At 42.7% G+C, this 72,089-nt stretch overlaps 1 protein-coding gene across 1 annotated transcript; it reads left to right on the forward strand.

Moving 5' to 3' along the window:
• The first annotated feature begins 13,361 nt into the window (after positions 1 to 13,361).
• LOC124047936 (neuropeptide FF receptor 2-like) lies at positions 13,362 to 49,941 on the forward strand. The gene is made up of 6 exons (XM_046368285.1): positions 13,362 to 13,495; positions 17,951 to 18,307; positions 42,895 to 42,994; positions 43,152 to 43,272; positions 43,430 to 44,200; positions 46,729 to 49,941. Exons 2-6 carry the CDS (start codon positions 17,959 to 17,961, stop codon positions 46,744 to 46,746), a joined length of 1,359 nt encoding a protein of 452 aa, XP_046224241.1. The 5' UTR covers positions 13,362 to 13,495; positions 17,951 to 17,958; the 3' UTR covers positions 46,747 to 49,941.
• The last annotated feature ends 22,148 nt before the right edge of the window (positions 49,942 to 72,089 follow it).

A 72,089-nucleotide genomic window follows, 5' to 3' on the forward strand; every position in this document is an offset into this window, starting at 1 on the left:
CAATACAAAAACTAAAGAAACCACCCTCGTCACACCCGGACCTAACCGAAATAATAAAGAAAACAAAGATAACTAAGGTCAGGGCGTGACACCAACAGGACAACGACCTTAAGCACACAGTCAAGACAACACAGGAATGGCTTCGGAATAAGTCTCTGAATATCCTTCAGTGCCCCAGCCAGAGCCCGGACTTGAACCCGATCGATGTGTGTAGATTGATGAGGATTCTTTTTTTTAATGCACTGTTTATACTGCATAGGGAATAGGGTGCCATTCAGGACACAACCCTGAAATAGGATGAACATTTTGGGATAGAACCCTTTTAGACCGGAATCACACATGCAAATAGGCTTATAGTCATCCATTATTAATGACTCTAATATAGAGGAAAACACTGAACTTTGACCCAGTTGATGAATACATTACATAAAGGCCAGAACAATAATGAGCGTTTTTCCCCCTCTGGAATTCTGTGACTAGGAATAGAATGGAAAGAGACATTCTGTTCTCTTTCCTGGAACAGCTGATGGGTTAAACAAGGCCAGTACAAAGGGCATAGTAAAAGGCAAGGAGAAAATGGCTTCATCCCAAATGGAACCCTATTCCCTATATAGTGCACATAGAGCTCTGGTCAAAAGTAGTGCACTACAGTATATAGGGAATAGGGTGCCATTTGGGATGTAGCCTATGGTTTGATATAAAAGTCTTGAAAATGGTGAATAATAATTAGAGACTAATGAATATCAGAGTTGTTACAGCATACATACATTATATACCGTATATACACACACACACTGCATAATCACACTGTTAATTCCTCCCACGTCTGCAACCAGACTTTATAGTAAAGAATGCTGTAGTAATTGTTTTCCCTGGTATAGACCCGTGGCGGTCGGTGACGTTTAAGATGAGGGAGGATTATCATTTGTTTTATGAGCACGGCCTTATTTCTATTACAACATATTGGATGACTGTCATTCATATTCCATTCACCCAGCTCAATGTAACATCGATAGGTTTAGGCTACTACATGATACTAGAATTTTCCCTATACAAAGCCTATGAAAGCAAGTTTATAACGTAGGTGCACAGGTCGAGAGAAAAATGTAAGTAATCAAGGGGTGTGTTTGTAATTTCACTCTGGCACTCTGATTTCAGAGTACTCGTCTGTGTGCCAGAGCGCAGAATAACTGATCAATTTATGAATGTGCTGTTGAATATGGGGAGGTGTGAGTAAACATTGACAAAGAAAATGAAGTAAATTGTTGACAGCATCACAGTTACATTGGGGGTGGCAGGGTAGCCTAGTGGTTAGAGAGTTGGACTAGTAACCGGAAGGTTGGAAGTTCAAATCCCCGAGCTGACACAGTACAAATCTGTCGTTCTGCCCCTGAACAGGCAGTTAACCCACTGTTCCTAGGCCGTCATTGAAAATAAGAATTTGTTCTTAACTAACTTGCCTAGTTAAATAAATAAAAAATAAAAATTAACATTCACTAAGGCTCTCGATAATATGCTAGGGTGAGTAAAATGGTCAGGGTGAGTAAAATGGTCAGAGTGAGTTGTTCTATCATTTGTGTCTGGAAGTAGGTACCCAACTTTAGCCAAGTAGCTTGAGTGCCATTGTGAGGTTAGAACTCTCGCATCAACCCCACTGAATGCTCTGAAAGCAACACGCTCTGAATATACAAACAGAAAATCTGACAACTCTCTGAATTTACACACGACCAGAGTGCAACATGAGCATACTCTGGCAATCCGGAGGTAATTTACGAACACACCCAAGGTGACATACAGTGACACATTCAATACAGCCTATAATGCAATAATGCAATAATTAGTTGCATGTTTCTATTGGACAAATTCAGGTATGTTTACCCCGTTTTGTACCCTTTGCTTCTGTTTAAGAAATGTATTTCAACAGAATCGGCAGAATGAATACACCCCCGATCACTTTCATAGCAACCACATACAAACAGCTTGTTGTATATAAAATTCCTCCTAGCAAATATCTACATGTTCTTCTCCTCTCACTTTTTTCCTTAGCTTGTGAACTTCAGTGCACAACACATCAGCTGTCTGTGATCAGGTGAAAAACCTTTCCAAGCCAAACCTTCATATCATGACCGCAAACTGCTACCCACAGCCTAAATAGTCAGATCATAGACAATAACCACAGTTGCTTACGCCTTAGTAAACCTGCTACAATCAAGCACTACAGTCTACAGTCAGAAGCAAGAAGTTTAGCAGATACACTGGTAGGTCCCGGTGGCAATACATTTATAAAACCAAAAGCTTACCTTGACTTGGAAGAGTTCCAGTGTTGGATAGCCAGCTAGCTAACATAGCATCTCTCTCTGTTTGAGCCTGGTGTTTGAACAGGCTAAACTAGCTAGCTGCATTTGTTACTAGCTGGGTAAGTGAAAGTGAAACAAATATATACAGTGGCTTGTGAAAGTATTCACCCCCCTTGGCATTTTTCCTATTATGTTGCCTTACAACCTGGAAGTAAAGTTGATTTTTGGGGTGTGTATCATTTGATTTACACAACATGCCTACCACTTTGAAGATGAAACAAACAAGAAATAAGACAACAACAAAAAACTTGAGCGTGCATAACTATTCACCCCCCCAAAGTCAGTACTTTGTAGAGCCACCTTCGCCAACAATTACACCTGCAAGTCTCTTGGGGTATGTCTCTATAAGCTTGGCACATCTAGCCACTGAGATTTTTGCCCATTCTTCAAGGCAAAAGTGCTCGAGCTTCTTCAAGTTGGAGTAGTTCCGCTGGTGTACAGCAATCTTTAAGTCATACCACAGATTCTCAATTGGATTGAGGTCTGGGCTTTGACTAGGCCATTCCAAGACATTTGAATGTTTCCCCTTAAACCACTCGAGTGTTGCTTTAGCAGTATGTTTAGGGTCATTGTCCTGTTGGAAGATGAAATTCCGTCCCAGTCTCAAATCTCTGGAAGACTGAAATAGGATTCCCTCAGGAATTTCCCTGTATTTAGCACCATTCATCATTCCTTCAATTCTGAACTGTTTCTCAGTCCCTGCCGTTGAAAAACATCCCCACAGCATGATGCTGCCACCACAATGCTTCACTGTGGAAATGGTGTTCTTGGGGTGACGAGAGGTTTTGTGTTTACGCCAGACATAGTTTTTTCCTTGATGGCCAAAAAGCAACATTTTCGTGTCATCTGGCCAGAGTACATTCTTCCATATGTTTGGGTAGTCTCCCACTTGCCTGTTGGCGAACACCAAACGTGTTTGCTTAATTTTTCTTTAAGCAATGGCTTTTTCCTGGCCAGTGTTCCGTAAAGCACAGCTCTGTGGAGTATACGGCTTAAAGTGGTCCTATGGACAGATACTCCAATCTCCTCTGTGGAGCTTTGCAGCTCCTTCAGGGTTACAGTGGGGCAAAAAAGTATTTAGTCAGCCACCAATTGTGCAAGTTCTCCCATTTAAAAAGATGAGAGAGGTCTGTAATTTTCATCATAGGCACACTTCAACTATGACAGACAAAATTAGAAAAACAAATCCAGAAAATGGTTGCACCAGTGCTTATTTAGGAGCTTCATAACAAAGGGGTTGAATATATATGCATGCACCACTTTTCCGTTTTTAATTGTTTTGTAAATGTTTTGAAACAAGTTTTTTTTCATTACACTTCATCAATTTAGACTATTTTGTGTATGTCAATTATATGAAATATCAAATAAAAATCCATTTAAATTACAGGTTGTAATGCAACAAAATATGAAAAATGCCAAGGGGGGTAAATAATTTTGCAAGGCACTGTATGTCTCTCTCTCTCTCTCTCTCCCACTCACACTCTCTCTCTCTCTCGCTTCTCTTTCATTTTGGAAGAAATTAATATTTCAAAACTATTCAACTATTGTATTTCTCTCTATTTGAGTCAACTACTCACCACATTTTATGCACTGCTGTGCTAGCTAGCTGTAGCTTATGCTTTCAGTACTATATTAATTATCTGATCCTTTGATTGGGTGGACATCATGTCAGTTAACACTTGTTATGGCTGGGGGCAGTATTTAGTAGCTTGGATGAATAAGGTGCCCAGAGTATACGGCCTGCTACTCAGGCCCAGTTGCTAATATATGCATATTATTAGTAGATTTGGATAGAAAACACTCTGAAGTTTCTAAAACTGTTTGAATGATGTCTAACATGATGTATAACATAACTCATATGGCAGGCAAAAACCTGGTTTGTAGTTTTTCAACTAAATCCCTATCGAATGCACAGTGTCTATGGGGTGAAATTGCACTTCCTAAGGCTTCCACTAGATGTCAAGAGCTTTAGAACCTTCTTTGATGCTTCTACTGTGAAGTGGGAGCGAATGAGAGGGGAATGAGTCAGAGGTCTGCCAGAGAGCCACGAGCTGGCCATGCTCATTCATGTGAGAGTTAGCGTGAGTTCCATTGCATTTCTGAAGACAAAGGAATTCTCTGGTTGGAACATTATTGAAGATTTACAGTGCCTTGCGAAAGTATTCGGCCCCCTTGAACTTTGTGACTTTTTGCCACATTTCAGGCTTCAAACATAAAGATATAAAACTGTATTTTTTTGTGAAGAATCAACAACAAGTGGGACACAATCATGAAGTGGAACGACATTTATTGGATATTTCAAACTTTTTTAACAAATCAAAAACTGAAAAATTGGGCGTGCAAAATTATTCAGCCCCTTTACTTTCAGTGCAGCAAACTCTCTCCAGAAGTTCAGTGAGGATCTCTGAATGATACAATGTTGACCTAAATGACTAATGATGATAAATACAATCCACCTGTGTGTAATCAAGTCTCCGTATAAATGCACCTGCACTGTGATAGTCTCAGAGGTCCGTTCAAAGCGCAGAGAGCATCATGAAGAACAAGGAACACACTAGGCAGGTCCGAGATACTGTTGTGAAGAAGTTTAAAGCCGGATTTGGATACAAAAAGATTTCCCAAGCTTTAAACATCCCAAGGAGCACTGTGCAAGCGATAATATTGAAATGGAAGGAGTATCAGACCACTGCAAATCTACCAAGACCTGGCCATCCCTCTAAACATTCAGCTCATACAAGGAGAAGACTGATCAGAGATGCAGCCAAGAGGCCCATGATCACTCTGGATGAACTGCAGAGATCTACAGCTGAGGTGGGAGACTCTGTCCATAGGACAACAATCAGTCGTATATTGCACAAATCAGGCCTTTATGGAAGAGTGGCAAGAAGAAAGCCATTTCTTAAAGATATCCATAAAAAAGTGTTGTTTAAAGTTTCCCACAAGCCACCTGGGAGACGCACCAAAAAATGTGGAAGAAGGTGCTCTGGTCAGATGAAACAAAAATTGAACTTTTTGGCAACAATGCAAAACGTTATGTTTGGCGTAAAAGCAACACAGCTCATCACCCTGAACACACCATCCCCACTGTCAAACATGGTGGTGGCAGCATCATGGTTTGGGCCTGCTTTTTTCAGCAGGGACAGGGAAGATGGTTAAAATTGATGGGAAGATGGATGGAGCCAAATACAGGACCATTCTGGAAGAAAACCTGATGGAGTCTGCAAAAGACCTGAGACTGGGACGGAGATTTGTCTTCCAACAAGACAATGATCCAAAACATAAAGCAAAATTTACAATGGAATGGTTCAAAAATAAATATATCCAGGTGTTAGAATGGCCAAGTCAAAGTCCAGACCTGAATCCAATCGAGAATCTGTGGAAAGAACTGAAAACTGCTGTTCACAAATGCTCTCCATCCAACCTCACTGAGCTCGAGCTGTTTTGCAAGGAGGAATGGGGAAGAATTTCAGTCTCTCGATGTGCAAAACTGATAGAGACATACCCCAAGCGACTTACAGCTGTAATCGCAGCAAAAGGTGGCGCTACAAAGTATTAACTTAAGGGGGCTGAATAATTTTGCACGCCCAATTTTTCAGTTTTTGATTTGTTAAAAAAGTTTGAAATATCCAATTAATGTCGTTCCACTTCATGATTGTGTCCCACTTGTTGTTGATTCTTCACAAAATAATACAGTTTTATATCTTTATGTTTGAAGCCTGAAATGTGGCAAAAGGTCGCAAAGTTCAAGGGGGCCGAATACTTTCGCAAGGCACTGTATGTTAAAACATCCTAAAAATTGATTCTATACATCGTTTGACATGTTTCTACGCACTGCGAACACAAATGAGGTATTTGACACAAATGATGGACATTATCGAACAAAACAAACATTTATTGTGAAACTGGGATTCCTGGGAGTGCATTTTGATGAAGATCATCATAGGTAAGTGAATATTTATAATGCTATTTATAACTTCTGTTGACTACACAACATGGCGGATATCTGTTTGGGTTGTTTTGGTCTCTGAGCTCTGTACTCAGATTATAGCATGGTGTGCTTTTTCGGTAAAGCTTTTTTGAAATCTGACACAGCGGTTGCATTAAGGAGAAGTTTATCTTAAGTTCCATGTATAACACTTGTATTTTCATCAACATTTATGATGAGTATTTCTGTAAATTGATGTGGCTCTCTGCAAAATCACCAGATGTTTTGGAACTACCGATATAAATATGAACTTTACCAAACAAAACATACATGTATTGTGTAACATAAAGTCCTTTGAGTGTCATCTGATGAAGATCAGCAAAGGTTAGTGATTAATTTATAACTATTTCTGCTTTTTGTGACTCCTCTCTTTGGCTGTAAAAATGGCTGTGTTTTTCTGTGACTTGGCTCTGACCTAGCATAATCATTTGGTGTGCTTTCATCATAAAGCCTTTTTGAAATTGGACACTGTGGTGGGATTAACAAGAAGTGTATCTTTAAAATGGTGTAGAATACTTGTATGTTTGAGGAATTTTAAATATGGGGTTTCTGTTGTTTTGAATTTGGCGCCCTGCACTTTCACTGGCTATTTAACTAGGCAAGTCAGTTAAGAACAAATTCTTATTTACAATGACAGCCTACCAGGGAACAGTAGGTTAACTTCCTTGTTCAGGGGCAGAACAACAGATTTTTACCTTGTCAGCTCAGGGATGCAACCTTTCGGTTACTGGCCCAACACTCTAACCACTAGGCTACCTGCCGACCCCAAGTGTAGGCCTCGATCCACACTAAAGCAAAGCTTTATGATGGTAGGTCACAATGTTGGAGATGATGACTTAGTAGTAACTCAAGGTTACTTAGAAGTAACATAACATAATTCTCTGCATCAATGCATGTCCGCAATATTGTAAAAAATCGTAACAATTACATTAGATCCCGTTAGCGGGATCTCAGCCCAAAGAGGTTATTAATGCGACGAGAGCTCTGATAGGTTGGAGGACGTTCTCCGGAAGTTGTCATAATTACTGTGTAAGTCTATGGAAGGGGTTGAGAACCATGAGCCTCCTATATTTTGTATTGAAGTCAATGTACCCAGAAGAGGACAGAAGCTAGCTGTCCTCCGGCTAAAGCATGATGCTACAGAGTGCTACCGAGGCTACTGTAGATCTTCATTGCAAAACAGTGTGTTTTAATAAATTATTTGGTACGTGAATATATTTAGTATAGTTTCATCTAAAAAGGATAACTTTTTAAATGTTTCACTTTTTATTTTGATGAAATTCACTGAGGAGGATGGTCCTCCCCTTCCTCCTCTGCGGAGCCTCTGTATGTGCAGGGTGACAGCATCAAGAATATTGACTTCTTTAGTCAATGACACAGGTAATTGAAACCCTGTCTGTATCATAGCCTAAGGTACATCACGCCTTGCACACCTGGAATGGGGAAGAAAGTAAAGAGTAAAGACAGTTGATAAACACATTACTGGAAGAGCAAACTCCATGTTAGCCTGGTCCCAGATCTGTTTGTGCTCTTGCCAACTCCTTTACTCATTGTCAAGACAAACATGTTTTGGAATCATAAAACATAGCCTGTATCAGTTCATTAAAGTTTTTCTTAATCACGTACAAGCAATTTTGCGATTTGTGGTGACATGTATCTATAGCAGAACAGCAATGATCAAATGCTCAAATACATTTAGAGAAGTTCTGATCATTTTCTTGCCTTAGTACCCGACTTGCATAGCATAGACCACCTTTTGCACAACTTTAAATACAAATGCAATCAACGAAAACTAAATTCACTATTAAGTGGTCAGTTTACAGAATATAACACATTGTTTTCATTAGAAGAGAAATGTGTGCAATTGTGTTCACTGTTTCCGGCAATCAGTAAATCAAATCAAGTCAAATTTTATTTGTCACATACACATGGTTAGCAGATGTTAGTGCGAGTGTAGAGAAATGCTTGTGCTTCTAGTTCCAACAATGCAGTAATAACCAACAAGTAATCTAGCTAACAATTCCAAAACTACTACCATATAGACACAAGTGTAAGGGGATAAAGAATATGTACATAAAGATATATGAATGAGTGATGGTACAGAGCGGCATAGGCAAGATACAGTAGATGGTATTGAGTGCAGTATATACATATGAGATGAGTATGTAAACAAAGTGGCATAGTTAAAGTGGCTAGTGATACATGTATTACATAAGGATGCAGTAGATGATATAGAGTACAGTATATACGTATACATATGAGATGAATAATGTAGGGTATGTAAACATTATATTAGGTAGCATTGTTTAAAGTGGCTAGTGATATATTACTGCACAAAATTATAAATCACCTCATCAGTCTCATACCATGTGCAGTATATGGAAAGATCAAGTCAATGTGGACCGTCTAATGTAATTGTTACGTTTTTTTACAATATTGCAGACATGCATTGATGCAGAGAATTATGTTATGTTACTTCTAAGTAACTTTGGGTTACGACTAAGTCATCATCTCCAACATTGTGACCTACCATCATAAAGCTTCGCTTTAGTATGGATCGAGGACTATACTTGGTGTCGGCAGGTACCCTAGTGGTTAGAGTGTTGGGCCAGTAAACCCTGAGCTGACAAGGTAAAAATCTGTTGTTCTGTCCCTGAACAAGGCAGTTAACCCACTGTTCCCTGGTAGGCTGTCATTGTAAATAAGAGTTTGTTCTTAACTGATTTGCCTAGTTAAATAAAGGTTCAATGTAAAAAAAATATATAGATACTGTATCTTCATGTCAGTCACCTCTCCTTATTTCTATTGTGTTTCTGTGCACCAATGGAACGTCTCCAAACAACCAGCAAAGCAGCCTTTGTATTGAATACATGGAATTGGATTGTGATGATACCCATGATGAATCCTTATTTATTTTAAAATCAGTAATAATATTTGACATGTATGAAATGATTTGTTGAAATGGGTCTATAATTCTGCTCTTTTTGATAGTACTCCCAATTATTATCATCATGATTTAGTGACTGCTCTACTGGGATTTTTAAAAGACAATTCTAACTTTCTGTTTCGTCTGCTTGGACGCAAAAGATGGTTTCATTATGCAGTATGGATTATACATGAATCTTTTGCAGGCCGTTGTGTTCTTTTGTGGAATCTATTTACAATTTTGACAGTACAATATTGTTTTGAGAAGGCAACTACATTTTGAAAACACATTGTGAAAGTGATTCTCGATCCGTCTGTCTCTAGAGAAACCATCCAAGCTCATTAAAATGTGATCTAAACAGGACTGTGTTCAAACTCTATTTGAAATCATTTCAAATAGTTCTGCTGCTCTTGAATGAGCTTGCCAGTTACGCTGCAACCAATAGAAAAGTCCCAAAAGTGTAATCCTTGCATGCCGGGCACTCTAGGCAGGCTAAAGCAAAAACTCAAAGTATTTGATAGATGTTGAATAGTATGTGAACACCGGTGTGTATGCTGTGTGCTCTAACCAGGAAGTGTAGCTACAGATTGTAACACGAGATGTGATTTAACCAAAACAGTTTGGACCATTATACTGGTAGTTACAGATGTGGCTATACAAAAAGTTTGCAGAGATTGTTCAACAAACCTAGTATAGTGCCATCTTGTCTATTTCAAGTCTTCTCTTATTGATCGAGACAGGTGTCTGACATCATGACATGCGGCAATTTGGAATGGACCGACATGTCTCGAGAGATTTGAAAAAGACAAGAGGCGGTGTATGCATTGTTGGATTACTTCTTGGACTAACACATTTATTTTAATAAGGGAGCATTTTCTAAATTCAAACTGAGCCCCTTCAACTGGACACAGACTTGAAACTCCCATTTCCACGAATTGAAGACGAATACCAGGTTGGTTGAAAAATCTCTGGCAACATTTTGTATAGCCACATCTGTAACTACCAGTATAATGATCCAAAATGTATTAGTTAAATCACATTGTCTGGTGTTACAATCTGTAGCTAATGGAAGTGTAAGCCATTAGGCTAGAAGAAAGCAGGCAGTCTATGGAAAATTACAGAGGAAGATGGCACCATGTGGTTCTCAGAAACATTTAGGATTCTGTCACGATGTGGAAAAGTGACAAGTTCTTTAGAATCTGGGTTGAACAGACAGTGTGAAGTAGAGGCAGGCAAAGGAACGGTTTGTATCATTTTAGGGCATGGTTATTTCCATAACATTTTAGGGCATGGTTCTTTCCATAACATTTTAGGGAATGGTTATTTCCATAATATTTTAGTGCATGGTTCTTTCCATAACATCGCACTTTTAAGTTGTACCCATAAATTATACTGAACAAAAATAAACGCAACATACAACACTTAAAGATTTTACTGAGTTACAGTTCATAAGGAAATCAGTCAATTGAAATACATTCATTAGGCTCTAATCTATGGATTTCACTTTGCTAAGCAGGCGCGCAGAATCAGAATGAGCTTTTCCCCACAAAAGGGCTTAATTACAGAAGGAAATACTAATTCCATCAGCTGTCTGGGGGACTGGTTTCAGACGATCCCGCAGGTGAAGAAGCTGAATGTGGAGATCCTGGGCTGACATGGTTACACATGGTCTGCGGTTGTTAGGCCAGTTGGATGTCCAGCCAAATTATCTCAAATTACGTTGGAGGCGGCTTATGGTAGTGAAATTGCCATGTCATTCTGGCAACAGCTCTGGCAAACATTCCTGCAGTCAGAATGCCAATTGTACACTCCCTAAAAATTGAGACATCTGTGGCATTGTGTTGTGACAAAACTGCACATTTAAGAGTGGCCTTTTATTGTCCACAGCACAAGGTGCACCTGTGTAATGATCATGCTCTTTAATCAACTTCTTGATACACCACTTGTCAGGTGGATGAATTATCTTGGCAAAGTAGAAATGCCCAATAACAGGAATGTAAACAATTGTGGGCACAAAATGAGAAATAATTTGTGTGTATGGAACCTTATTTCTGCTCATGAAACCAACACTTTACAAGTTGCATTTATATTTTTCTTCAGTATACTTAAAAAACTATGCAAGATAAACACAAAACATACCATAAGGGATAAAAGAAACAAGCACAGGAAGCAGTGCAGCCCAGGAGGCAGGTATTAATTTTCTATAAGCTTCTATTGTCCTCTAAACCCAAATCTCACACATGGCCCAGGAAGCTGCCACGTCTCTGGACTGCATCAATTCCCATGCGCAGCCACCTAGAACACTTCTTCAGTGAGGTTTAACAGCAGTTGTCATCCAATATGTTGCATTACCGCCCCCAACTGAACTATAGATCTATTACACTTTGACACAAAATTGGAAAGGGGAACCAGGAAAACTAAAAATACATACATTTGAATTACCCTACCAATTAATCCTATACTCATTAAAACCTATCACCTTATTCCATTATTTTAACCCCATCTGATCCTACCCCAGGCCAACAGCCTGAGAGGACGGGACACTACCACTCAACACACCTTGTAACTTCTGAAGTCAAATCTCATAACCCCAAGTACTTCTCTGCAGCTTCCACCACATCTCTTTTCTGTGATTTACTGATTTACTGCAGTACAGTTGATAACCATTGCTGTGAACACTAAGAAGCCAACCTTACCAAAGCATATCACTCATTGGCCTAGACCTCTGCAACATGTGCACCCCTACAGTTGACAACTTTATCCACCAAAACGACACAATCCTCTATCCCAAGCCCTCCTGCACACTTTCCACATCTTGGAATCTCCCTCCTACACTGCTGCGACGTGACCATAAAGTTGCACTTGAAACAGCGTGGTGGACTCGCCAAAAAAGCTCTAACAGGATCAATTATATCCGAACAAGACCTTGTCAGGTAAAGACTGACTCAAAAGGACTGATGTGATGCCTCCGTTTCACCACACTCACCAAACAGCAGACGTCACAAACACCGGAGATCTTCAACGGCTCCACCTCCACACCTCCACACCTCCACACCTCCACAGAAATCACTCCTTTCAAAAGTGCCCTGTTCTGAAGAGCAAAGCAAGAAACAGATATTGACCCAAGTTGCATGACACAGAGTGTCCACTCCCTCTGCTCAGAAGAAACAATCACAAGTCCACTACAGGTTACCTTCACTGATTCAACTCCTTTCACACCCACCCTGAAAAGATCCACCAAAAGGCAAGGATCCACTTTCTGAAAATATATCCCTCCTACTGGACCAAACGCAACTTTATCATAACCATCAACGGCTCAGGCTCCAAGCTCCTCACAACACTTTCTACCACCACCAGTTCACCTCCAGAACTCAAACTGGCATCTGGCTCACACTGAATTTGACACCAATCTTCCTCAACATACCTTCTCCCTTGTTATTGCTAGCTTCAACAGATTCAAACCATCATCCGCCTCCCTCTGTCTTTTCAACCCCCTCTTTTTCCCTCCAGTCCTCCTTCCTTAACCAATTACCCAACTCCTGAACATATTCAACTTTTCCAAACATAAATCTCTTTTAAGCATCCTCAAGAGACATGCTAAGAACTACTCCCTCCACTTCAACCTCCACCAGCTCCTGGCTTGGCTAGAGCTCCATTTTTGAAGCTCTGGATAAATCCTTATCACATTTTTTTATGAATTAAAATCCATACAGAGCAATAAGCATGAACTCGAAGACAGATACTGTGAGATGCCAAAAAGTCGATATTTACCGGATTTGCTTTTGTATAGAGCTAGATATGACAATTTCATTTTAATTGGAGGCATTTAATTGAATTACAGCACCACCACCACCCACGCAGTTGGTGTGATCTCGTCACCTTTGCTCTCCTCTATAATTCCCTTTAAGCAACCTCTTGTTGCGCGAGAAACAGTGGGGCGTTGGGTGGCACGCACTTTACTTACCCGCCCTGCGCGCCTCCTCCCACCCCATTCAATGTATCTTGCGCTTGTTAGTGGATTTAGCTATTTGTGCCAAAGCGCGTGGAGCAACAGCACTCTGTCAGTGTCTGTCCTCTCGGTCGTTGCGATGTAGGCTACGGAGCATCTTCACATCAATGCTTTCTCATTAACAAGTGGCGCACATACATCTCTTTGGAATTTTGAGTCTTCCATATTCACATTTTGGAAGGAAATGTAAATTGGACATATTTTTCAAGTTACTCAAGGTAAGATCTTTCTTGTTTTTCTTTTTTGAAGGTTTTGCTGATTGAATAATAATACAACATCTTATAATCTTATAACAACAAAAGCATATTTTAGGAGTGAATGTGAGCAGAAATTGTAATAGCTTAATAATTAAATGAAGTATGTTAGAAAATAATGATCAATCATCAATGCATTCGCCTACCTATTGAAAAAGACTTTGCCTTTATTTCATTTGAAATGCATACAGATTGCATCGCCTCTTCTACCCGTGGTCAATCATCAACCTAATTATTGACCGGGCTTGATTGCAACTGCAAATTAAAATATTCGTGTCATTTGCTCAACTCTTGCAGAGTTGACTGACGGAGCTCAGTGAGCAGAGGGCTGGCCTACAGTGTATAGGACTGATCTTTCTGAACAATGGCAGATGGTATAGCAGTATACCCTCTCCCATCCACATAATGTAATGCTAGTTAATAGTTAGTTAGTTTTTAATTTAAAAAATATATATTTTACGAGGCAAGTCAGTTAACAACAAATTCTTATTTTCAATGAATGCCTAGGAACAGTGGGTTAACTGCCTGTTCAGGGGCAGAACGACAGATTTGTACCTTGTCAGCTCGGGGATTCGAACTTGCAACCTTTCGGTTACTAGTCCAACGATCTAACCACTAGGCTACCCTGCCACCCCAGTTTATAGTTAGCTAGTTCAGGAACTGAAATTGGGTTTATGTGACTGTAATTAAATATGGACATTTCATTACATATCGAATTAACATCTACATGAGTAGAATTTGAATTATTTCCATAACTGTCGTTATCCATTGACCTGTGGTGCTGAAGGTTGGAACCTCAGAACGCCGCTATCCCGCTGTCCATGGTTCTGAAATGAAATCTGTCTGGATTTGTTCACATCTGACATTCTGTATACGTGCAGAGGGAGGGTGACTTACTTCTGCTCAGTCATCCTGCTTGTTTACCTTAATATCTCGGTCTTGGTTTTGTCTAGTTGTTGACTGGAGGTTGAAGAGGTTTACAGACAACCTAAGCTCCAATACAACGCCAACCCGTGCAGCAACATAATTACGCCATGGCTGGACATTGTGGTGCCATATTTTAGCTGTCACAAAATTACGCCATGGCTTGACGTTTTAATTATGCCACGTGGTGCCATATCTTAGCTGTCAGTCAAGCTGTCAGTATACTCTAATTATGCCAAAACATTTCCAAACGGCCCGTCCAGCGAAGGAAAGGCTCCCTGTGTGAAACATTCTATGAGAATTATATATATTTTTTATTTTACCTTTATTTAACTAGGCAAGTCAGTTATTAAGAACACAGTTAGGAACACACTCTGGCCAAACCCGGACGACGCTGGGCCAATTTTGCGCTGCCCTATGGGACTCCCAATCACAGCCGAATGTGATACATTATACAATAGCCTGGAATCAAACCAGGGACTGTAGTGATGCCTCTTGCACTGCGGTGCAGCGCCTTAGACCGCTGCGCCACTCAGTAGCCCAGCTCGCTGAGAAAGACTGACACAATCTGAATGACCTAAAAGAAAAATAAATCACAAATTGGTATTTCAGTCAGGCCAACCCAAGCTGTACTGTGCAAGTAGATTCATAGTAGGCCGACTATTGAAACAGAAAATGTAGGCTTTAAACTGAGTCAGAAATTCCGATTTCCGATTTCCCCCCATTTTTTTCAGGATTTCGCTCTCAATGTCACACTTAAAAAATATAAAAAATACAATACAAAAACATAAATACAACACAATTTTATGTTATAATACCATGACAATGCTTGAATCTAAGAATTCTCTATAATTTTATTTAATTGCCTTTTAATTCAATTGTGCAGGCACCTAGCACTGTTGTTTGATTAGCAGTGTTTCTATTGAACATGAGAAGGAGTTTGCAAAAGAAATGGCCACTGGATTGATGCAAATTATATTCTGACAGGTAAGCATAGGTTACTTTGTAGCTAGATAACATTTAAAAAGGCACGTTTTTGGGAAAGCCTTGCCATCTACCAGAAAACAGTCAGGTCTATCATTAACGTGGCTATATTTGTCCTGTTCCTTAATTGTTTAACACCTGGACGATTTACTTGATATTATGAGACATGTTTTGACTTGCGTCAAAATAGCGCATAGCCAAAGTCTCCTGTTCTAATGGGTTTCTTTAAACTTTATTTCATTGCCTAGCAGCCAAAGGCATTATGCTAAACATATTAGCAACCCATGATAGTTGATGCATCTTTAAATACCCCCTCTTCCTAAATTTCTAACGGATATTTCCATCTCTGTCCATGAAACCGCTCGCATGCACATTTGCAAATGCATTTTGAAACGTTCACGCATAGGCCTACTGCCGTGTGTACATTTCTGCGCCTAAAATGTGAGAAATAATAGTTTATCAACATTTTAAGCTAAACATTCTGATCTATTCCATCATCCTTGTTAATTGATATGACATATACTTCCTCTACTCCACTTTGTGTGAGGATTAAGAAATGAGCACATGCAATGCCCACTGAAAAATAGTGGGTATATGACGCATACCTGTGTATATCCCCATTCCACCACTGGGTTAAATTTGGGGATAGGGTTAAACTTAAGTTTAGGCAATAATTCCGAGTGGTTGAGTTAAGGGTGAAGGTTTGGGAAAGGCTTAAAACAAAAAACAAGTGCCTAGCACTGGGATTGAACATCTGGACCAAGATCTGCCCAGGAGACATCCCTGGAGAATAGGCTGATTGAAATTCTAAATGATTACTAGAGTACATTTGATCAGCAGATCTCTCACCTGTAGTTTTAGTTATGAGGTGTTGCAGGTGCACTGACCCTGGAAATGAGCTGCTCATTTCCCAGGTTGGTTTTTATTCTCCATCCAATTCAAATTCCTCGCTTACAGTACTTCGGACTTCAAAACAACTTGTCAATTCTGTCAATGTTTCACATGTGAAAGTTAATTAACAAAAGCCCAAGGGAGCTTAGGCCACTTATCAATCATTGGCAGGTTAGAAACTTCAGAGAGAAAGGAGCTTAAAGTCAATAGTTATTCTCTCCAGTTGAGAAGAAACTTTGACCGTTTTTGAGGCAGAGCTGATGTGATTGATGAATAACGTTTTGATGCCATGGTGCTCAGCAGGGTACCAGCACACCAGCAGAATATAATCACTAGCAAAAATACCATGACATTTTTCACTTCGCTCATTCATTTGTCATCTGTGTTTGAGTGTGTGTGTGAGTGAGGGAGTGAGTGTGTGTGTGTGTGAGAGACGGCATATAGTTGACTGAATCATCACACAATCATCAAGGCAGAAAAATCGATATCCAATCGATATCCACTTCCTGTGAGTGTGGTGTTTCCTGTTATTACCTAGGCATTGTAACGGCTCTAATCTGTCTAAGTATGGGCTCTCATGATTGGATGACTTTGTCAAGGGGATGTTTCTAACAAGGTCTCAGCACACAGTCATGGTAATTTAAATCTTATTGATGTGAATGGAAAGGTTACACCTCCACCCATCCACTGTTACACACACACACACACACACACACACACACACACACACACACACACACACACACACACACACACACACACACACACACACACACACACACACACACACACACACACACACACACACACACACACACACACACACACACACACACACACACACACACACACACACACACACACACACACAATGTACATACATTAGAAGATTATTCACATAAGGTGCACTGTATGTCAATGGAAAGTGCCTTCAAGGTTCCACCCCACCATAGAAAGATGGCTTTTAAAGTAGAAAAATAAAATTAAAAATAACCAGAAGGTAGCACACCATCTCAGCCAGAACTTCTATTTTGTGAATGACTAAATCAAATCAAATTTTATTTGTCACATACACATGGTTAGTAGATGTTAATGCGAGAGTAGCGAAATGCTTGTGCTTCTAGTTCCGACAATGCAGTAATAACCAACGACTAATCTAACCTAACAATTCCACAACTACTACCTTATACACACAAGTGTAAAGGGATAAAGAATATGTAAATACAGATATATGAATGGGTGATGGTACAGAAGGGCATAGGCAAGATGCAGTAGATGGTATCGAGTACAGTATATACATATGAGATGAGTAATGTAGGGAATGTAAACATAAAGGTGGCATAGTTTAAAGTGGCTAGTGAATCATGTATTACATAAAGATGGCAAGATGCAGTAGACGATATAGACTACAATATATTCTAGAGGTGTCCAATGTGACAAATAATTTCACTGTGAAAAGCACAAAGAAACCCACAACTTATCCTCTCTCTCTCTCTCTCTCTCTCTCTCTCTCTCTCTCTCTCTCTCTCTCTCTCTCTCTCTCTCTCTCTCTCTCTCTCTCTCTCTCTCTCTCTCTCTCTCTCTCTCTCTCTCTCTCTCTCTCTCTCTCTCTCTCCTCAGATTCCACCATGACGCACACTCTGGATCCCATCAGCTCCAACAGCACAGAAGACTGGAACACCACTTTCTTCAACTCTTCCAGGGACCTCCAGCACCCCCCATACCCATATTACCAACACAACATCACCTACGTGGACCTCTACCTCCACAAGCCCTCGGTAGTGGTAGTCTTCATTGTGTCTTACCTGCTCATTTTCCTGGTGTGCATGGTGGGGAATGGTGTTGTGTGTTTCATTGTGTTGCGGAGCAAGAACATGAGGACGGTAACCAACCTCTTTATACTCAACCTGGCCATCAGTGACCTACTGGTGGGCATCTTCTGCATGCCAACTACCCTGGTGGACAACATCATAACAGGTTAGTAGCCAAAGGCCTCTTAACCCTAATCCTAGCCTCAACCACAACCCTAACCCTAACCCTAGCTTCATGTCCACACTCCTGCTCAACCCTAGTTTAACTGCAATTATAGTATATAATTATTATAATTATTAATAACACAACATGTAAAGTGTTGGTCCCATGTTTCATGAGCTGTAAAAATGATCCCAGAAATGTTGTTTATGCTCAAAAAACTTGTTTCTCTCAAATTATGTGCACACATTTGTTTACCTCCCTGTTAGTGAGCAGTTCTTCATTGCCAAGATAATCCATCCACCAGATAGTTGTGGCAAATCAAGCAGCTGATTATACAGCATGATTATTACACAGGTGCACTTTGAGCTGGGGACAATGAAAGTCCACTTTAAAATGGGCAGTTTTGTCACACAACACAATGCTACTGATGGCATCATGTGGGCGAGCGGATTGCTGGCGTTGTGAACAGAGTGCCCCATGGTGGAGGTGGGGTTATGGTATGGGAAGGCATAAGCTACGGACAACAAATACAATTGCATTTTATGGATGGCAATTTGAAAGCACAGAAAAATCGTCACTAGATCCTCAGGCCCATTGTGAGGCCTATTTCTTTTAAGGAATCTTTGACCAACAGATGCATATCTGTATTTCCAGTCATGTGAAATCCATAGATTAGGGCCTAAATAATTTATTTAAATTGACTGATTTCCTCATATGATGTCACGCCCTGACCTTAGAAAGCCGTTTTATTTCTCTATTTGGTTAGGTCAAGGTGTGATTTGGGGTTGTTGTCTTTTTCTTTGTTTTTGCCCGAGTATGGTTCCCAATCAGAGGCAGCTGTCTATCGTTGTCTCTGATTGGGAATCATACTTAGGCAGCCCTTTTTCCCACTTTCCCACTTTTTTTCCCCACTTTAAATAATTTCCCCCCAAACAATACCCCATAATGAAAAGGCGAAAACAGTTTTTTTAAATGTTTATAAAAAAATTAAACAGAAATATCTTATTTACATAATTATTCAGACCCTTTGCTTTGAGACTCGAAATTGAGCTCAGATGCATCCTCCCTCCATTGATCATCCTTGAGATGTTTCTAAAACTTGATAGGAGTCCACCTGTGGTAAATTAAATTGATTGGACATCATTTGGAAAGGCACAAACCTGTCTACATGAGGTCCCACAGTTGACAGTGCATGTCAAGCCGAGCCAGGAGGTCGAAGGAATATTCAGTAGAGCTCCAAGGCCACGGGATGGATCTGCAGAAGGGAACCAAAACATTTCTGCAGCATTGAAGGTCCCCAAGAACACCGTGGCCTCCATTCTTGAATGGAAGAAGTTTGGAACCACCGAGACTCTACCGCTCGACTAAACTGAGCAATCGGGGGGAAAGGGCCTTGGTCAGGGAGGTGACCAAGAACCCGATGGTCACTCTGACAGAGCTCCAGAGATTCTCTGTGGAGATGGGAGAACCTTTCCTGAAGGACAACCATCTCTTCAGCACTCCACCAATCAGGCCTCAGGTAGAGTGGTACGACAGAATCCACTCCTCAGGAAAAGGCGCATGACAGCACGCTTGGAGTTTGCCAAAAGGCACCTAAAGATTTTCAGACCATGAAAAAACAAGATTCTATGGTCTAATGAAACCAAGATTGAACTCTTTAGTCTGAATGCCAGGTGTCACTTCTGGAGGAAACCTGGCAGCATCCCTACGGTAAAGCATGGTGGTGGCAGCATCATGCTGTGGGGATGTTTTTCATTGGCAGGGACTGGGAGACTAGTCAGAATCGAGGGAAAGATGAACGGAGCAATGTACAGAGAGATCCTTGATGAAATCCTGCTCCAGAATGCTCAGGACCTCAGACTGGGGCAAAGGTTCACCTTCCAACAAGGCAACGACCCTAAGAAAACAGCTAACACAACGCAGGAATGGCTTCAGGACAGTCTTGAATGTTGAACCCTATTGAACAACTCTGTAGCACAACTTGAAAATAGCTGTGCAGCGACGCTCCCCATCCAACCTGACAGAGGTTGAGAGGATCTACTGAGAAGAATGGGAGAAACACTTGTTTCTCTCAAAGTAAAAAAGACTACAATCATCAGGAATTCAGCTAGAGTGAGTTTAATGTAGGAAATCTGTTCCCAAGTATTCCCACAAAGAAAAAAAGAGATAACGCCTCACTGTAATCAAGGTCTGAAATGATTGTTATTTTCAAATACAATCTGTTTTTGGGATTAGTTGTGTTCAATTAGTTGTGTTCAAAGATGGCCCATGGCTGAAACTAGTTGACTACCCTGCTATAGAAAAAGCTTAGTTTAATTCTTAATTTCTTAACTAACTTATCAACATGTTTTTTGAAAGATAGCTTTTAGTCAATCCAGATTCACAGATCTTTATAAGTGGGGATAGGATCAATGAGGGCACCATACAAAGTACGTATGCATAAATTATCAGATACAATTTTACAAATTCATAAAAAATGAAAGCTGAAATGTCTTGAGTCATTAAGTATTCAACCCTTTTGTTTTGGCAAGCCTAAATAATTTCAGTAGTACAAATTTGCTTAACAGGTCACATAATAAGTTGCTTGGACTAAGCTAACATATGACATATAATGGATCATTTAGCTATTTAATTTAGAATTTTAGAACATTGAGTTACACAAAAAAATAATCATAATTTCAAATCCTTGTCCTATGTCTGAGAGATAAGAAAGCTCAGGAAATACAGTTGAAGTCGGAGGTTTACATACACGTAGGTTAGAATCATTAAAACTTGTTTTTCAACAACACCACAAATTTCTTGTTAACAAACTATAGTTTTGGCGAGTCATGTTTACAGACAGATTATTTAACTTATAATTCACTGTATCACATTTCCAGTGGGTCTAAAGTGTACATACACTAAGTTGACTGTGCCTTTAAACAGCTTGAAAAATTCCAGAAAATGATGTCATGGCTTTAGAAGCTTCTGTTTGGCTAATTGACATCATTTGATTCAATTGGAGGTGTACCTGTGCATGTGTTTCACGGCCTACCTTCAAACTCAGTGCCTCTTTGCTTGACATAATGGGAAAATCAAAAGAAATCAGCTAAGACCTCAGAAAAAAATTGTAGACCTCAAATTTCAAATGCCTGAAGGTACCACGTTCATCTGTACAAACAATAGTATGCAAGTATAAACACCATGGGACCACGCAGCCGTCATACCGCTCAGGATGGAGACACGTTCTGTCTCCTAGAGATGAACGTACTTTGGTGCGAGAAGTGCAAATCAATCGCAGAAGAACAGCAAAGGACCTTGTGAAGATGCTGGAGGAAACAGGTACAAAAGTAGCTATATCCACAGTAAAACGAATCCTATATCAACATAACCTGAAAGGCCGCTCAGCAAGGAAAAAGCCACTGCTTCAATACCACCATAAAAAAGCCAGACTACGCTTTTCAACTGCACATGGGGACAAAGATTGTACTTTTTGGAAATATGTCCTCTGGTCTGATGAAACAAAATAGGACCTTTTGGGCATAATGACCATCATTATGTTAGGAGGAAAATGGGGGAGGCTTGCAAGCCGAAGAACACCATCCCAACTGTGAAGCATGGGGGTGGCAGCGTCATGTTGTGGGGGTGCTTTGCTGCAAGAGGGACTGGTGCACTTCACAAAATAGATGGCATTATGAGAAAACACAATTCTGTGGATATATTGAAGCAACATCTCAAGACATCAATCAGGATGTTAAAGCTTGGTGGCAAATGGGTCTTCCAAATGAACAATGACCCCAAACATACTCCCAAAGTTATGGCAAAATGGTTTAAGGACAACATAGTTAAGGTTTTGGAGTGGCCATCACAAAGCCCTGACCTCAATCCTATAGACAATTTGTGGGCAGAACTGAAAAAGAATGTGTGAGCAAGGAGGCCTGCAAACATGACTCAGTTACACCAGCTCTGTCAAGAGGAATGGGCCAAAATTACCCCAACTTATTGTTGGAAGCTAGTTGACGGCTACCCGGAATGTTTGACCCAAGTTAAACAATTTAAAGGCAATGCTACCAAATACTAATTTGGTGTATGTATACTTCTGACCCACTGGGAATGTGATGAAAGAAATGAAAGCTGAAATAAATAATAATTTCTTCTATTATTCTGACATTTCACATTCTTAAAATAAAGTGGTGATCCTAAATGACCTAAAACAGGGAATTTTTACTTGGATTAAATGTCAGGAATGATGAGAAACTGAGTTTAAATGTATTTGTCTTAGGTGTATGTAAACTTCCGACTTCAACTGTATATTTTTTGGACACATATTTAACTATTTTTTGGGGCACAAAACTACCTCGATACTTCTATTTGTTTGTGTGGGTTATCCTCAGATGAGTCCTGTAGAGAAAAACGGAGAACACAATCGTGTTCGTGAGAAAACCAATACAACACATCAAAGAGTACCACTCTTTTTATTTTCAAGCATGTGTAACGGCGTTCTTCGTTTGTCGAAAGAGAGTCGGACCAAAATGCAGCGTGGTGGTTACTCATGTCTTTAATGAAACAAATGACGAGACATGAAATAACATAATAAATACAAAAACAACAAACATAACGTGAAACCTAATTACAGCCTATCTGGTGAACACTACACAGAGACAGGAACAATCACCCACGAAATACACAGTGAAACCCCGGCTACCTAAATATGGTTCCCAATCAGAGACAACGAGAATCACCTGACTCTGATTGAGAACCGCCTCAGGCAGCCAACCTAAGCTACACCCCTACTCAGCCGCAATCCCAATGCCTACAAACCCCAATACGAAACACAACATATAAACCCATGTCACACCCTGGCCTGACCAAATATATAACGAAACACAAAACACTATGACCAAGGCGTGACAGAACCCCCTCCCTAAGGTGCGGACTCCCAGACGCACCTCACAACCATAGGGAGGGTCCGGGTGGGCGTCTGTCCATGGTGGCGGTTCCGGCTCGGGACGTGGACCCCATTCCATTAATGTCATAGTTCCTCCCCTTCGCGTCCTGGGATAATCCACCCTCGCCGCTGACCATGGCCTAATAGTCCTCACCCAGAACCCCACTGAACTGAGGGGCAGTTCGGGACTGAGGGGCAGCTCGGGACTGAGGGGCAGCTCGGGACTGAGGCAGCTCGGGACTGAGGGGAAGCTCGGGACTGAGGGGCAGCTCGGGACTGAGGGGCAGCTCGGGACTGAGGGGCAGCTCGGGACTGAGGGGCAGCTCGGGACTGAGAGAAAGCCGAGGACTGAGAGAAAGCCCAGTACTGAGAGGAAGCCCAGTACTGAGAGGAAGCCCAGTACTGAGATGAAGCTCAGGCAGGTAGAAGGCTCTGGTAGATCCTGGCTGGCTGGCGGATCTGGAAGAGACTGGATGACTGGCAGATCTGGAAGAGACTGGTTGACTGGCAGATCTGGAAGAATCTGGTTGACTGGCAGATCTGGAAGATCATGGCTGACTGGCGGAACTAGCTGCTCTGGCTGCTCCATGCAGATTGACAGCTCTGGCTGCTTCATGTAGACTGACATCTCTGGCTGCTCCATGCAGACTGGCAGCTTTGTGCAGACTGACAGCTCAGGCTGCTCCATGCAGACTGATAGCACCTTGCAGACTGGCAGCTCCTTGCAGACTGACAGCTCCTTGCAGACTGGCAACTCCTTGCAGACTGGCAGACTGGCAGCTCTGGCTGCTTCTTGCAGACTGACAGCTCTGGCTGCTTCATGCAGACTGACAGCTCTGGCTGCTTCATCCAGACTGACAGCTCTGGCTGCTCCATGCAGACTGACAGCTCTGACTGCTCCATGCAGGCTGACAGAAATTGAAATGAAATTAATCTATTTGCTCTCAAGCTTAGCCTTTTGTTAACAACACTGTCATCTCAGATTTTCAAAATATGCTTCTCAACCATTGCAAAACAAGCATTTGTGTAACAGTATTGATGGCTAACGTAGCATTTAGCATAGTATTTAGCGTTAGCATTCAGCATGCAACATTTTCCACAAAAAACATAAAAGCATTCAAATAAAATAATTTACCTTTGAAGAACTTCAGATGTTTTCAATGAGGAGACTCTGTTAGATAGCAAATGTTCCATTTTTACAAAAAATATTATTTGTGTCGACTAATCGTTCCATTTTGTTCATCGCATTTGGGTAAGGAAAAATAAATAAATAATACGTCATTAAAACGCAAACTTTTTTCCAAATTAACTCCATAATATCGACATAAACATGGCAAACGATGTTTAGAATCAATCCTCAAGGTGTTTTTCACATATCTATCGACGATAAAATCCATCGTGGCAGTTTACTTTCAATTCTGAAGAAATGGAACGCGCATGGACCTACAGATTACGCACACAGGACACCGGGCGGGACACCAGGTACATGTAGTCTCCTATGGTCAATCTTCCAATGATATGCCTACAAACACCTCACAATGCTGCAGACACCTCGGGGAATAGACAGAAAGCGCAGGCTCATTCCTGGCGCATTCACAGCCATATAAGGAGACATTGGAACACAGCGCCTTCAGAATCCGGGGCATTTCCTGTATGAAACTTAATCTTGGTTTCGCCTGTTGCATTAGTTCTGGGGCACGCACAGATAATATCTTTGCAGTTTTGGAGACGTCAGAGTTGTGTCTTTCGAAGGCTGTCAATTCCATGTATAGTCGAGCATCTTTCCGTGACAAAATATTGCGCTTAAAACGGGCACGTCTTTTTATCCAATAATGACACAGCACCCCCATAGGTTCAACAGGTTAAGATAAAATTATACTAAATATTTTCACGTCTTCAAATTATTGATTAAAACACACTGTTTTACAATGAAGGTCTACAGTTGCTTCAACAACAATCAACAGCATTCTATTCATATTTCCAAATAAAATGGGATTTTGATTTGATGAGGTAGCACCATGGTGTAGCCGGATGGACAGCTAGTTTCCGTCTTCCTCTGGGTATATTTACTTCAAAACAAAACCTTGGAGGCTCATGTTTCTCTCCTCTTCCAAAGACTTACACAGTAATTAGGACATCTTCTGGAGGACGTCCTCCAACCTATCAGAGCACTTGCAGTATGAACTGACATTTTCTCGACCCAATCAAAAATGAAAAGAATTCAAACAGCATAAGCTACAGCTAGCTATCACTGCGGTGCAGAGAATGTGACTTTGACTTAAAGAGTGAGAAACACAATATTTGAACAGTTTTTAACAAATTAATTACTTCAAAAATGAAGGAGAAGCAATAGAAAGAGAGAGATTTTTTCTCACTTTCACTTACCTAGCTAGAGAATGCAGCTGGCTAGTTTAGCCCAATCAAACCTCGGTCTCAAAGAGAGAGGGATGCTATGTTAGCTAGCTGGCTATGGTTATCTAACATGGGAACTTTTCCAAGTCAAAGTAAGCTTTTGGTTTTATAAATTTATTGCCACCGGGGCCTGCCAGTGTATCTGCTAAACGGCTTTCTCTACACTGTACTGCATAATTGTAGCATGTTTACTAAGGCATTAGTTCTTGTAGCTAGCTATGTTGACTATGAAATAATAATATATAATAATAATAATAATAATAATAATATGGTGACAATGATGTAGGCCGTGTGTAGTGGTTAGTGGTTATGGTATGAAGGTTAGGCTTGGAAAGGATTTTTCGCCTGGTCATAGACAGCTGTTGTAGTGCACGGAAGTCCACAAGTGATGGGAAAAGGTGAGAGGAGGAGATTGCGTAGATCTGAGAAGGAATTATACAACGAGCAAATTATCATGCTGTTTGCGTATGGCTGCTATGAAAGTGAACTGGCGGTGATCAGGGGTGTATTCATTCCGCCAATTATGTTGAATACATTTCTTAAACGGAAGCAAAACTGGGATGAACATACCGGAATTTGTCCAATAGAAACTCTTGTTTGCAACTGTTGGACTAATGACTACACCCTAGATCAGCTAGATGCAGGCAAGAGTATGCAAGGCAGTATTGAATGTGTCACTGTCTGTCACCTTGATTACAAAAAAAATCCTCTTGACCTGTGCACCTATGTTGTAAACTTTCATTCGTAGCTAGGTTGTAGCAACCTCCACGATGGGTATAGGGAACATTTTAGTATCATGTATTAGCCTAAACCTATCGATGTTACATTGAGCTGGGTGAATGGAGTATGAATGACAGTCAACCAATATGCTGTAATAGAAATAAGGCCATGCTCACTTAAAAAAAAGTCCTCCCTCATCTTAAACGGCATTGACTGGCATTGATGGGTATGCTTGTCAGGTAAGGACTAGGGAGTTTTTGGGGGGGATAAAAATAAATGGAAAATCCTAGAGGAAAACCTTGTTCAGTCTGCTTTCCAACAGAGGCTGGGAGACAAATTCACCTTTAAGCAGGACAATAACTTAAAACACAAGGCCAAATATACTCTGAAGTTGCTTACCAAGCCGACATTGAATGTTCCTGAGTGGCCTAGTTACAGTTTTGACTTGTATGTTTTACAGAGTATGGCTTCTATTCAACCCATATGGAAATGTCCTTGCTCTCTGCCCAAGTACAATGCACATACAGTAGATCATTCCATCTAACCCATAACACAAAAATGACTACTGGCAGGCTAATTATACAATTATAAACAGATTAAAACGGGCTCAAGTCAGATAGTCTCCAACAAGATCAAGTATGTGTCCCTTGATATGAGTGGGAAAATTGACATGTTGGGTAATATTGAAACAGTCCAGAACAGCAATGAAATTAGAGGTAAGTTTTGAGTTTGATCCACGTACCAAGCAACAGTAAGCGGAGGGAGGGTGGGACCGCAATGGTGAGCAGTTCAGACAGGAATTATTCATTAGCTTTGGGAGGACAGTACACAAGAATAGTGATCATGGAGCAAGATGATTTGTAAGCAATGTATTGAAATGAGAAGATAGTAGGACAGTTTAGTTATTTTGATTTTGGAGTTACACAGTACAGCGAGGACGCCACCACGGCCGGTGGAGTGAGGGTGACACAGGTAGCCAAAACCAGCGGGAGTAGCTATTTTTTGTAAATATATATTTAAAAAAATAAAATACAAATTTCACCCATGTTTGCTAACTTTCTCTTGAAATTAATTGTGTTCATCTAGATTTTTTGAGAGTATGTCTACCTCATCATCCACCCGTTTTATTAGGTAGTGTAAACAATGTATTTTTTAATGATCAAATAAGTAATATGGTACTTGTCATAATTAGATTTGAATCCAGAGAGGCTAGAAAAGTGATCAGATCTTCAATGAGACTGTGCCGGGATCCAGATTGCGGACTTAAGAAAAAAACTAGAGTCATCAGCATACAGACACTTTTGTTTTTATCCCCCGGATTTATAACCCCTTGATGTTCCTCTAGAACTAATTTTAATAGCTAGCATGTCAATGGCCATAATAAATAGATATGGTGACAATGGACAGCCTTGTTTTACTCCTCTTAAAAGCTCAATACTTTCTGAGAGGAATCATTGTTTACTATTTTACATCTGGGGTTGCTGTGCATAACTTTAACCCAATGTATAAGAGATTCACCAATATTAAAGTATTCCAGGCATTTATATATACATTGTAATCGTCCTTTATCTGCTATGAAGACCAGACCTGGTATCTTCAATGTTCCATAATGTTCAATTGTTTCAAGTAATTGTCGTATGTTATCTCCAATATTTTGTCCATGCAAAAAACCTGTCTGATCAGGATTAACAATATCTGGTATAACTTTTTTATTCTATATGCTATGCATTATGCCAGGATTTTCACATCACAACATTGAAGTGTTAGAGGCCTCCAGTTTTTTAAATGGACTGGATCTTTATACTTACCACCTGGGTACTGTTATAGTAATGATATCAGACCTTCTTGTTGAGTACCTGAAAGTCTACCATTTGTATAACAGTAATGTAATTAAAACATTCTAATAATGGATATTGTAGTACATAAAAAAAGGTGTTTTTCCAGACTGAAAAGATTTTATTGCCTCAAAAAGTTCCTCTTCTGTAAATTGGCATTCACACAGGTCTTTCTGTAAATTTGTTTATTTTACATTATTATTATTAGTAGTAGTAGTAGGAAATAAATCCTTAATCCTTACAGTTAACATAATTCAGTGGAAATGGATGAGACTGAAAAGAAAACATATGCTTAAATATTTTGTTTCCTCTTTCAAAATATAATTTGGTGAATCATTGATAACTCCGTCATTTGTATCGAGTTTCTGGAAATTATTTTCGGTAGACTTTCTGTGTTGAAGATTCAAGAACATTTTTGTGCATTTTCCCCCATTTTTCATCCAATTCGCTTTATTTTTGTACTGCATTACACTTGGTCGTTCTTGAATAAGTACCTCCATTTCTTTTTGTTGTTCCTCTAACATTTTTGTGCCTCTATAGTACAGTTGCCAGTAACGTCTACCTGCGCTATTACTTCCTCCGTTTATTTTATTAGTCTAATCTCTTTTGACTTTGTACAAAACAAAGTTAATTATGAATGATTTTGTCTTAGTTAAGAACAAATTGTCATCCAATAGGCTTTCATTAAATTGCCAATATCCCCGTCCACGTGGAAATTCTGTAAGAGTTATATGGAGGCCAATTCCTATGAATACTTAAAAAAAAACTTTTGATGCTAGCAAGAATGAGACTAGGAAGTAATCAAAAGTAAACCAATTGTCCAAATTTTCCACCCACTAAAACCTCCCCCAATATCTAGGTCTGTTGTCACTAAGACCATCAGACCATCTCCCTGACTCACGATGCACCTTTGCGTCCTAAGGCAAACCCTTGGCTGCCAATTGGCGTTGGCCAGAGGGAAATGTGGGCAGTCCCATGATAACATAATTATCTATTAGGGTGTCTAACAGAACTAACCAAATAACATGGAAAACAGTCAGATTTAAAAAAATATATGAATACATAATATTAAAATAAATAATAACAGCACACAGCACAATCTTATACATGCATGCTCATATTTGAAAGTCCTAGCTAGGCTATAAGCATGTCAGTCTATCCTGCTCAATTCATTGGATTCAATTGTTAAAAAAAGAAAACAACCAAAATATATCACAAGTCCAGTACCTATTTTTAATGTCCATTACATGCAAGACATATTTCATGTAGTCCTCATTATATCATGTTGTATTCCGACAAAAAAAGGAAGAAGGAAAAAGGAACAGATTCTAACGGCCTCTAATGACCGCAAGTAAAAAATGTGTCTTAGGCATCACATTATATCCTGTTGTATCGTGCCATGGCTGTGCCAGAGCCGACCGCAAGCCAACCCTGGGCACTCCCTTATGGGAAGGCATACTCAAGTTCAACTCACAATCGATTCCGACACAGCCACAACACGACAGCCAAGAACACATGTAGTACTGACAATCCAGAGCGAGTACAGCTGTAAAACCAACCCTCTCTCCACCCTACACATGATGTTTTTTATTCCAGGGTCGTTGCTCGATCACCTCAGCTGTTTTACACCTAGGTCTATATCATTAGGATCAGGAATATAAAAGGTAGGATAAAGAGCTTATATAGAAATATATAATATACCTTTCTCTCGTTAAGAGAAGTGCTTCCATAAGACAATTATTGTATTAGTTATATCGTTAACTTGAATCCCTTTATCCCACTGTTAACCAGCCCACACACACTAGAGACAACAACCCTGTTGACAATACCTAATCCATCCATTTGCCGGTGTGTATCGGAAGAATAATCATCCTTTACATTTTTATATTGAGATTTATTTAAAAAATGTAAAAGGATAATACAAATTGTTTTAGGATCGTAAAGGCCTATTCCAATAGAGAACCTAAGCAGGTTTTTAATTATATAATCCTTTATCCTAGCCCTATAATACATCTATTCATATTTATTAAGTTTTATCTTAAAAGCTAATAATTCTGACCTAGATAGTTTGTGTGTATACATTGAAATTAAGATAAACACAAAATACTTCGACCAGGGCGTGACAGAACCCCCCCACCCTAAGGTGTGGACTCCCGAACGCACCTCAAAACAATAGGGAGGGTCCGGGTGGGCGTCTATCCATGGTGGCGGCTCCGGCGTGGGACGTGGACTCCACTCAAAACCTGTCTTAGTCCCTTCTCCTCGCGTCCTTGGATAGTCCACCCTCGCCGCCGACCATGGCCTAGTAGTCCTCACCCAGAACCCCACTGGACTGAGGAGCAGATCGGGACTGAGGGGCAGCTCGGGACTGAGGCAGCTCGGGACTGAGGGGAAGTTCAGGAGTGAAAGAAAGCTCAGGAGTGAAAGGAAGCTCAGGAGTGAAAGGAAGCTCAGGAGTGAGAGGAAGCTCAGGAGTGAGAGGAAGCTCAGGCAGGTAGATAGATCTACCAGATCCTGGCTGGCTGGTGGTCTCAGCAGATCCTGGCTGACTGGCAGATCCTGGCTGACTGGCAGATCCTGGCTGACTGGCGGATCTGGCGGATTCTGGCTGACTGGCGGATCCTGGCCGACTGGCAGATCCTGGCAGACTGGCAGTTCTGGCAGATCTGGAAGAGTCTGGTTGACTGGCAGATCTGGAAGATTCTGGTTGACTGGCAGATCTGGAAGAGTCTGGTTGACGGGCAGATCTGGAAGATTCTGGCTGACTGGTAGATCTGGAAGAATCTGGCTGACTGGCAGATCTGGAATATCTGGCTGCTCCATGCAGACTGGCGGCTCTGACTGCTCCACGCTGACTGGCGGCTCTGGCTGCTCCATGTAGGCTTGACAGCTCTGGCGGCTTCTTACAGACTAGCAGCTCTGGCGGCTCCGTGCAGACTGGCAGCTCCTTGCAGACTGACAGTTCCTTGCAGACTGGCAGCTTCTTGCAGACTGGCAACTCCTTGCAGACTGGCAGCTCCTTGCAGACTGACAGCTCCTTGCAGACTGGCAGCTCCTTGCAGACTGACAGTTCCTTGCAGACTGGCAGCCCATTGCAGACTGGCAGGTCCTTGCAGACTGACAGCTCCTTGCAGACTGACAGCTCTGGCTGCTTCATGCAGACTGACAGCTCCTTACAGACTGACAGCTCCTTGCAGACTGGCAGCTCCTTGCAGACTGACAGCTCCTTGCAGACTGGCAGCTCCTTGCAGACTGGCAGCTCCTTGCAGACTGACAGCTCCTTGCAGACTGACAGCTCCTTGCAGACTGGCAGCTCCTTGCATACTGGCAGCTCCTTGCAGACTGGCAGCTCCTTGCAGACTGGCAGCTCCTTGCAGACTGACAGCTCCTTGCAGACTGACAGCTCTGGCTGCTTCATGCAGACTGGCAGCTCCTTACAGACTGACAGCTCCTTGCAGACTGGCAGCTCCTTGCAGACTGGCAGCTCCCTGCAGACTGACAGCTCCTTGCAGACTGACAGCTCTGGCTGCTTCATGCAGACTGACAGCTCCTTACAGACTGACAGCTCCTTGCAGAATGCCAGCTCATTGCAGACTGGCAGCTCCTTGCAGACTGGCAGCTCCTTGCAGACTGACAGCTCCATGCAGACTGACAGCTCTGGCTGCTTCATGCAGACTGACAGCTCTGGATGCTTCATGCAGACTGACAGCTCTGACTGCTCCATGCAGACTGACAGCTCTGGCTGCTCCATGCAGGCTGGCAGCACCTTGCAGACTGGCAGCTCCTTGCAGACTGGCAGCTCCTTGCAGACTGACAGCTCCTTGCAGACTGACAGCTCTGGCTGCTTCATGCAGACTGACATCTCTGGCTGCTTCATGCAGACTGACAGCTCTGGCTGCTCCATGCAGACTGACAGCTCTGGCTGCTCCATGCAGGCTGGCAGCACCTTGCAGACTGGCAGCTCCTTGCAGACTGGCAGCTCCTTGCAGACTGACAGCTCTGACTGCTCCATGTAGACTGGCAGCTCTGGCTGCTCCATGCAGGCTGACAGCTCTGACTGCTCCATGCAAGCTGACAGCTCTGGCTGCGCTGAACAGACAGGAGATTCCAGCAGCGCTGTAGAGGAAGAAGGCTCTAGCTGCGCTGAACAGGCGGGAGACTCCGGTAGCGCAGGAGAGGAGAAAGGCTCTGATAGCGCTGAACAGGCGGGAGGCTCCGGCAGCGCTGGAGAGGCGGGAGACTCCGACAGCGCAGGAGAGGCGAGGCGCACTGTAGGCCTGATGCGTGGTGCTGGCACTGGTGGTACTGAACCGAGGACACGCACAGGAAGCCTGGTGCGGGGAGCTGCTACCGGAGGGCTGGGGTGTGGAGGTGGTACTGGATAGACCGGACCATGCAGGCACACTGGAGCTCTTGAGCACCGAGCCTGCCCAACCTTACCTGGTTGAATACTCTCGGTCGCCCTGCCAGTGCGACGAGGTGGAATAGCCCGCACTGGGCTATGCAGGCGAACCGGAGACACCGAGCACAAGGCTGGTGCCATGTAAGCCGGCCCAAGGAGACGCACTGGGGACCAGATGCATAGAGCCGGCTTCATGGCATTTGCCTCGACGCTCAATCTAGCCCGGCCGATACGCGGAGCTGGAATATACCGCACCGGGCTATGCACCCGCACTGGAGACACCGTGCGCACCACAGCATAACACGGTGCTTGCCCGGTCTCTCTAGCCCCCCGGTAAGCACAGGGAGTTTCCGCAGGTCTCCTACCTGGCGTAGCCATACTCCCTGTGAGCCCCCCCAAGACATTTTTGGGGCTGACTCCCGGGCTTCCTTGCCAACCGTGTTCCCTCATATCGCCGGCTCCTCTCTCCGGCTGCCTCTGCTCTCCTCGCTGCCTCCACCTGTTCCCATGGAAGGCGATCCCTTCCCGCCAGGATCTCCTCCCATGTGTAGCAACCCTTGCCATCCAATATATCGTCCCATGTCCATTCCTCATTGCGCCGCTGTTGCTGCCTTTGTTGCTTCTCCTGCGGCTCCTGCCTATCGACACGCTGCTTGGTCCTGTGGTGGGTGATTCTGTAACGGTTTTCATGTGGTGAAGGAGAGTCGGACCAAACTGCAGCGTGTAGATTGCGATCCATGTTTAATAAACAACGTAGACACGAATAAACACAAACACTACAAAACAATAAACATAACGAAAACTGAAACAGCCTATTCTTTGTGTTAACTAACACAGAACAAGGACATCAGGACACTAAGGACAATCACCCACAACACAACCAAAGAATATGGCTGCCTAAATATGGTTCCCAATCAGAGACAACGATAAACACCTGCCTCTGATTGAGAACCACTTCAGACAGCCATAGACTTACCTAGAACACCCCACTAAGCTACAATCCCACTACATACACACCACATACAAAAAGACATGTCACACCCTGGCCTGACCAAATAAATGAAGATAAACACAAAATACTTCGACCAGGGCGTGACAGCCACAAGTCTGGTTTATCCTTGGGAGCAATTTCCAAATGCCTGAAGGTACCACGTTCATCTGTACAAACAATAGTACGCAAGTATAAACACCATGGGGCCACGCAGCCGTCATACCGCTCAGGAAGGAGACGTGTTCTGTCTCCTAGAGACAAATCAATCCCAGAAGAACAGCAAAGGACCTTGTGAAGATGCTGGAGGAAACAAAAGGTACAGGTACAAAAGTATCTATATCCACAGTAAAACGAGTCCTATATCGACATAACCCGAAAGGCCGCTCAGCAAGGAAGAAGCCACTGCTCAAAAACAGCCATAAAAGATCCAGACTACGGTTTGCAACTGTACATGGGAACTAAGATCATATTTTTTTGAGAAATGTCTTCTGGTCTGATGAAACAAAAATATAACTGTTTGGCCATAATGACCATCATAGAAACTTTGTGGGCAGAACTGAAAAAGCGTGTGAACCCACAGTCTAAAACACATCTGAAATACAAGCCTCGCCAGCAGAGCAAAATCAAAGAGAGAGAGGAGACTTACTCAATGCGATAGTCGGCTGGGGCCCACGCGATGGCAAAAGAATCCAGGCTGGGTTACCAGAGCGACAGCCAGGGAGAGAAGGGCTTCAGGGGAGAGGCCATAGGACGTGGCTAGGGATGCCATCTGGGCAGGCAGTCTTGTGAGGGTTAACACGCTTAAATGTCTTACTCATATTGGCCATGGAAAATGAGAGCTCAAAGTTCTCATGAGCAAAGATGGACCGCATCGGCAAAACTGTGTTTTCCCCAATGTGGGTGAAGGAGGTGTTTAGCGTATCCAGAAGCAAGGCGATGCGCCTGGTTTTCCCTGTTATTGTCTGGAGTCTCTGCCACATACGTCTCGCATCTGAGCCGTTGTATCTGTATTGACGTTTTGCCTGTTTGATTGCCTTAGGGAGGCTATAGCTGGGCTGCTTGTACTCGTCCATGTTCCTAGTCACCTTGCTGTCTTTAAATGCTGCCATCTATCCACTGTGTTTGGTTTGGATAAGTTCTAATTGTCCTAGTGGGAACAACATCCTATATGTACTTCCTGATGAACTAGGTCACAGAATCCGTGTATACGTCAATGTAATTACCAGTGGTAACCCAGAACATATCCCAGTCTGTGGGATGAAAACAATCTTGAAACATGGATTCCAATTGGTCAGACCAGCGTTGAACAGTCCTTACCAAGTGTACTTCCTGTTTAAGTTTCTGTCTATAGGAAGGGAGGAGCAGAATGGAGGTGTGATCTGATTTGCTGAAGAGAGGGTGGGGGAGGGCCTTGTAGCCATCCCGGAAGGGGGAGTAACAATGGTTTAGAATTCTTGATGAGTGAGTTGTGAAGGCGATGTGTTGATACATCTTCTGTCACATTGTCCTCAGATTTGCTTAATTAAATAAATGCAGCCTCAGGATATGCAGTTTCTAGTTTGCACAAAGTCCAGTGTAGTTTATTGAGAGGCTTGAGGATAGAAGCTGTTCAGGAGCCGTTGTTCTCAGACTTGAGGCAACGGTACCGCTTGCCATGCGGAAGGAGTGAGAACTCTCTATGACTTGGGTGGCTGGAGTCTTTAACAATTTTCCGGGCCTTCCAATCACACCACCTGATGTAGAGGTCCTGTATGGTAGGGAGCTTAGCCCCAATGATGTACTGGGCTGTCTGCACCACCCTCTGTAGCACCATGTGATCAAGGTCAGTGTAATTGCCATACCAAACAGTGATGCAGCCAGTCAATATGCTCTCAATGGTACAGCTGAAGAACTTGTTGAGGATTTGTGCCAAATCTTTTCAACCTCCTGATGTGTTAAAACGAAAAAGTGGTGCAAGGTAGTATCCTCAGTAGCTACAGGAAAGAAACCGAATCTCATGGAGAACCCTGGATCATCCCCTAGGTTCCATCAAAAACTGCATCCATTCTCTTCTTAATTGTTTAAGTCAGTAAATGATTTTACTTTCACTACAGTGAATAAACTGTATCACAGGTCTCACATCTTATGGCTTGACACTTGACAGCTACAGGAGACGGTAAAATACAGCCGAACACGGTCTGTTAAGAACAGCATTAACACTGTGATCCCGCAATAAAACACTTAAAACTATGGTTTTATAGGTATAAAATGTGTCTTAGAAATATAAAATCTCTCATGCATTGAGTTGTTCAACTGACTAGGTATCACCTTTCCTGAAGTGTATTTAAAAAATAAAAAACACTGAAGCGCAGAATCGCAACACCAATTTATTTTTTGCCTCAGCCACAACCCTAAATCTAACACTAGCTTCATGTCCACACTCCGACTCAACCCTAACCTTCGACCACAACCCTAACCCTAGCTTCATGTCCACCCTCTGGCTCAACTCTAACCCTCGACCACAACCCTAGCCCTAACTTCATGTCCACCCTCAGGCTCAACTCTAACCCTCGACCACAACCATAGCCCTAACTTCATGTCCACCCTCTGGCTCAACTCTAACCCTCGACCACAACCCTAGCCCTAACTTCATGTCCACCCTCTGGCTCAACTCTAACCCTCGACCACAACCCTAGCCCTAACTTCATGTCCACCCTCTGGCTCAACTCTAACCCTCGACCACAACCCTAGCCCTAACTTCATGTCCACCCTCTGGCTCAACGCTAACCCTCGACCACAACCCTAAATCTAACAGTAGCTTCATGTCCACACTCCGACTCAACCCTAACCCTCGACCACAACCCTAGCCCTAACTTCATGTCCACACTCCGACTCAACCCTAACCCTCGACCACAACCCTAACCCTAGCTTCATGTTCACACTCCGACTCAACCCTAACCCTCGACCACAACCCTAGCCCTAACTTCATGTCCACACTCCGACTCAGCCCTAACCCTCGACCACAACCCTAGCCCTAACTTCATGTCCACACTCCGACTCAACCCTAACCCTCGACCACAACCCTAACCCTAGCCTCATGTCCACCCTCCGACTCAACCCTAACCCTCGACCACAACCCTAGCCCTAACTTCATGTCCACACTCCGACTCAACCCTAACCCTCAACCACAACCCTAACCCTAGCCTCATGTCCACCCTCTGGCTAAACCCTAAACCTCATCTACAAACCTAACCCTAACTTCATGTCCACACTCCGACTCAACCCTGTAATGGTCATATTCTGACAGCTGATAGGTCCAATGGATAAAATCAGTCCAAGAGCATCAACCATTGCTACTTCTATACCTACAGCACTTACTTAAAGTGACAAAGTCATGAACTTAGTGCTTAGAGTGCTATCTACTTTTGCCCAACGTCTATTACACAGTTTCCAATCACTCTGCTTGTCTTTCCAAGTATCCCCTTGCTCAGTCCCTATACATTTTTGTTAATGCTTATGTTCTTTTTCATAATATTTTTTTTGTTACTACCACAAATACATGCTGCCACTAAGACCGCACTGAATGAGCTGTATAAGGTGTCATGACGTGGCCCTCTTTAGGTATAGTGAGTGGATTCCCCCTCTCTCCCTCCTACACCCAGGTTCTGTTATCTCAGGTCGTAAATTCCTGGAGGAGACTCTCTCCTCCTGGCCATGCAGAAAGAGACACATAGAGAGCAAAGGAACTCCTTCTACATCACAGAACTTGAGAACTGAACAATATCCATGTTTTGGAGAATGTATAAACGGTCGGTGGAGAAGCCAGCTACTACCCGGTCCGTTTTGGTTCATGTTTGTGACCTCATGAAAGACAATACAGCCACATTACCATAACTCTGTTTATACAGGAGCCTCCAGTTTGCGTCTAATTATTGTATAAAATGAATGAGTACAGATTAAATTATTTGTGAAATGATGTAATGTGATTTTAAACCGTTAATGTGAGAGAATTGTATTCCCTTTAAAGTTTAACTAAGTCATTGGCCCGCCCCCATGAGCACAGACATGATCTGGCTCATGGGACAGCCCTTTTCTACTGTTACGAATAAAACCCCCACCTGAAGAAATCCTCTTCGGGCCATGCGTACTTCATCATATCGGCTTAGCCCACTAGGGAACCTCCCCTATCATTTCCTTGTAACCATATCTACTGTTTGTTTGTTTGTGTATTTCCGGGATTATTTAGTTAGTTAGTAAATAAATATTTAAGACAATTGGTGTATGGAAGATTCATAGTAAAGGCTGGGTTTGTGCAGATAACCAACAATTTATGACATTTGGAATGAGACTAATGTGAGGTAAAGAATAATTAATTAATTAATTAGAAGATTAATTGAGTTATATTAGGAAAATTCTAACTTTGTAATCTGAAGATCTTCCTTGGTGCCCCAACATCCTAGTTAAATACATTTACTGAATAGCATAGCGCTACATTCAATAAATATTACTAAAAATATTTATGTTCATGAAATCACAAGTGCAATATAGGAAAACACAGCCTTTTGTTAATCCACCTGTCAAGTCAGATTTTGATATTATGCATTACAGCGAAAGCAATCCAAGCGTTTGTGTAAATTTATCGATCGCACGACAAAACATTAAGTACACTTAGCATCAGGTAGCTTGTTCACGAAAATCAGAAAAGCAATCAAATTAATCGTTTACCTTTGATGATCTTCGGATGTTTTCACTCATGAGACTCCCAGTTACACAACAAATGTTCCGTTTGTTCCATAAAGATTATTTTTATATCCAAAATACCTCTGTTTGTTTGCCGCATTATGTTCAGAAATCCACAGGAAAGAGCGGTCACGAAAACGCAGACAAAAATTCAAAATAGTTTCCATAATGTCCACAGAAACATGTCAAACGTTTTTTATAATCAAGCCTCAGGTTGTTTAAAAAATATATAATCAATAATATATCGCCCGCAAATGTCTTTCACAGTAGGAGAGGGAAAAGCAATACCTACCCAGACTCTGTTGCACGAGCAAAACTCATGTGACCACTTGACGCGATGCTATCGTTCTGGCTCATTTTTCAAAATAAAAGCCTGAAACTATGTCTGAAGACTGTTGACAACTTGAGGAAGCGATAGGAAAAGAAATCTGGTTCATATCCCTTTAAATCCAGCAAAGGGAGGCTATGGAACATGGAGTTTTCAAAATAGAGGCCACTTCCTGTTTATATTTTCCTCAGGGTTTCGCCTGTAATATCAGTTCTGTTATACTCACAGACAATATTTTGACAGTTTTGGAAACTTTAGAGTGTTTTCTATCCAATACTAATAATAATATGCATATATTAGCAACTGAGACCGAGGAGCTGACCGTTTACAATGGGCACCTTTTCATCCAAGCTACTCAATACTGCCCCTGCAGCCATAAAAAGTTAATAATGCCAAAGACACGACAAAGGCCATAAGCAAACAAGAAAATGCTCACCCAAATACGACACTCCAAGTGGCCAGGGATTTTAATGCAGGGAAACTGAAATATTTTACCTCCTTTCTACCAGCAAGTCTACTGTGCAATTGGAGATGAAAAAAACCTTAGGTCACCTCTTTTCTATACACAATGACGCAGACAAAGCTCTCCCTTGCCATCCATTTGGCAAATCTGACCAATACTCTATCCTCTTAATTCCTGCTTAGAAGCAAAAACTCAAACAGGAAGTACCAAGGATGCGTTCAAAATTGAAGTGGTCCGATGAAGCGGACGCTAAACTACAGGACTGTTTCGCTAGCACAGATTGGAATATGCTACGGCATTCATCCAATGGCATTGAGGAGTTTACCATATTAGTCATATTAGTCACCAGCTTAATTAATAAGTGCATCGACGACATGTGTCCCCGCGCCGTATGTACATATCCTAACCGGAAGCCATAGATTGCGAGCAACATCCACACTGAGCTAATGGTAGAGCTTCCACTTTCAAGGAGCAGGACACAAATCTGGACACTTATAAGATATCCACTATGCCCTCCGATGAACCATCAACAGGCACTTGTCAGATGTGGCAGGGCTTGCACACTATCATGGACTATAAAGGGAAACCCAGCCGCGAGCTTCCCAGTGACGCAAGCCTACCAGAGGAGCTAAATGCATTCTATGCTCGCTTCTGGCAGCTGGCATGTTTCTTCACTGACATTTTCAACCTTTCCCTGACCCAGTCTGTAATACCCACATGTTTCAAGCAGACTACCAAAGTACTCATGCTCAAGAACACCAAGGTAACCTGTCTAAATGACTATTGCCCCATAGCGCTCAGATCTGCAGCAATAAATTGCTTTGAAAGGCTGGACCCACTCCAATTCACATACAGCCCCAACATATTCTTCCTTGGTCAGCTCTCCCGCTATCTCTCTCAGAATGACCTTCTTGATCCAAATCAGTCAGGTTTCAAGACTAGTCATTCAACTGAGACTGCTCTTCTCTGTATCACGGAGGCGCTCCGCACCGCTAAATCTAACTCTCTCTCCTCTGCTCTCATCCTTCTAGACCTATCGGCTGCCTTCGATACTGTGAACCATCAGATCCTCCTCTCTACCCTCTCCGAGTTGGGCATCTCCGGCGCGGCCCACGCTTGGATTGCGTCCTACCTGACAGATCGCTCCTACCAGGTGACGTGGCGAGAATCTGTCTCCTCACCACGCGCTCTCACCACTGGTGTCCCCCAGGGCTCTGTTCTAGGCCCTCTCCTATTCTCGCTATACACCAAGTCACTTGGCTCTGTCATAACCTCACATGGTCTCTCCTATCATTGCTATGCAGACGACACACAATTAATCTTCTCCTTTCCCCCTTCTGATGACCAGGTGGCGAATCGCATCTCTGCATGTCTGGCAGACATATCAGTGTGGATGACGGATCACCACCTCAAGCTGAACTTCGGCAAGACGGAGCTGCTCTTCCTCCCGGGGAAGGACTGCCCGTTCCATGATCTCGCCATCACGGTTGACAACTCCATTGTGTCCTCCTCCCAGAGCGCTAAGAACCTTGGCGTGATCCTGGACAACACCCTGTCGTTCTCAACTAACATCAAGGCGGTGGCCCGTTCCTGTAGGTTCATGCTCTACAACATCCGCAGAGTACGACCCTGCCTCACACAGGAAGCGGCGCAGGTCCTAATCCAGGCACTTGTCATCTCCCGTCTGGATTACTGCAACTCGCTGTTGGCTGGGCTCCCTGCCTGTGCCATTAAACCCCTACAACTCATCCAGAACGCCGCAGCCCGTCTAGTGGTCAACCTTCCCAAGTTCTCTCACGTCACCCCGCTCCTCCGCTCTCTCCACTGGCTTCCAGTTGAAGCTCGCATCCGCTACAAGACCATGGTGCTTGCCTACGGAGCTGTGAGGGGAACAGCACCTCAGTACCTCCAGGCTCTGATCAGGCCCTACACCCAAATAAGGGCACTGCGTTCATCCACCTCTGGCCTGCTCGCCTCCCTACCACTGAGGAAGTACAGTTCCCGCTCAGCCCAGTCAAAACTGTTCGCTGCTCTGGCCCCCCAATGGTGGAACAAACTCCCTCACGACGCCAGGACAGCGGAGTCAATCACCACCTTCCGGAGACACTTGAAACCCCACCTCTTTAAGGAATACTTAGGATAGGATAAAGTAATCCTTCTCACCCCCCTTAAAATATTTAGATGCACTATTGTAAAGTGGCTGTTCCACTGGATGTCATAAGGTGAATGCACCAATTTGTAAGTCGCTCTGGATAAGAGCGTCTGCTAAATGACTTAAATGTAAATGTATATTCACAAATGAAACAATCTCTATTGCACTCTACACTTCCCTTTCCCACCTTGATTAAAATAATGCATACGTGAGAATGCTGTTTATTGATTACAGCTTAGTGCCCTCTAAGCTGATCACTAAGCTAAGGACCCTGGGATTAAACACCTCCCTCTGTAATTGGATACTGGACCCTCTGGCAGGCATACCCCAGGTGGTGAGGTTAGGCAACAATACGGTTCTCTACGCTGACCCTCAACATGGGTGCCCCTCAGACGTGCGTGCTTAGCCCCTTCCCGTATTCACCCACAACTGCGAGGCTGCACACAATTCCAATACCATCATTACGTTTGCTGATGACACAACGGTGATAGACCTGATCACCGACTACGATGAGACAGCCACCAGGGAGGTCAGAGACCTGTCAATGTGGTGCCAGGACAACAACCTCTCCCTCAACATCAGCAAGACAAAGAAGCTTATCGTGGACTACAGGAAACGGAGGGCCGAGCACACCCCATTCATGACAACACCCTTTTCCCCCTCAGGGGGCTGAAAAGATTTGGTATGGGCCCTCAGATCCTCAAAAAGTTCTAAAGCTGCACCATCAAGAGCATCTTAAATGGCTACATCACCTCTTGGTATGGCAACTGCTTGGCATCAGACCATAAGGCGCTACAGAGGGTAATGCGTACGGCTCAGCTCCCTGCCATCCAGTACCTCTATACCAGGCGGTGTCAGAGGAAAAATTGTCAAAGACTACAGCCACCCAAGTCACAGTCTGTTCTTTCTGCTACCGCAGAGCGTTACCGGAGCACCAAGTCTGGGACTAAAAGGCTTGAGAACAGCTTCTACCCCAAAGCCATAAGAATGCTGAACTGTTAAATAAATGGTTACCCGGATGTTCTGCTTTTCGCCCCCCACTGGCTGGCCTTTGCTGCTTTTTGTTCTATGTTGCTCTGTCTGTATGCTATGTCTTGCTTGTCCTATGTTGCTATGTCTTGCTTGTTCTATGGTGCTATTGTCTATATTGTAATTGTTTTTAATAACCTGCCCAGGGACTGCGGTTGAAAATTAGCTGGCTGGCTAAAACCGGCACTTTTACTGAAACGTTGATTAATGTGCACTGTCCCTGTAAAAATAAAATAAACTAAACTAAACTACCTACATGTACATAGTACTTCAATTAATCAATCAACTACCACGTACCTCACTACACTGACTCGGTACCGTTACTCCTTGTATATAATCTGTATATTGCCTCGTTATCGTTAATTTGTTGTGTTATTTTGTGTTACTTCTATTTTCTTTTTATTTCTTTGTTCATTTTCAAACTGCATTGTTCGGAAAGTGGCTCGTAAAGTAAGCATTTCACATTAAAGGCTACACTTGTTGTATTCAGCGTAACTGACAAATAACATTTTATGTGAAAAGAGATTCAACCTCAGAATCCATTTCACATGACTCATTATTTGTCCCAGATATCTCCTTTCTTGTATATTCTAAATATGTCTCTTTTGACAGGCTGGCCTTTTGGGAGGTTAGTGTGTAAACTGAGTGGGATGGTTCAAGGCATATCAGTGTCAGCTTCAGTCTTTACTCTGGTGGCCATAGCTGTGGATAGGTGAGGTTTCTTTCAACTGATTAAATCATTTTATGAAATTTATTGTGCGTGTTTGTGTGTGTTTAGTAAATTTCAATGCAATTTCACAGCAGAACAGACAATTTCACAATACAGACATTTTACAGAATGCTCTCCCCCTCACCTTCCGTCTGAACAGGTTCCGCTGCATCGTATACCCCTTCAAGCAGAAGCTGACAATCTCCACCTCCACACTGATCATCATCATCATCTGGGTGCTGGCTATCTCCATAATGTGTCCCTCAGGGGTCATGCTCCAGGTACACTGTCTAATGCTGGTGCATGTCAGGTTTTATTAATCAACGGATTTGAGAGGGACACATCAACATGTCAAGTTTAACATCAATGTAAAGCGTAAGCATCAGACACATTTTCATCCCTTTCTGTTTTTTAAAATTGCGACTCTGTATTTCTAAGGTGACCAAGGAGCAGCGTGTCCTTATCCTACTGGGGGACGGCTACAACAGCACCCGCCCCTTCTACTGGTGCCGTGAGAACTGGCCCAATCAAGAGATGAGGAAGATCTACACCACCGTCCTATTCGCTAACATCTATCTAGCCCCATTATCACTCATTGTCATCATGTACGCCCGCATCGGATTCACCCTCTTTAAGACAGCCATACCCTCCTCCGGCGGGTGCAGTGGGAGTGGCAGCAGCGGTGGGACGAAACCCAGCCTGGACAACCACCGTCAGTCGAAGAAGAAGAAGAGGGTGATCAAGATGCTGTTGGTAGTGGCGCTTCTCTTCATCCTGTCATGGCTCCCGCTGTGGACGCTGATGATGCTAAGCGACTACGCCAGCCTGACGGCAAGCCAGCACCGCATCATCAACATCTACGTGTACCCGCTGGCCCACTGGCTGGCCTTCTTCAACTCCTCCGTCAACCCCATCATCTACGGCTTCTTCAATGAGAACTTCCGACGGGGGTTCCAGGCCGCATTTAAATTCCAGCTGTGCTCCGCAGTCATGGAGCGCCAGAAGACCTACTCGCATCGTATCCAAGGCAACGCAGTGTTACCAGCGAACCTGCACCTGCCCACCGGGGCTGGCTCAGGGGGGTCGGAATTGGCTTTGGTGAACAGGAAGGGGCTGGGTCGGGAGGAAGTTGTCGGGCGGACATCCGGCGGGCGATCGTCAGACAGCGACGTGAAGGAGCAGGATCTGATCATGGAGGATCTGGAGAAGGTATCCTAGATTTGAGCATTTCAAAACATACTGTATTGGGACATGTACAGGACAGATTTAAACATTTCATAGATACTGTATGTGCCATTGGGACATGTAGTGGACAGATTTAAAGATGTGATTTTAATCACATATACTGTAACACACATACTGTACTGTACATGCCATAGAGAGACATTCATATAACCTGGAGTAGGTATCAGATTTAAACATGACATTTAAACATGTACTGTTACATTTACTGCAATACCCATACTGTGCAATAGACATTCAGGAAATGCAGAAGGTATCCCAGAACACACACATACTGTACCTGCCATAGAAACCTGAGGCAGACGCTGCACTGAGAAGACCCTAACACCCACATAATGTGTCCATGGAGAAGGTATCCCAGAACACACACATACTGTACCTGCCATAGAAACCTGAGGCAGACGCTGCACTGAGAAGACCCTAACACCCACATAATGTGTCCATGGAGAAGGTATCCCAGAACACACACATACTGTACCTGCCATAGAAACCTGAGGCAGACGCTGCACTGAGAAGACCCTAACACCCACATAATGTGTCCATGGAGAAGGTATCCCAGAACACACACATACTGTACCTGCCATAGAAACCTGAGGCAGACGCTGCACTGAGAAGACCCTAACACCCACATAATGTGTCCATGGAGAAGATATCCCAGATTTAAACACTGAATTTGAACATGTACTATAACACATACACTATACGTGCCATTGCCCATTGGGACCGGCCAGAGGAGCCAGACCCTGCAATGAGCACAGACGATACAGGCTGGGTCCCAAATTGCACCCTATTCTCTAAATTATTGCAACAACTTGCCATGTGGCCCCGTTTTTAAAGGATTGTGGGTAATTCCATTTTTTTTTTAAGATTTCATGACACTTTTACACAATATTATATGCATGTTTGAAGAAAGAAAACTATATTTCTATATTAGTATTAAGCAGTTTGTTGTGCTTTGAGGTGTACTGGATCATGGTACATGGATATCAAAGCCAATGACACAACATTTTTCCAACATCAACAATGTAATGAGCACCACCCTTAATGACCGAGGCAAATGCAACATTCCACACTGCTTGCAGCTCTACCACCACTTATTCTACTGCTAGTGAGTGGATTGAGCACTATGCTCAACAATGTCATGAGCACCACCCTTAATGACTGAGGCAAATGCAACATTCCACACTGCTTGCAGCTCTACCACCACTTATTCTACTGCTAGTGGATTGAGCACTATGCTCAACAATGTCATGAGCACCAGCCTTAATGACCGAGGCAAATGCAACATTCCACACTGCTTGCAGCTCTACCACCACTTATTCTACTGCTAGTGGATTGAGCACTATGCTCAACAATGTCATGAGCACCACCCTTAATGACCGAGGCAAATGCAACATTCCACACTTATTCTACTTATTCTACTGCTAGTGGATTGAGCACTATGCTCAACAATGCCTGCGAAAGTGGGTTAAAATGACTGATAATCAAAAACATAAATCAATGTTAAAACAATAAGACACAATTTACATTTACATTTAAGTCATTTAGCAGATGCTCTTATCCAGAGCGACTTACAAATTGGTGCATTCACCTTATGACATCCAGTGGAACAGTCACTTTACAATAGTGCATCTAAATCTTAAAGAGGGGGGGGGGTGAGAGGGATTACTTATCCTATCCTAGGTATTCCTTAAAGAGGTGGGGTTTCAGGTGTTCAAAATGATGAACTAGATCTAACAGATAACAGTTGGATCTAAGGCATTTTTTAGATGATGGACTTGTGAAAAAAGAAATGTTAAGTATATTATACATACAAATACCTCATCTTGGAAATACTCAAAATGTTGAGTATTTTTCAAATTACATTTACACCATTTAGGAGACACTCTTATCCAGAGCAATTTACAGGAGCAAAGCCTTGCTCAAGGGGACATTGACAGAATGTTCACTTAGTCACATCGTGGATTCGATCTAGGGACCTTTTGGCCATAACCGCCAGACTACCTGTCACTAAACTAGCACAATATGTTTTACGCTGCAGGCACATCTCTGCTTAGCAGAAGTATGTACAATCTGTCTAAACATCTCTTTCTGAATGTCATTGATATGTTTCATTATTGTGTCCGTGTTTAGTGGATGGTGGATTAATCCATACAGAGACACTGATTGTGGCAAAGAGGGAAGATGATTAACAGGGAATTATTTTTATACACAATTCTTGATTATGTTCAATTACATGCCAATCTCTCTATGGGGTAAGTCTGATTGGAAAAGACAACATTAACTATAGATGTAAGAAATGTTTGATTTGAGCATCATCTTGTATCATACTGCACTTTGATTGTCTTGTCTCAAACATTGCATTCCATTTGCTTGCACCAAATATGCAACCTTCCATTCCAGTACCTCTTTTGTATTGAAAACCATAAGTAGAACATATTGTTCTTAAACTGATGTTTAAGGGGGCACATTTTCTCTTTTTTTTCCTTCCACAGGTTATATATGACCTATGAGACACACTTAATGTCACAAAGAAATTGTGCAGTCAACCTTCATTCAGCCGAGCAGTAGCCAATGGACATCAATTTCCTCATGGCTCTTTAGGGTCATGACTGACTGGTGACATTTAAGGATGACATCTCACACCTAAGAGGGACATCTTATTGAATGTCATATGATATGCATGGATTCATCCTTACCAGTGGACAATAGAGTACCTGCGCCTCTTTCTGGGCTACGCTCAGTCAAAGAGGGGAGTGAGAGGATGGATGCAGAGGGACACTTGTTGGGCTCCACACCTCTCAGTCAAAGGGAGGGGCACTTGTTGGGCTCCACACCTCTCAGTCAAAGGGAGGGACACTTGTTGGGCTCCACACCTCTCAGTCAAAGGGAGGGACACTTGTTGGGCTCCACACCTCTCAGTCAAAGGGAGGGACACTTGTTGGGCTCCACACCTCTCAGTCAAAGGGAGGGGCACTTGTTGGGCTCCACACCTCTCAGTCAAAGGGAGGGGCACTTGTTGGGCTCCACACCTCTCAGTCAAAGAGGGGAGTGAGAGGATGGATGCAGAGGGACACTTGTTGGGCTCCACACCTCTCAGTCAAAGGGAGGGGCACTTGTTGGGCTCCACACCTCTCAGTCAAAGGGAGGGACACTTGTTGGGCTCCACACCTCTCAGTCAAAGAGGGGAGTGAGAGGATGGATGCAGAGGGACACTTGTTGGGCTCCACACCTCTCAGTCAAAGGGAGGGGCACTCAGAGCCGAGGCGAACGCAGTGATGTGCCTATTCAGTTGCCTTGGGACTGATTAGAACATGACAAGAGACCATGCAGGGATGAGAGATGCCTCCTGATGCTGCACACTTTAGACAAGAGGACTGGGAATAAAAGGGAATAGAATCCACCAACCACCAACAATTAAAGCAGTGTACTTATGAGATACAGCGAAGGATATTATTTTATGTTGTTTTGTTTGTATTTTAATAGTGATTGTGAATATTCATTTTTTGCTGCTTTTCTGTGTGCCAAAATATTGTAAACTCTTCTGCTGAACAGGAATAGTTGTTCTGACTAAGTTATCCTTGTTAACAAAGAAAATATTACTTTATGACTGACAGCCTACTTCATTTGGAGGCTAAGGAATCTATATGTCATATAAATACAGTGGCGGTGGAATTCTGTAGCTGTATTCATGCATGTTTTACTCTTTTGGAAAACCTTTATGATGTTGGAAAACCTTTATGATGTTGGAAAACCTTTATGATGTTGGACAACCTTTATGATGTTGGACAACCTTTATGATGTTGGACAACCTTTATGATGTTGGACAACCTTTATGATGTTGGACAACCTTTATGATGTTGGACAACCTTTATGATGTTGGAAAACCTTTATGATGTTGGACAACCTTTATGATGTTGGACAACCTTTATGATGTGGAAAACCTTTATGATGTTGGAAAACCTTTATGATGTTGGACAACCTTTATGATGTGGAAAACCTTTATGATGTTGGAAAACCTTTATGATGTGGACAACCTTTATGATGTTGGACAACCTTTATGATGTGGAAAACCTTTATGATGTTGGAAAACCTTTATGATGTTGGACAACCTTTATGATGTGGAAAATAACTGGTAGCCTAATATTTCACTTCCATCATGGTTTCTAGTTCCCACGCAACACTGTGTCTTAAAATAGTAACATAACATCACAGTTATGTCAGTCGACACAATGACACTGTTTGGAAACAGGGAATTATGGATCTAGACCAGGGCTCTCCAAACTTGTTCCTGGAGAGCTATCCTCCTGTAGGTTCTCGTTCCAACCCCAGAAGTATAGCCTGATTCGGCTTATCAACCAGCTAATTATCAGATTAAGGTGTGCTAAATTAGGGTTGGAGCAAAAACCTACAGGAACTGTCCCGTTCGTCATATGAATCGGACCAAGGCGCAGCGTGGTATGCGTACATTCTTTATAAGGATGAACACAGAACAAACTAACCAAAATAACAAAACGACATGTGACGCTATACAAATGAGTGCTAACAGGAAACTACACATAGACAAGAACCCACGAACACAAAAAATAAATATGATCCCCAATCAGAGACAACGATAAACAGCTGACTCTGATTGGGAACAATATCAGGCCACCATAGACATACAAATTACCTAGACCTACAAAACCCCTAGACATACAAAAACCTAGACAATACAAAAACTAGTATACCCACCCTCATCACCCCCTGACCTAACCAAAATATAAAGAAAACAGAGATATCTAAGGTCAGAGCGTGACAGGAACGGGGTTTGTTGTATAAAAGGGTTTGTTGTTTGTTGATGTACTGTATCATATCTGTCAAAGTGATCAAATGTCATCAAATGTTATGATAGGTTGTCTGTTGTTGTCATGAAACTGACAGGGCTGTGATTTGTCATGAAGTGTTGCCACAATAGCGGTGTTGTGATTGTCCGGTTCAAGAAATATGTAACATAAAAAATATAAAAAATACCTCCGCTTATCAGTTGAAGATGAGTCTACCCAGCCTCTGAGATTGTACAATCATTTGAACTGTTTACAGCTGCTAAGTAATCATAATAAATCAGTTAAAAATTATTTAATTTTGAAGATGTCACAGGCGTGTGTTCCCACATGAACAAACAGTTTCGTATTCACTGTAGTGGTTTTGCGGACTGTACTGTAGTATTCACTGTGGTGTTTTTGCAGACATTACAGTAGTATTTACAATAGTGCTTTTGTTATATCATTGACATAGCAGTGTGGGCTTTGCCTTTGAGGAAACCTACTGGACAAAATACTCAAAGAGCAGATTTTCTATAACACGTAGGTAGGATTCAGAGCTTCTGCTCTTTGTTTAATAAACTGTAGGGGACACATTATATGGTCTATACTTGGCATGTAGGTTTCGTATTGGTGGCACACATTGGGATATGGGTTCATGGGCAGTGTATATGCAAATCAAATACTTGAATGTATACTATAGTAATTACTGTAGTGTTTTTGCAGATATTACTGTACTATTAAAGTGTTTTGCAGACTAGTGTTTTTGTGAACATTACTATAGTATTTGCTGTGGTGTTTTTGTGGTCTGTAGTATACTGTAGTATTTACTCTAGAGTATGCTACAACATTCTATAGTAAGTACTACACATGCTCGAGGTATACTACAGTGTGTAGTATAGTATTCTACAGTTTACCACAGAATTCTATAGTAAGTACTGTAGTATTCTATAGTAAACTGTACTATTTTACATGTGGGTTGTTATGTTGTGTTACTGGGCTTCTGCGTAAATGCTTTGTACTCTGTATGAGCGTATCATTGCTAATGGAGGAGAACATTGTGGCTTCAAAATAAACATGTTATAAATCTACATGGAAAAGAAGTGGTTGAGTCACTGAGTTTGTGAACGAATGTATGCTTTGAGGGACTTGTAATTCACCATGAAATTCATTTTCACTTATCAGTTTCACATCACTTTTTCAATATATCAATGTTCTGTTCACTAGCAAAATCCAGAAATCTACTGTATGCTATGGAGATGAAACATAGAGAATAGTGAATAGTATACCAAGTCTGCTGTGAGATTTGGACTGTGCTGGATATTTATAAGAGGAGTATGGAGTCAATTGGGTTTTAGAGAGCTCAAATAGTTCCTAGAGTTTCATCATCCTTGTCTGAGTTTTGGCTAGTAGTCTTATACAGAAGTAGTATAAAAGTAATTCCATCTTAATGTCCCCCCGGGACTCAATAAAGTTATATTATTGTCTATTCAACAAGGACTCCACCACATTTAGACATGGAATTCACCACATTGCCCTTGTTGTTGGCAACACATTTCACAGGAATGGCACAGAGCATTATAATTACTGAACCTACTGTAGTAGCACTTACCATTTTTGGAAAGTGAAGTGAAGTGCTACTGCATAATTGCACACCTAGTCTACTTATAGCCTACTAATGGTATTATATGGTTCTGTTACAGGGTAATAAACTGGCAGCTACACTTGTATAAGATCTATGGCATGTTAAGTGTGGCTGTTCAGTTTAGTAAACCCTGTAGCGATTCCAGCCATTTTAGCTAAGCTAATGGATTCTGTGAATTTTCAATTTAAATAATACCTAATTCCAAAATAAACAGACCAGGCTACAGATGAAACAAGGGGATGAAACAAATGTCAAAAATAAATGTGCAAACCTTTTTAATCCACAGATGTTTTTAATCCTAATGGATGAACATGGAAGGTATACGGTATACGCTGTCAATGAAAACCCTGAGACTTGCACTCTCCTTCTTTCTCTCTCTCATTCTCACTCATTCTCTCTCCTCTCTCTCTTTCTCTCTGCCTCTCTCCACTATCTCTCTCTCCCTCTGCCTCTCTCTCTCTCTGCTGCTCTCTCTCCCACTCTGCCTCCCTCTCCCTCTCTCTCTCTCTCCTTTATCCCTCTCCATTCCCATCTTTGTCTGTCTTCCAACTAATCCTGCAGGATTACACACTCACGGCCCTCCTATAGCACATTGCCAAATCACATCCACCGGTGCCTGCTAAAGCTTAATCAAACCTAGCAAAGTACTCTGCGTGTTTGCTGCTGTTACAGTTGTTATTGTTGTTGTTCTTAATTCTCCACATACTGTGCCTCGTTGAAAGGTAAATCACTTGCTACCAGGCTAAGGCAGTGCAGCCTGCACCTCCCCATCTGTTCGCAGGCACGTGTTTAACTCTCATCACATAGGCCAGAGCTCTCAAACCCTGTTCCTGGTAGGCTAATGCAACTTTAATGTGAACTCACAACACCATTGACACAGTAAATCATGAATGCAGCAGGCGGGTGCTTCTATATGTGGCTATATAGCTTGGATCTCCTTTCCCCAATGTGTAATTCATACATACATACAGTGCCTACATACAGTGCCTACATACAGTGTCTACATACAGTGTCTACATACAGTGCCTACATACAGTGCCTACATACAGTGTCTACATACAGTGCCTACATACAGTGCCTACATACAGTGCCTACATACAGTGTCTACATACAGTGTCTACATACAGTGCCTACATACAGTGTCTACATACAGTGCCTACATACAGTGTCTACATACAGTGCCTACATACAGTGTCTACATACAGTGTCTACATACAGTGCTTACATACAGTGTTTACATACAGTGCCTACATACAGTGCCTACATACAGTGCCTACATACAGTGTCTACATACAGTGCCTACATACAGTGCCTACATACAGTGCCTACATACAGTGTCTACATACAGTGCCTACATACAGTGCCTACATACAGTGTCTACATACAGTGCCTACATACAGTGCCTACATACAGTGTCTACATACAGTGCCTACATACAGTGTCTACATACAGTGCCTACATACAGTACCTACATACAGTGTCTACATACAGTGCCTACATACAGTGTCTACATACAGTGCCTACATACAGTGTCTACATACAGTACCTACATACAGTGCCTACATACCCCTTGACGTATTCGGTCCTTGTACACCGCTGCATTCTCTGTTGTTATCATCTATGCACAGTCACATTAATACTGTAACTCTACCTACATGTACATATTACCTCAACTAACCGGTGCCCCCGCACATTGACTCTGTACCGGTACCCCCTGTATATAGTCTCGCTATTGTTATTTTACTGCTGCTCTTTAATTACTTGCTACTTTAATTTCGTATTCTTATCCATATATGTTTTAACTGCATTGTTGGTTAGGGGCTCATAAGTAAGCATTTCACTGTAAGGTCTACTGTAAGGAGCATTTCACTGTAAGGTCTACTGTAAGGAGCATTTCACTGTAAGGTCTACTGTAAGGAGCATTTCACTGTAAGGTCTACACCTTGTTACACTGATGCATGTACAAACTCAAATCTCGTCACAGAGAAACACAGCAAGCAGAGGTAAAGGTACTTAAAGTCTTGACAAAAACAAGGCAACAGCACAAGAGTGCACTGAACAAAACTTAAGACCTAAGCCCAGATACAGGCAACAGAGGAACCTAAATAGCAAGGCAATCAGGTGAACAGAGAAGGTAATCAAAACCAATAAGTAATAATTAGGGTAACCTGGAAACAAGAAGACAAGGCAAGGGTGCCCTCCAGCGGTAACCTGAGGGAATGGCTCCTGACATTCCCTTGGGGGGTTATGGTCCCAATGAATGGCTCCTGACATTCCACTAGGGGTAGCAGAGAAGCGACGGAACTCCCAAATGAGTCCGGGGTCCAGAATGTCTGGAGCCGGAACCCAAGATCGCTCCTCAGGACCGTAAACCTCCCAGTCCACGAGATATTGAGTCCCATGCTGGAAATGGTGACTGGAGAGGATGCGTCGCACAGTGTAGGCTGGCTGTCCTGCTATCCTGCGAGGCGGAGTTGGAGGCCGAGTGGCCGGAACCAGACGATTGAACACCACCGGCTTGTCTGGAGATGTGGAAGGTGGGGTGAAACCTCATGGGCCAGGGAAGACAAAGGCGATAGGCCTCTGGATTGATGCACCGTAGAACCGTGAATGGCCCAATGTTCTGGGGTGCCAACTTCCTAGATCCCGCGCATAGATGCAGATCCCTAGTAGACAACCAGACCATCTGGCCTGGACGCAGGAGATGGTGAGAACGGAGATGACGGTTGGCCTGTCGTTGAGCCCGGGCAGAGGACCCCAGGAGCGCTGAACGAGCCCTCTTCCAGTCCGGCGGCAACGAAAGATGAGATGTTGAGTGGATTGAACCGCCACTTCAATCTCCTGATCTGGAAACAGAGGAGGCTGGTACCCGTACAACCCCCAGAATGGTGACAGGCCAGTGGAGGAATACTGGAGAGTTTTGTGTGCGTACTCTACCCAGGGAAGATGCTGACTCCAAGTGGTGGGGTTGGTGGACACACTGCACCGCAAGGCGGTCTCCAGATCCTGGTTCACCCGCTCCGTTTGGCCATTGGACTGAGGGTGATAGCCCGAGGACAAACTGGCTGACGACCCCAGAAGAGTACAGAACGCCCTCCAGAATCTGGAGGCAAACTGGGAGCCCCGGTCGGAGGTAATGTCCAGAGGAAGATCGTGAAGATGGAAAACATACTGAATAACTAGCTGAGCAGTCTCTCGGGCACGTGGAAGCTTAGGCATTGGAACAAAATGTGCCGCCATTGAAAAGCTATCCACAATGACCAGGATGACAGTGTAGCCCTCTGAGGATGGAAGACCCATGATGAAATCCGTAGATAGATGAGACCAGGGTCGAGAAGGTGTTGGCAGCGGATGAAGAAGCCCCAGAGGCTGCTGACAAGGAGTCTTGTTTCGGGCGCATGTCGGACAGGCAGCCACGATGGTCCGAGTGTCCACCTCCGCCAAGGGCCACCAAAACCTCCTCCTCAAAAAGCGTTCGCTGCCCTCCCGGATGAGAGATGAGATGCGACGAGTGAGCCCACTGAAGTACCTTGGACCGTGCCCCAAGAGGAACAAAAAGTATGTTAGAAGGACAGCCATCAGGAACTGCCTCCCTACATTGCGCCTCCCTCACTACAGTCTCTATACCCCATGACACTGTCGCGAGGATGAGCGACTTAAGGATGATGGATCCCAAGCGGCCGATCCTCACTGGAGTTGGGGAACTGGCGAGACAGAGCATCCGGCTTCACATTCTTAGACCCTGGGCGGTAGGATAACATGAATCTGAACCAAGTGAAGAAAAGAGCCCAATGAGCATGTCGGCGATTGAGACGTTTAGCCTCCTGAATGTAGGTTATGTTTTAGTGGTCCGTCCAAACCGTAAAAAGATGTTCCGAACCCTCCAACCAGTGCCGCCATTTCTCCAAAGCCAGTTTGACTGCAAGCAGCTCCTGATTGCCGACATCATAGTTCCTCTCCATTGGAGTGAGACATCTGGAAGGCATAGGAATGAATCTTTTGGTTTTTAGCCGAGCGCTTAGACAGAACCGCACCAACGCCAATGTCAGAGGCATCCACCTCTACCACGAAGGGAAGAGAAGGCTCTGCATGAACTAGAATGGGTGTAGAAGAAAACCGACATTTCAGGTCCTGGAATGCCCTCTCAGCAGCAGAGGTCCAGCTTGCATGCCCAGCCGAGCCCTTGGTTAGCCCTGTCAATGGCGCAGCCACAGAACTAAAGTCTCTCACAAATCTAGAAGTTAACAAAAACCCCAAAACGCTGGACTTGCTGTACCGCGGCCAGTTGACCACCACTTCTACCTTTTGGTAATACATCCGTACACAGCCTTGAGACACAATGTACCCCAGGACGGAGATGTGAGGAACATGAAATTCACACTTTTCTGCCATCACAAATAAGTGGTGAGAGAGGAGTCTTTGAAGGACCTGGCGTACATGTTGGACATGTTCAACCATGGACCTGGAGAAGATGTCATCCAGGTATACAAACACGAACTGGTGAAGGAAGTCACGCAACACATCATTAACCAGGGCCTGGAAAACTGCTGGAGCATTAGTAAGTCCAAACGGCATGACCCGGTACTCATAATGTCCATTAGGGGTGTTGAACGGTGTCTTCCACTTGTCTCCCTGTCTGATGCGCACCAAATTGTACTCGTTCTGTAAATCCATTAACCTCTTGCTCCTACCTGACACGCAGGCGTCCCATCTAGACATCTGGAAATGCAAATGCGCTACGCTAAATGCTAATAGTACTAGTTAAAATTCAAACGTTCATTAAAATACACATGCAGGGTATTGAATTAAAGCTACACTCGTTGTGAATCCAGGCAACAAGTCCGATTTTTAAAATGCGTTTCGGCGAAAGCATGAGAAGCTATTATCTGATAGCATGTAACACCCCAAAAGACCCGCAGGGGACGTAAACAAAATAATTAGCATAGTCGGTGCTACACAAACCGCACAAATAAAATATAAAACATTCATTACCTTTGACCATCTTCTTTGTTGGCACTCCTAGATGTCCCATAATCACTATTGGGTCTTTTTTCCGATTAAATCGGTCCATATATAGCCTAGATATTGATCTATGAAGACTGTGTGATAAAAAAAAATAGCGTCTTATAACGTAACGTCATTTTTTTAAATTAAAAAGGTCGACGATAAACTTTCAGAAAACATTTCGAAATACTTTTGTAATGCAACTTTAGGTATTAGTAAACGTTAATAAGCGATCTAATTGATCACGAGGCGATGTGTATTCTATAGGGGTACGTCTGGAAATAATGTCCGTGTAAATCTCAACCAAAATATCCGGTCCGAGACCTGAAGAAATCGGCTGTCTCTTCTTTGTTTGACCAAGAAACAAAGCCTAGGCAAATGACAAGACTGTTGACATCGTGTGGAAGCTGTAGGAATTGCAATCTCGGCTCCAGGTAATTTGCTTTCCCATAGACAATACATGCAAGTGGCGCATTGATATATTTTCCCATTTTCAGTGATCAGATTTTCCTGCGCTTTTCAATGAAACGCACGTTCTGTTATAGTCACAGCCGTGATTTAACCAGTTTTATAAACGTCTGAGTGTTTTCTATCCACACATACTAATCATATGCATATACTATATTCCTGGCATGAGCAGCAGGGCGCTTAAATGTTGCGCGATTTTTTACAGAATGTTCGAAAAAGTAGGGGGTAGGAGTAACAGGTTAAAAAAAAACATAGTACCCTGGAGTCTCTTATAAGCTGATGACATAAGAGACAGAGGGTAATGGTTCTTGATGGTAAATGTTATTCAAACCCCGGTAATCTATACAGTGATGTAATCCTCCATCCTTCTTCCCAACAAAGAAAACACCCGCTCCTGCAGATAACCTGGATGGCCGAAGAAAATCAGCTACCAGCACCTCCTTAATATAACTTTTCGTGGCTGCATTCTCTGTCCCTGAGAGAGTGTACTGCCCTCCTCTCGGAGGAGTAGTGTCATGCAGGAGGTCGATGGCACAATTGTAGGACCTGTGAAGAGGCAGTTCGCTGGCCCTTCATTTGCTGAAGACCTGACCCATATCACAGTAATCCCGAGGTACGTGGGAAAGATCAGGCTTGTCATCCCCAACCGGGGGAACAGGAGCATCAGGGCCTCCAGATGAGCAGGACCGGAAGGATGAGGAGAGAGCTGCTGGAAGGTGAGCTGGCATGAAGGACTCCATCCCAGAATCCTTCCCGATGGCCAGTCAATTTGAGGATTATGGATAGAAAGCCACGGATGTCCAAGAACCAGTGGAAGCTCAGGAGAGTCCCCCAGATGTAAGTGGATAAGGTCCGCATGGTAATCCAGAACTCCCAGACCCTAGGGATTGACCATCCAGCGCAGTGACTGACAATGGAATGTCCAGCTTAGTGAGAGGCAGCCCGTGTTGTCGAGCTAATGTGCGATCCAAAAAACAGCCGGTAGCCCCAGAGTCTATGAAAGCAGCAATGTCCAATGTCCCGGGAAGCCAGTTCATCCTTGAGATTCTCGCTGAGTCCGTTCAGAAAGGCTGAGTGAAGTGCCTCTGTATTCCAACCGCTCTCAGCGGCGAGCGTCTGAAAGTCAATAGTGTAATCTGCTACGCTCCGGCTAAAATTAGTCTTTGAGCAGCATTCCTGCCTGGGGTGCGGTGATCAAAATATCTCCTCATCTTCTGTGTGAAGCTTTGACAATTAAAACAAATGTCTGATTGCTGCTCCCATATGGCCATGACCCGGGCCAGAGCCCGTCCAGAGCCCGTCCAGCCATTTTAATAATGGGAATTGATGGGAAATGATGTAAATATATCACTAGCCACTTTAAACAATGCTACCTTATATAATGTTACTTACCCTACATTATTCATCTCATATGCATATGTATATACTGTACTCTACATCATCGACTGCATCCTTATGTAACACATGTATCACTAGCCACTTTAACTATGCCACTTTGTTTACTTTGTCTACACACTCATCTCATATGTATATACTGTACTCGATACCATCTACTGTATGCTGCTCTGTACCATCACTCATTCATATATCCTTATGTACATGTTCCTTATCCCCTTACACTGTGTATAAGACAGTAGTTTTGGAATTGTTAGTTAGATTACTTGTTGGTTATCACTGCATTGTCGGAACTAGAAGCACAAGCATTTCGCTACACTCGCATTAACATCTGCTAACCATGTGTATGTGACAAATAAAATTTGATTTGATTTGATTTGATTTGATTTGAGATGACGTATACCACTCTGGAATACTTGGTTGAAAACGTTGATGCCTGCAGCTCGAAGACCAGAGAGGAGCAGGAACCCACGACACCTCCCAGGATGCCTCTCATAGCACTCCGGTGCCAGGAGAGGAGGCTCCCGAAGAGAGGAAGACGTTGAGCTGGTAGGGAGTGGAGGATTAGGAACAGCCAAAGGTGCAGCAGTTGTTGCTCCCGTCTGTCCTGTCTGCAGACACAAGAGTTCTTAAATCATCCGATAATTTCTGCAACCGTGCCTCATGGTGGCCAATCCATGGTGTCGTGAGAGCCGACCGTAAATGGTGGAGTTCGGCATGTAACACGCCATTGAATTCTGCGGCAGTCCGCAAGGTGTGCTGCAGTATGACCTGCTGGCAAGGTTGGTAGGTTGGTAGAAAAGCAAGCGATAACTAAATGTACCGAATAAGACTCACATTCCTTCTAATCTTTTATCAAGATTTTGGGAGTGATGCAGAGAAGCATATTTAGTTTCTTTATAAAAAAAAGAACCACCAGTCAAGAGGATACAGACAGCTCAAGAGGTATGCTTAGATATATAAATATAAATATTTTTTTACATAGATTTAAGCATAATGATTATAGCTCTAGATTCCAGGAAAAAGCTGTTTCAGTTTTTTTTAAATGGAGATAATGCATATGAAGTTAAGAAGGAAAATGAGATGCAGAGCAGATTACTCTCCTGCATTCTCTCTCTCTCTCTCTCTCTCTCTCTCTCTCTTACTCTCCTGCATTCTCTCTCTCTCTCTCTCTTACTCTCCCTCATTCTCCCTCTCTCTCTCTCTCTCTCTCTCTCTCTTACTCTCCCTCATTCTCCCTCTCTCTCTCTCTTACTCTCACTCACTCAATCTCTCTCTCTCTCTCTTACTCTCCATCATTCTCTCCCTCTCACTCCCTACCTACTTCCCTCCATCTCTCCCTCTGATAAGGTTAGACTGATTATGTCTGATTCCACCACAGATTTCCCACTGGCTCTACTATACCTAGAGAAACGAAGTGCCCCAGCTGAATCAATATATATGTCTCTCAGATTGCCATGTAGGAATGTTGCTGATAAAGTCCACAAAAAGTCTCACGTTAAATTAGTTTCAGATTCTTTCACACATGCTTTTACAGATAATCATGCTGTTGATGACTCAGTCTGATTGTGGTACAATCACAGAGTAAAATAGAATACAAAAGAAGAAAAAAGGAACGTAGTGCTGTAGTTAATTATGTGGAAACAGTTGTCTCACCATGATATAGTAGGTGTTTAAAGGGATACTGCGAGATTTAAAAAAAGTCAACTTGTGATACCATTTGCATGTCTAGCATTAGCGCAATGACTGGAAGTCTACAGGTACGCTTGTGTATGTATCGCAGTTTCCCTTTAGAAGGGGATTATACTGTAACAATATGCTTATCTCAAAACACAAGAGGATTTACAATTGAGCACATTCTCTTCCTTTACTGCAACTATCCCAAAACATCCCCTCTCCGTTCTCTGTTCCCCTCTGTTTCTCTGTGTGACCTTCTGTCACTGTGCCAAACTGTCCTGTATCTAAACTATCTTGTATCCAAACCATTCTTTATCGAAACCATCCTGTATCCAAACCATCTTGTATCCAAACCATCCTGTATCTAAACTATCCTGTATCCAAACCATTCTGTATCTAAACCATCCTGTATCTAAACTATCCTGTGTCCAAACCATATTGTATCTAATATCTCCTGTATCCAAACCATCCTGTATCTAAACTATCCTGTGTCCAAACCATATTGTATCTAATATCTCCTGTATCCAAACCATCCTGTATCTAAACTATCCTGTGTCCAAACCATATTGTATCTAATATCTCCTGTATCCAAACCATTCTGTATCTCAACCATCATGTATCCAAACCATATTGTATCTAATATCTCCTGTATCCAAACCATTCTGTATCTCAACCATCATGTATCCAAACCATCCTGTTTCCAAAATATAATTCATCCAAACCATTCTACTACATTACACCTAACAGTGGCCTGTACACATTTAGGTTTTACAACTGATGCACAGTGCATTTGTGATTCAATGGAGAGTTAGTCTGCTAGTCTGCACAAAAATGTTTACAAAACCATTGTTTGGTGTCTCCACTATGTTTGTGTAATTATTTTGATACAGAAAAACGATTCCTTTGTATCACAACTGTTTTGTCAAATATGTTATACATCAGTTGTACAACAAAGAGTGCATGGGGTAAAGTCTCTGTGCCAAACCATTCTCTATCCAAGTCATTCTGCATGCAACATCACACCTCACAGGGTTTTGTAACAACTGATATGACCCTGATGTGCACTTTGATGCCCTTTTCTACACTAGGAGCTAAAATACAGTGGCGCACAGCACCCACAGGCCCTGCAGCCCCTACAGCACCCACAGGCCCCGCAGCCCATGCAGCCCCTACAGCCCCCACAGGCCCCGCAGCCCCTACAGCACCCACAGGCCCCGCAGCCCCTACAGAACCCACAGGCCCCGCAGCCCAACAGCACTCACAGGCCCCGCCATGCAGCCCCTACAGCCCCCACAGGCCCCACAGCCCCTACAGCACCCACAGGCCCCGCCATGCAGCCCCTACAGCCCCCACAGGCCCCGCAGCCCCTACAGCACACACAGGCCCCGCCATGCAGCCCCTACAGCCCCCACAGGCCCCGCAGCCCCTACAGCACCCACAGGCCCCGCAGCCCCTACAGCACCCACAGGCCCCGCAGCCCCTACAGCCTCCACAGGCCCCGCAGCCCCTACAGCACCCACAGGCCCCGCCATGCAGCCCCCACTAAAAAGAACTTGCTCGGACCTAGTGGGGGGCGTAGAGAAACTGCGCTACTCCACTGCTAAAAGGAGTAAAGTGATCTACACATATTAAATAATGGAATAAATCAAACAAATGATCAATGGTTGTGTCTTTTTTTTTGCAGTTGAAAAGAGCAACACATTTTCACAATGTAGTCGTGCATATTCAACTAGATTCAGCTGCAGGCGATTTTTTTCTTGAGCGGATGGTCGGAGGGCCGGAAGATAATTACAAATAATTTATAGCCTGAAAATGGACTGCAAGAAGCCCAAACATAATCTTTTAAAATCTTGCTGACATATGTATACAATCACATATCTCTCTATAAAGCGTGGGAACACTTGGGGGCCCCTGTAGCAGTGTATATCAGTGTATATCAATCATTTGTTTTTGGTTCTGGTTTTGATGGTGAATACTGTATTGAAATGGAACCTTTGGAATATTTTAAATGCTGTCCATTTTATGTTCTACTCTGAAAATACAACACACTATTCCACATAGAAGTAGAGTAGTGTTCAATCGATTCGTACATGTAATACTGTCTTTTATTATTTATCTGAAGCATTATAGAAGCTACACATCACCATACAGTGTTTTGCCAATTCGGAAAATGGCTGCCTACACTGAGTGCTATTTTCTTCGTGAAATCCTTTGTCCCAAGTGTGGTTCAGAAAGTGTCTGAAATTGTGTAGTCTTTTTAGATTAAACTAAGCCTTAATTAAAGCAAATGTATCCCACTCTGTTTTGTCATTAAACGATCACAGTAAAATATTCAGCTAATGGGGTTGTTATTGGTAATAGTTAAGGATAATAGCATAATATCAGGAGAAGTTTGGTTTCACTCCTTGGTTGTTGGTAATTTATGTTAAACAAACCACCAGATGCCAGGGGCATTTTGTGGATTTTAAGACATCGGTGGCTTAGCTCAAAGCCAGAAGGGGAGTCTGGGGGCATCCTCCCCAGACAAAAAAATAAGGAATTTCAACAGCTAAATGCATGAGTTTGGTGCACTTTGAGATGAACATTGAGAGATTAGAACATTGAGAGACTAGGTTTTTTTCAGGTACCTTGCATCTTCCCACCTGACACAGCAGACACTAACAGAATTCAGTTACAGTAGGTATTGTGGATCGCTCTACTCTAGAACACTCTCTACTTTCTTCGATGGAACACATACATCTACAGTGGATTGCCAAAAACCTATATATCACTTAGCAACTTGTGTCTTGTCTGTTGTGTCTCTTTCCATCACCTATTCTTATGTTGCTGTCTCTGTGTCTTGTCTGGTGTCTCTCTCCATCACATATTCTTCTGTTGCTGTCTCTGTGTCTTGTCTGGTGTCTCTCTCCATCACATATTCTTCTGTTGCTGTCTCTGTGTCTTGTCTGGTGTGTTTCCCACTAGTTTTGCAATCCAAAATGGTCAAGGGGATACTGGGGTAGCTTAACTTGTTTTGGGCCTGTGTCTGGGTCACCAAAATCTTCCCTACCAGTTGTCCCTGGCTGCTGCTTTTCTAAATGCTCCACTGGCCTGCTGTTCTCATCCGTCCTCTTCCGTAGCTCCTCTGCAAGGTAGGATGGAAGAGGAACAACATGTCTGGGCTCCTGAGTGGCGCAGCAGTCTAAGGCACTGCATCTCATTGCAAGAGGCGTAACTACAGTCCCTTGTTCAAATCCAGGCTGTATCACATCCGATTGGGATCATGATTGGGATCATGATTGGGAGTCCGAATAAATGACTGTATACTGACATGACCAGGGCAACTCAACTGTAAAGAAACATTCAAGTCTTTGCATAACAGAGAAACAGAACTCCAAACATGGCAGATAAGATGCTATATAGCCCCAAGTATACATGTATATAAAGAGACATGAGCCAAAACAAATTCCTGTAGAATGGAATAAGTTATAATAAGCTATGATTCAATTAATTGTATCAGTTCTACCAGGTAATTTGAGATTTTTAGGAGACACTGGGTAGGTAGGTTCAGTGAAATATGTTGTTTTACAGGGTCAGCCATAGTAGTACAGGGCCCCTGGAGCAAAGTGCCTTTCTCGAGTTCTCAGATTTCTCAGATTTCTCAGATTTTTCTGGGTATCCAAACCATCCTGTATCCAAACCCTCCTGTATCCAAACCATCCTTTATCCAAACCCTCCTGTATCTAAACCATCCTGTATCCAAACCCTCCTGTATCTAACCCCTCCTGTATACAAACCCTCCTGTATCCAAACCATCTTGTATCCAAACCATCCTGTATCCAAACCCTCCTGTATCCAAACCATCCTTTATCCAAACCCTCCTGTATCTAAACCATCCTGTATCCAAACCCTCCTGTATCTAACCCCTCCTGTATACAAACCCTCCTGTATCCAAACCATCTTGTATCCAAACCATCCTGTATCCAAACCCTCCTGTATCCAAACCATCCTTTATCCAAACCCTCCTGTATCTAAACCATCCTGTATCCAAACTGTCCTGTATCCAAACCATCCTTTATCCAAACCCTCCTGTATCTAAACCACCCTGTATCCAAACTGTCCTGTATCTAAACCATCCTGTATCCAAACCATCCTGTATCCAAACTGACCTGTATCCAAACCACCCTGTATCCAAACTGTCCTGTATCTAAACCATCTTCTATATAAACCGCCCTGTATCTAAACCATCTTGTATACAAACGATTCACGATCTAAACCATTCAACTACTTTACACCTCACAGTGGACTGTACACTGAGGTTTTACAACTGATGCACAGCATATTTTTTGATTCAACGGAGAGTCACTCTGTACAAAAATGTTCCACAACCGTCGTGTGGTGTCTCCACTATGTTTGTGTAATTATTTTGATTCAGAGAAACTATTTATTTGTACCTCAACTATTTTGTCAATGTGTTGTACATCAGTATATTTAGTATTTATAGTATGCAACATCACACCTCACATTTTGGAACAACCGATATGACCCTGATGTGTACTTTGCGGCAGTAAACAATTGTTTTAACAGTAATATTACAGGCTTTTTCACCTCATCTGCAAATTCTTTGTAAACCATGTTTTTACTTTTTCACTGTATTTCATCTGCTATAATTTTTGCTAATAAATACAACAAATTAGAATCTGTAGAGCAGCTTGAAGTAATACAATCTACTGTTTGTTCAACCCACCTAAAGTTAAAACTAGACTTGGTTTCCTCTATCATAATCGTTCCTCTTTCACCCCAGCTGACAAACTAACCCTGATTCAGATGACCATCCAACCCATGCTAGATTACGGATAAATCATTTATAGATTGGCAGGTAAGGATGCTCTCGAGCGGCTAGATGTTCTTTACCATTCTTCCATCAGATTTGCCACCAATGCTCCTTATAGGACACATCACTGCACTCTATACTCCTCTGTAAACTGGTCATCTCTGTATACCTGTCGCAAGACCCACTGGTTGATGCTTCTTAAGCCTCACTCCCCCCTATCTGAGATATCTACTGCAGCCCTCATCCTCCACATACAACACCCATTCTGCCAATCACATTCTGTTAAAGGTCCCCAAAGCACACACATCCCTGGGTCGCTCCTCTTTTCATTTCGCTGCAGCTAGCGACTGGAACGAGCTGCAACAAACACTCAAACTGGACAGTTTTATCTCAATCTCTTCATTCAAAGACTCAGTCATGGACACTCTTACTGACAGTTGTGGCTGCTTTGTGTGATATATTGTTGTCTCTACCTTCTTGACCTTTGTGCTGTTGACTGTGCCCAATAATGTTTGTACCATGTTTTGTGCTGCTACCATGTTGTGTTGCTGCCTTGCTATGTTGTTGTCTTAGGTCTCTCTCTATGTAGTGTTGTGTTGTCTCTCTTGTTGTGATGTGTGTTTTGTCCTATATTTATATTACATTTTATTTAAAAAATGTATCCCAGGCCCTCGTCCAAGCAGGAGGCCTTTTGCCTTTTGGTAGGCCGTCATTGTAAATAAGAATTTGTTCTTAACTGACTTGCATAGTTAAATAAAGGTTAAATTATTATTTCTTTTTTAAACTGTTTTTTCTCTATCTGCCCTCTTCTGTCACTTTCTCGGTGTCTTGTCAGTTGCTGTCTGAGTCTCCTTTGTCCACTTTTTCTTATGGCCTGTTCTGTTCTTCTGATGTCTCTATCCATCATATCATATTCTTCTGTTGCTGTCTCTGTGCCTTGTCTGGTGTCTTTCTCCATCACCTGATATTCTGTTGCTGTCTCTGTGCCTTGTCTGGTGTCTTTCTCCATCACCTGATATTCTGTTGCTGTCTCTGTGTCTTGTCTGGTGTGTCTCCCACTAGTTTTGCAATCCAAAGTGGTCAAGGGGATACTGGGGTAGCTTAACTTGCTTTGGGCCTGTGTCTGGGTCTTCTAAATCATCCTCTTCCCTACCAGTTGTCCCTGGCTGCTGCTGTTCTCATCTGTCCTCCTCCTTGGCTTATCTGCAAGGTAGCAAGGTAGAGGTACAACATGCCATTAGTTCATAATAAAAGTTTCTGTATACTGACATGACCAGGGCAACTTAACTGTAAAGAAAAATGTAAGTGTTTGTGTAACAGAGCAACTCAACTCCAACACATGACAGATAAGAAGCTCAATAGCCCCTAGGCTATATGAACATGAGCGGTAATTTAGAATGCATAAGATACTGTATTTACGATAGCACAGCTTCGCCCTTTGTTCCCCAGTCTTCCTGCTCTTTCACTCAAACCCAGCCCTTTTCTTTTGTGTAACAAGCTGTCATATCTGTTCCGCCCACATTTTCCTTTTTCCTTTCCTATGACGTAATTTGTAATCAAGTTATGATTTAATTATGTGTATGTGTAATTCTGTGTGATTAGTTAGGTATTTAGTAAATAAATAATTAAATCAAATTTTGTATTGCTGATTCAACTTGTTAGCCAGGGTTCGTGCAGATAACCAAGAATTTACAACTTTCAGATGAGACTGAATTAAGATGACGATTAATATTGACTGCTATTGATGTAAAATATTAATAGGTCTTTAAGAGTTTATTCAGAAGATAACAGCTCTATAAATATTATTTTGTGGTGCCCCAACTCTCTAGTTAATTACATTTACATGATGAGCTCAATCAGGTAATATTAATTATGGAGAAATTATTTTATAGAATAGCATGTCATATCACTTAATCTGGCATAGCCAAAGACACGACACTTGCTTTGGCTACTGTTAGCTATTAGCTGTGTAACATTACAAGACCAGGGGATGGTTTGAAAGAGAAATTCAAATCTACTTCTGTGAGAGATAGTACTCCTTTATTTCTGATATCATCACCTGTTATAAAATGACAACAATGAATTGCTAGTTGACTTACTTTTCCACTTTCGAAGTACTGTTTCCGGAAGCAATCTGCCCTGTTCTGAAAGAACTCCCTAGGTTTACCGTCATGTTGTGCCTGGATAAAACGTGTCGTTTTATTAATTTGTTTGTTTTGAGAGACTCATTACTAAGCACTTCCCCACACAAAACACATTGTGGACGCTCCTCGTTATTTCTCAAAGTTTGTATGAAAGAGACAAAAAGTCATCACTGTATTTGCGTTTCATGACGACTCAAATCAAATCAAATCAAATTGATTTATATAGCCCTTCGTACATCAGCTGATATCTCAAAGTGCTGTACAGAAACCCAGCCTAAAACCCCAAACAGCAAGCAATGCAGTTGTAGTGGCTAGGAAAAACTCCATAGAAAGGCCAAAACCTAGGAAGAAACCTAGAGAGGAACCAGGCTATGTGGGGTGGCCAGTCCTCTTCTGGCTGTGCCGGGTGGAGATTATAATAGAACATGGCCAAGATGTTCAAATGTTCATAATTGACCAGCATGGTCCAATAATAATAAGGCAAAACAGTTAAAACTGGAGCAGCAGCATGGCCAGGTGGACTGGGGAGTCATCATGTCAGGTAGTCCTGAGGCATGGTCCTAGGGCTCAGGTCCTCCGAGAGAGAGAAAGAAAGAGAGAAAGAGAGAATCATAGAGAGCACACTTAAATTCACACAGGACACCGAATAGGACAGGAGAAGTACTCCAGATATAACAAACTGACCCTAGCCCCTGACACATAAACTACTGCAGCATAAATACTGGAGGCTGAGACAGGAGGGGTCGGGAGACACTGTGGCCCCAAACGAGGACACCCCCGGACAGGGCCAAACAGGAAGGATATAACCCCACCCACTTTGCAAAAGCACAGCCCCCACACCACAAGAGGGATATCTTCAACCACCAACTTACCATCCTGAGATAAGGCTGAGTATAGCCCACAAAGATCACCAGAGCTCAGTCAGAACTTGTGGCTAGCATGAGTCCACTTCATGACAGTGGTGAGTGATGGCGAGTGGGACTGGGTATAACTAGTTAGTGGCTTGAATGACAGCGCTGCAGCGTGTGGGTCACAGAGTGATTTTCAAGAAAACTGCAGAAAAGAATCAGTTAAACAGCGAAGCATATGGGCATCTCCCTCTACCTCTCTCACTCCCACTTGCGCAGCTGCCAAAATGTGCAGAGACCACTGATAAGCAGAGAGTGCACTGAACTGAGAGCGAAGTTGCACTTGGCCAAATCAATTCCAGTAATTAATGAAATAATTATACATTTACGTCGCGACCCACCATTAACAGGATCACGACCCATACTTTAAGAAACGCTGCTCTACAATCTTGGCACACCTGTATTTGGGGAGTTTCTCTAATTTTTCTCTGAAGATCCTCTCAAGCTCTGTCAGGTTGGATGGGGAGCGTCGCTGCTATTTTCAGGTCTCTACAGAGATGTTAGATCGGGTTCAAGTCCAGGCTCTGGCTGGGCCACTCAAAGACATTCAGAAACTTGTCCCGAAGCCACTCCTGGTTTGTCTTGGCTGTGTGCTTAGGGTTGTTGTCCTGCTGCAAGGTTCTCCCATCTCCACAGAGGAACTGTGGAGCTCTTTCAAAGTGACCATTGGATTCTTGGTCACCTCCCTGACCAAGGCCCTTCTCCCCCGATTGTTCAGTTCGGCCGGGCGGCCAGCTCTAGGAAGAGTCTTGGTGGTTCCAAGCTTCTTCAATTTAAGAATGATGGAGGCCACTGTTCTTGAGGACCTTTAACGCTGCAGAAATGTTTTGCTACTCTTCCCCAGATCTGTGCCTTGACACAATCCTGTCTCTGAGCTCTACGGACAATTCATTAAACCTCATGTCTTGGTTTTTGCGCTGACATGCATTGTCAACAGTGGGACCTTATATGTGGCTTTCATATCATGTCCAATCAATTGAATTTACCACAGTTGTACTCCAATCAAGTTGTAGGAACATCTCATGGATGATCAATGGAAGCAGAATGCACCTGAGCTCAATTTCGAGTCTCATAGCAAAGGGTCTGAATACTTATGTAAATAAGATATTTCTTTTTTTAATTTGTAAGAAATTTCTAAAAACCTGTTTATCAATTTTCAATATGGGTTACTGTGTGTAGATTGCTGAGGATTTTTATTTATTTAATCCATTTTAGAATAAGGCTGTAACGTAACAAAATGTGGAAAAAGTCAAGGAGTCTGAATACTTTCTGAAGGCACTGTATCTGCTTCAATCAGAAAAAAAGTAATGCCATGTCTTCGGGATCAGCTAGCTACACAGACCGAAATGGCTAGCCAGTCAAGCTAGTTACAGAAACAAAACCCATAAAATATACTTGCTGGAAATAAACACTTTTCCTAATATATATATGACATACACTACGTTACAAAAAGTATGTGGACACCTGCTCATGTGACATCTCATTCCAAAAATAATGGGCATTAATATGGAGTTGCTCCCCTTTGCTACTTTAACAGCCTCCACTCTTCTGGGAAGGCTTTCCACTAGATTTGAAACATTACAACGGGGGCTTCTGTTCAGCCACAGGAGCATGAGTAAGGTCGGGCACTGATGTTGGGCGATTAGGCCTGGCTTGCAGTTGATGTTCCAATTCATTCCAAAGGTATTCGATGGGGTTGAGGTCAGGGCTCTGTGCAGGCCAGTCAAATTCTTCCACACCAATCTCGACAAACCATTTCTGTATGGACCTCACTTTGTGCACCAGGGCTTGTCATGCTGAAACAGGAAAAGTCCTTCCCCAAACTTTTGCCACAAAGTTGGAAGCACAGAATTATCTAGAATGTCATTGTATGCTGTAACGTTAAGATTTTCCTTAACTGGAACTAAGGGGCCTAACCCGAACCATGAAAAACAGAACCAGACCATTATTCCTCCTCCACAAAACTTTACAGTTGGCACTATGGTGGCACAGGTAGCGTTCTCCTGGCATCTGCCAAACCCAGATTCGTCCGTTGGACTGCCAGATGGTGAAGCGTGATTCATCACTCCAGAGAATGCGAGTCCAATAGCGTCAAGCTTTACACCACTCCAGTCGATGTTTAGCATTGAGCTTAGGATGCTCGGTCATGGAGACACATTTAATGATGCTCCCGACGAGTCAATTTGGAACTCGGTAGTGAGTGTTGCAATCGAAGACAGCACTCGGCGGTACTGTAAGCTTGTGTGGCCTACCACTATGCGGCTCAGCCATTATTGCTCCAAGACATTTCCACTTCAAAATAACAGCACTTACAGCAGCTCTAGCAGGGCAAAAAATATGATGAACTGACTTGTTGGAAAGGTGGCATCCTATGACGGTGCCACTTTGAAAGTCACTGTGCTCTTCAGTAAAGTCATTCTACTGAGATTGCATGGCTGTGTGCTCAATTTTACACACCTGTCAGCAAAGGAAAAAAGCTTTTACCAGATAAATCAAGTGCGTAATACAGATGTATCTCAATGGCTTAGACCATGACCTAGTGCAATGCTACATGACATTCTCCAAGATAACTTTCATTAAGTGAGAAATCACTTACTGTAACCAGAAGTGACATACAACAGTGGCAAAAAGAGACTTGGGTCCTCAGATCCTCAAAAGGTTCTACTGTTGCATCATCGAGGGCATCCTGACTGGCTGCATCACTGCCTGGTATGCAATTGCTCAGCCTTCGACCCCAAGGCACTACAGAGGGTAGTGCGTACGGCCCAGTAAATCCCTGGGGCCAAACTTCCTACCATCCAAGATCTCTATACCGCGTGGTGTCAGAGGAAGGTCCTAAAAATTGTCAACAACTCCAGCCACCCTAGTTATAGGGTGCTGCCGCACGGCAAGCGGTGCCAGAGCGCCAAGTCTAGGTCCAAGAGGCTTCTAAACAGCTTCTACCCCCAAGCCATAGGACTCCTGAACATCTAATCAAATGGCTACCCAGACTATTTGCACCCCCCCCTCTTTTACACCGCTGCTACTCTCTGTTATTCTCCATGCATAGTCACTTTAATAACTCCACCTACATGTACATATTACCTCAATTACCTCGACTAACCGGTGCCCCCGCACATTGACTCTGTACCGGTACCCCCTGTATATAGTCTCACTATTGTTATCTTACTGCTGCTCTTTAATTACTTGTTACTTTTTTATTTCTTATTCCTTTTTTTTGTACTGCATTGTTGGTTAGGGGCTTGTAAGTAAGCATTTCACTGTAAGGTCTACTGTAAGGAGCATTTCACTATAAGGTCTACTGTAAGGTGCATTTCACTGTAAGGTCTACTGTAAGGAGCATTTCACTGTAAGGTCTACTGTAAGGAGCATTTCACTGTACGGTCTACTGTAAGGAGCATTTCACTGTAAGGTCTACTGTAAGGAGCATTTCACTGTACGGTCTACTGTAAGGAGCATTTCACTGTAAGGTCTACTGTAAGGAGCATTTCACTGTACGGTCTACTGTAAGGAGCATTTCACTGTAAGGTCTACTGTAAGGAGCATTTCACTGTACGGTCTACTGTAAGGAGCATTTCACTGTAAGGTCTACTGTAAGGAGCATTTCACTGTACGGTCTACTGTAAGGAGCATTTCACTGTAAGGTCTACTGTAAGGAGCATTTCACTGTACGTCTACTGTAAGGAGCATTTCACTGTAAGGTCTACTGTAAGGAGCATTTCACTGTACGTCTACTGTAAGGAGCATTTCACTGTAAGGTCTACTGTAAGGAGCATTTCACTGTAAGGTCTACCTACACCTGTTGTGTTCGGCACATGTGACTAATACAATTTGATTTGATTTTAAACATATACATGTAGCAAACCAGACATCATGATGGAACATTGTTTGCTGAATGTTCAGGGACTCTATGTTGTGTTCATACAAAGTATTTGCCGTAGTTCTCAATTTTAAAGGGGAATTTCACTCCTTATCATATGATGTAAAACGCATCATCATGATGATGTGGCTGGAGACACTTTTCTTCTTAAAAGTCCAATATCTTGACAACTTGACTTCTGACATGAAAAACATTTTGTCAACAGTGGATTAACGAAACATTTACCAAAAAATATAGTTTTTGTGATATTCCCCTTTAAGGAAATTACATAAAAGTAGCATAAAAGGCCCCAAAGTGAATCAGCAGTTCTCATCGTCAGACTTCTATCATCAATCCCTCTCTTTATTTGGATAAACATCAGTAGATCTACTCTCCCTCATCCCCCAAATCACCTCGCGGAACAGAGACCGCAGCTTGATTTTATAATATGATATTATAACTACATAAATATACCTACATATAATATATTATAATAGAAAACAGTAACACTGTATTAACACTTGAATTTGAATCACATCGTTTTGGGGTTTAACATGATTCATAGAGCTTTTGAGCCAACATGGTTTGTAGATTAAAGCTACCCACTAGGAGGACCAGTTTATTACAATACATGGGACCCTGAATCTATTTCAATCCACTCATTTACTCCTGTAAACCTCCATTATAATCAGGAGGCACTAGAATTAAATTCCAGATGCTAGATGTTTTTTGAAGGCCCTTTTATATGATGACACCTCATTGGTAATATTGCATGGAGATGACACCTCATTTGTAATATTGCATGGAGATGACGCCTCATTGGTAATATTGCATGGAGATGACGCCTCATTGGTAATATTGCATGGAGATGACGCCTCATTGGTAATATTGCATGGAGATGACACCTCATTGGTAATATTGCATGGAGATGAAGCCTCATTGGTAATATTGCATGGAGATGACGCCTCATTGGTAATATTGCATGGAGATGACGCCTCATTGGTAATATTGCATGGAGATGAAGCCTCATTGGTAATATTGCATGGAGATGACGCCTCATTGGTAATATTGCGTGGAGATGACGCCTCATTGGTAATATTGCATGGAGATGACGCCTCATTGGTAATATTGCATGGAGATG

This window comes from Oncorhynchus gorbuscha, linkage group LG11, assembly GCF_021184085.1.
Source record: "Oncorhynchus gorbuscha isolate QuinsamMale2020 ecotype Even-year linkage group LG11, OgorEven_v1.0, whole genome shotgun sequence".
In the NCBI taxonomy this organism is placed as follows: domain Eukaryota; kingdom Metazoa; phylum Chordata; class Actinopteri; order Salmoniformes; family Salmonidae; genus Oncorhynchus; species Oncorhynchus gorbuscha.

Bases quoted from the DNA above. Each gene is read 5' to 3' on its own strand.
- LOC124047936 (XM_046368285.1), top strand. From the start codon at position 17,959: ATGACGCACACTCTGGATCCCATCAGCTCCAACAGCACAGAAGACTGG. The intron at 42,995-43,151 runs GTGAGGTTTCTT...CCGTCTGAACAG, and splicing joins GTGGCCATAGCTGTGGATAG to GTTCCGCTGCATCGTATACC. The intron at 43,273-43,429 runs GTACACTGTCTA...TGTATTTCTAAG, and splicing joins CCTCAGGGGTCATGCTCCAG to GTGACCAAGGAGCAGCGTGT.